The 72,089-nt window shown below is 39.0% G+C and overlaps 1 protein-coding gene, 1 long non-coding RNA gene and 1 other non-coding gene across 3 annotated transcripts; 1 reads left to right on the forward strand and 2 right to left on the reverse strand.

Moving 5' to 3' along the window:
• Positions 1–17,954: 17,954 nt before the first annotated feature.
• LOC121999382 (protein NEDD1-like) lies at positions 17,955–20,077 on the reverse strand. Its single transcript, XM_042554070.1, has 5 exons — positions 19,904–20,077; positions 18,719–18,976; positions 18,518–18,622; positions 18,345–18,410; positions 17,955–18,203 (listed from the first exon to the last, which is right to left on the reverse strand). The coding sequence occupies exons 1-5, from the start codon at positions 20,075–20,077 to the stop codon at positions 17,955–17,957; spliced, it is 852 nt and encodes a 283-aa protein (XP_042410004.1).
• Positions 20,078–20,206: 129 nt separating this feature from the next.
• Positions 20,207–20,557, reverse strand: LOC122000118. The gene is made up of 3 exons (XR_006116954.1): positions 20,542–20,557; positions 20,368–20,445; positions 20,207–20,269 (listed from the first exon to the last, which is right to left on the reverse strand). It is a non-coding gene; the product is annotated as an uncharacterized LOC122000118 (long non-coding RNA).
• Positions 20,558–45,129: 24,572 nt separating this feature from the next.
• Positions 45,130–45,235, forward strand: LOC122003240. Its single transcript, XR_006117891.1, has one exon. It is a non-coding gene; the product is annotated as a small nucleolar RNA R71 (small nucleolar RNA).
• The last annotated feature ends 26,854 nt before the right edge of the window (positions 45,236–72,089 follow it).

Raw genomic sequence — 72,089 nt, forward strand, 5'->3', positions numbered from 1 at the left:
ACACAATAGGTTGTTTAGGAAAGGTTCGACACATGTATGAAATTTTTGTACAGTGGAACCGGTATGATCTTCCTAGGACCAACCAATAGCCTCCGCCGTGCCCTAGCTGTCGTATCGTCAACGATCAGTCAGTGAAACTCTCGAAATAAAGATCTCTTAGCCAGATATAGCTAGGTCTTCCTCAGCACCGTCGAGCTCCGGTGACTTCGCTGGCTTCCGTCGAGCTCCGGTGACGAGCTCCTCCGGCCTCGGCATCGAGTCATCCACGAGAGAGGCAGAGAGAAGAACGAGAAGAAGGGGGAATTCGGCGTCGGGGAAGAAAGGAAGAAGGGTTCGGGTCGGGTGGATCAGCGTTTGGGGAGAAAGAAAAAATAAAGGAATTTATATAATCAAACATTTCCTCTCTTAGACGGGTATCCCAAACAGGCTTAATCCGAACCCGTTAATCCGTCCCCTCAATACCCGTCATACGAGCTCCGAAAAATTCCAAAAAAATTTCTAAAAACTTCGAAAAAATTTTATAAGGCTATTTCCCAAATAACCTTATTATTTAAATTTTTTGATGGACACTTATTATGATATCCAAGTATCTGCTATTTTTCCTATGAGACTGTATACCTTTGTATCTCTAGTTCTGTATTATGTTCATGCACTATCTGTCTATTACCCGCTGAGTTTTTATACTCACCACCCCGTAAACTGGTTATTTCACCAGGTAGCAGGTAAAGGATTTATGGAGTCACTTGGAGAACTTGTCCGCCAGTCCCACGTCACATTCGAGGACAATCTTATGATTTTGGTATTCCTTACGCTATTTGTATTTTGGTTTTGTACTTGTTCTTGTATTTGTGCATTTTGTTATTTGGAGTATCATTTGTGTTATCTTGTATTTGGTTTGCTAATATTGTGTCAAGCCGAGCCGACTCGTAGTTAGTTGTTCTGTTGTTTTATGTTCCTTATTGTGTGATTTCCACTATGTTATGTTTCAGCCGTGTGGGCTGCTATTAAAACTACGTGGTTGTATTATTGATCCAGCCGTGTGGGTTGTTGTATACTGCTAATGAGTATGTCTGTTGTTATATGTACTTATGCTTTATATTGTCACCGGTACAGGGGAGATGTTGCCGAAATTTTATCGGTAGGGACTCCTCTGGGCCTGACATCTAAATCAATCATCAATCAAAATTTGAAAAATATTTCTTAAGAAAATAGATTTATAGGTTTTCAAAATATTATTATTTTTTTAAAATAAATTTAAATTTTCTTAGCATCTCACCCATTCTATATTTTCAAGTATGGTAATCCTATAATTGTGTGAGATGACTTTATTGATTTTGAGTTTGTTGAAATTGAATTTTAGTTAAACTTCGATTATGTTAAGTTAAAGAATTATCAAGATTAATTAATGGTAGCATTATTTGAATTTATAAATTATTGTTTAGTTTAGAAATTTTAAACTTATTTGTTAAGGATAGTTAGCTAATTAAGGATTAATTAAGTTGATTAGGTTAAGAATTGCTTTTAATAGTTATGGTTATAGGTTGATGGTTAGATTAAAGTTTGATTTAAACTTAATTTTAACGTTAGTTTAATTTAGTATAATTATGTACTTTTAATTAAAATTTTGAATTATAATTATTAGATTAATTATTGCTTATTTCAATTAAGTTTGATTATAAGTTTCATAATTAATAGTTATGGATTAATTATGAATTATTATTCATTTAATTAGTTTCTTAGGAATTAATTAGGTAATTTTTTATAATTAGTTTTAATTAGTTTTTTTAAGGTTAAAGTACTTTATTTGATGATTAAAGTTAAGATTTCAAGTTGAAATTCATTAAGAATTAATTAAGTGTATTAAGTTAAATTGTAAAGTTAATGATTAATTTAATTAAGTTAAAGTTATTAATTATTGATTTAATATTGGTTAAAGTTAAATTAATTAATTTATTTATTATAGTCATTAAAGATTAATTATGTCTATTAAGATAAATTAGTTATTGATTAGGGTTAATTAATTTAGTTTTATTTTAAAGTTGTTTTAGTTTGCTTTTTAAAGTCCACTTGAGTTAATTTAAGTTTAAGTTTAGTTTGAATTAAGTTTATTTTAATTTAGTTTTAGTTTTATTAATTTAATTTGAGTTTTAATGAAGTTTGAATTAAATTTTGATTAATTTAAAGTTGTAATTAATTTTAGATTTTAAGTAATGTGTTTACATTTTATTTTACATTTAAATTAAATTTGGTTTTCATAATTAGGTTTAATATTTGACTTAAAGTTTTAAAATAATTTTAATTAAGTTTTTAGTTAAATTTGAAAAAAGGTTATTAAACCCATGTTAGATTCAAACTTAACTTTGGGTTAATCAAGCAGGCTTCCTAAGGATAAGTTTTCAGTTCAGTGGAGAGGCATATAAACTTCTTGTGTATCAACGGTGGACCACTTGCTGAAGACTTTCCAAACTATTCCCGTCCAAAAAACTTAATACTAAATTTTGGTCTAACTAGCCCATGTTTAACTGGGGTAGATTCGGTTAGATCCACTAAGTCTAGTGCACCAGGTAGAATACACAAGATTCAGCCTAGACATGTCTTCGACAAAGCTTCCTTGACGTACTATCATCCTAATCCATTCTGATGCTATGTTGTAGGGTTTGGTAAAACTTTTTAACTAACCATTCTAAACTAGTAGCATAAAGAAAAGATAAATGACATGGTATAAATCAGATAAGTATGCATGATCATGACAAGTCAATAAATTCAAACATGTCATATTATTTTTATTGTTATAGTTGTTTTATTATTATTACTTTATTGTTGTTATATTATTATTTATTATTATTGTTATTGTTATAGTTATTTTATTATTGTTACTATTTTAATATTATTGTTATTACTATTTATTATTATTATTATTATTATTATTATTGTTATTATTATTGTTAATATTGATTAGTTTCATAATTAAAGGGTACATGATTATAATTAGGTTTGTGGAAATTTTGTTTCAAATTTGGTTTTGATTTATAACATAAATCTAGATTTTGTAAGTTGAAAAAATTATTAATAATATTTTCTAATTTATCAATTCTATTTTTTAAAACATTATTTAGTTTTTCTAGTTTTCTAAAATTCGATTTTGTATTTAATTTATAGTTTGGTTTTTAATTTTTATTTTCTAAATTTTTAGTTAAATTTTGTTTATTGTTAATTAATTTTTGAACATTATTATTTTGATTTAAATTTAAATTATCTTGAATAAATAAATTTTGATTAACCAGATCTGGGTCTTGATTAAGGTTTGGGTTGAATTGATCGATTTTAGTTACATTTAAATTAATTATGTTTTTATTAATTAAATTTTTTTGTTAAGCAATGTAGGATCTTTATGCTTTTTTAAATTCATAGTACAATTCAAACAAGAAGAATATAAAGCATGCAAATTTTTATATAATTTAAATTTATTTACCATAATTGCTTCCCCTGAATCCTTAGGTCTTCTCTCCGGACATTGAGATTTATAGTGTCTCATCCTTTTGCACTTGAAACATTTGATGTGGTCCTTTGTTTTCTGGACTCTAGGCATCAGTTCCTCCTTTGCCTCCGGTTGTGCAGATCGATTCATTGGGCATTTATTTTTTAGCGTCCTTTTTCACTACAATTAAAACATGTTATATGAACCTTAAATTTAGAATTGATAATTTTACCTTCTGAATCTTCATTAGGATTCTCCCCCTTGACCATTGTCATTTCAGATTCAGTCTCGTGCATTTGGTCGGACTCAGGTTCGGGTTTGGACACTTGTTCTGACTTGAGAATCCATGAGCCTCCTCCTTAGTCACTAGAGCGATGAAGTTGATTTGGTCTTGTTCTTCTAGATCTGGCTCTGAGGATAGCTCTTCGGATTCGGACTCGGATTCAAATTCACTTTCGTCTTGATCTTCTAGCCTCGACGGAGTCTTGTGAAGCTTGATCAATTTGGTCCACATCTCGAATGCGTTCTTGTAATCTTCTAATTTACACAAAACTTTATTAGGAAAAATACTAATTAAAATATCTATTACCTTTGTGTTTGCTTCTGTGTTTTGAGAAGGTTGTCTTAGTGCGATCCAGTTGTCGAAATTATTGCTTCCAACGAAGCATTTCATCATTTGTGTCCAGGAATTGAAGTAGACTTGATCCTACGGTGGAGGGTCATAGATACTTCGCCCTTCTTGATATGACATCGACATTCTTGAAATTAAAGAATTAAAATAAAAATATTTCCAAGACTTTCGTCTTGGGATTAGTAGTGCTTGAAAATTAGAAATAAAAAAAAATTCTAAATGAAAAGGAAAGAAACTGATAAAATAAAAAGTTTAAAAAAAAATCTTTAAAAAATTGTTAAGTAATTTCAGAGCTAACAAGGCTCTGATACCAATTGTTGGATCGGATGAGTGCGATAGAGGGGGGGGGGGGGGGGAATATCGCGCTTTTAAAATTTTTCTTTTACTTTTAGAAACCAAAGTCGTACAACGGAAAGTAAAATGAAAGACTAGTTCATTTACTTCGTTCGAAGTCTAGGTCGACTCCTACTCGAAGGTTCGCGATCCTTAACTGCATCAATAGACAATCCACTATAACCCTTCTTTCCAAAATCCTCGGAAAGAAGTAAATCGTACAGATACAAAAATATAAGATAGTAACAATCCTACTATCTTATATGAATTTAAGTGCAATACAAATAAAGTATACCGACAATAGTAAGTGAAAGTTGAAGCTCGGTCGGTACTTCCGGACGAAGTAGCTTGAAGAGTCGTAGAGGACTTGGAACACGATCCGTTTGCAGAGAAGAGCTTTGAGATGATCAAAAAAGTATTTTTCAGCCTCAGACCTCGAGCTTCAATTTATAAGATCTTTGAGGTTCGGTCGACCAATCCCTCTGTTCGGTCGATTAAACCAGCTCCCTTCCTTCCTGGCTGGAGTCTGACGCTGACTCGATCTTTTGCATTAACTGGTCATTAAGGGTTCGGTCGACCGATCCCCTTGTTCGGTCAACCAAACAGGCTTCTTCCCTGTTCGTCGAGATTTGTTGAGATTCGTATTTATTGTGCATTAATGGTTGACTGGTTCGGTCGACTGATCCAAGGGTTTGGTCGATCGATCAGCTCTATTTCCTTTTGCTTCTGATCGATGTTGATGAACTGGCCTGTGTTGAGTCAACTTGGTTCGGTTGACCGATCCCTATGTTCGGTTGACCGATCCGGATGAACTTGCAATACAGAGTTAAACAAAGTATCCCTGCAACACAAAGGTTAGCACAGTAATATATATAATGCATGAGTAATATTAGATAGTAGAACTGTCTTGATCTCAACTTGGAAATCTTCCCGGTTTCTTCAGTTGGATCAGCGACCTTAGGTTGTTCCCTTCAGAAACCTGACCTCACTGTCGCTCCTCCAGTTGTTTACCTCAACTTACCTGCCAAACATAGTCCTCCAGACATGTTTGGACTTTGCCTGCTTAATATCTGATCACTTGATCCACTAAGACTTTTCCTACAATACTATATTAGCCAACAACAATAATAGTAATATAAAATATAATGGTAAACCTAAACCTAGATTTACTGAGATCTGCTGGTCCAATCGACCACGCGATCAACCTTGCTTGGAGTTCACTCCTCCAAGACTTCTCATTACCTAAGGTTATCTCCCCCTAGGTTTTTCACCACTTGGCTTCACTTACCAAGACTCGGTATTCGCTGCCCAAGGATTAGGTCCTCCAGACCTATCCACCTAGCTTCCACGATATACCGAGATTTCCCTTGCCTCAGTATTCGGCTACCCAGGGATCAGGTTCTCCAGACCTATCCACCTGGCTTCCATGATCTACCGAGATTTCTCTTACCTAGCCTCCAACTAGGACTTCCCTTGCCTAGCCTACAACTAGGACTTCCCTAGATCAAGCTCCATACTTAAACATACTTAAACATATTTGTCGGACATTAAAACCTTGGAGGTCGATTGCACCAACAATCTCCCCCTTTTTGATATTTGACAAATATGTTTAAGTTAGATCTATTCATAAGATTTAGATTTCTAACTTAAAACCTTCTTCTATGGCTTCTCTGTTGGGTTCGTCGGGCCGCGAAAACCGTTTTTTCGCATCGCGGAAACCCCGAGTCACCCAAAGCCATGGATCTCGTGCAAAGATTCGTAAACAAAACTTTTCGAAAAACCTTTTCTTGTACGAGTTTGTAAAAACTTTAGATCTACACTAAAGTTAAGATCATTACCCTTGATGCGCGCCCCACGCGAATCCCGCTCGTCCAAATGTTGCCGGATCTCAAGACCGTCAAGCGCACGGTCCTCTAGAAGTATCCACATGGACACACTAGATGGAGGTGACCAAAAACCAAGGTGTGCTAGCACCTATGTGGTTCGGCCAAGAAAGGAGGAGAGGGAGAGAGCAAGAAGAACTCTAGTAGGAAGAAGAAGGAATGAATGATGGAATGAATTTTCAAAAAAGAATTCTTCTCCACATTCAAGTGGCCGGCCACCTTCAAGGAGGTGTAACCCCCACATTAATTCCAATTAATGTGGAGACCATTAAGAGTTGTAACCCCCATGAGGTGGCACTCTAGGATGATGTGGATCAACACTATTGGTCCACATCTTGCCACCTCACTAGTGATGTGGCAAAAAGTCAAGTCAAACATGACTTTTTCTCTTCCTCTCAAATCAAGTCAAACTTGATCAAATCTCTCTCATGGTTGATCTAATCCAACCATATGATTCAAGCCAACTTAATATAATGAATCTAATTCATTAAATTAAGTTGATTTAATGAGTCATAATCTAAATTAGACTCATTGAATACATGAATCAACTTGAGTCCAACTCAATTAGCCCAATTTGGATTACTCTTAATCCAATATGATTCATCAAATGAATCTAATCCTCTTGGTTCATCATATGAACCAAATCTCCATCGAATTGTCCTTAGTGTGTGACCCTATAGGTTCTTGTAACGTTGGCAATGCCCTAAACCAATTTAGGAGCATAAGTAATGAGCGGTATCTAGCAACACATCATTACTACCCAAGTTACAAGAATGTCGAGATCCGACATCACCTTGTGACTACTAATTGTGACTCCTCACAATATATGTGACATTGTCCTTCTATCCTAGACATCTAGATTGATCAATATGAGGCATAGACCGTGTCATCCTCTAATCAATCTAAATCTTGAACTCCAAGTAGACTCACTCGATCAAATGAGCTCAACATCTAATGTTGACTCATTTGGGCATGGCCATGCACTTAGTGGTCTCACTCTATCAAGAATACCGATGTCGCTCCCGTCATATGGGAGGGATAGATCCCATCTACATCACTCACATCCCTCTACATAATTCGTTATATACCCAGTAATCGCCTTTATAGTCCACCCAGTTACGGGTGACGTTTGACGAAACCAAAGTACATAACTCCTTATGTAGGGATCCATGATGACTTCAGGTCTAAGGACTAATAGTCATACTAATAGCCACATGAGAAAGTATATGACACTCATATAACGATCCATGATACTTTCTCATGGCGGGTCATTCAGTATGCATTCTCTAATGCATACCCATGTGTCAGCTTGATATCTCTATATCCATGACTTGTGAGATCAAGTCATCGAGCTGACCTACATGCTAGTCTTATTGTATTAACATTGTCCTTGAATGTTAATACTCGCCTAGGAATGATTTAGAGTAGTGTTCCCTATATCATCTCACTATCGATTCAACTAATCGATTGATATAGGTATGAACCTTCTACTCAAGGATGCTATTATACTTAGTCTATTTGACACTAATACAAATAAGTATAATAACCAAACAAATACCTTTATTCATATACAAGAATATGATTTACATGAGTCCATACAATCATCAAATGATTGGCTCTAGGGCTCTAACTAACAATCTCCCACTAGCACTAGTGCCAATCAGTATAGGCTCTAAGGCCTAATGACCTAGTGTGACCATCATGCTTCCTCTGTGCCAAAGCCTTGGTCAAGGGATCTGCGATGTTAGCCTCTGTAGGTACTCTACAAATCTTCACATCTCCTCTATCGATAATCTCTCGAATGAGATGGAAGCGCCGTAGTATGTGCTTGGTCCGCTGGTGTGAGCGAGGTTCCTTCGCCTGTGCTATAGCTCCATTGTTGTCACAATAGAGCTCAATGGGGTCAGCAATGCTAGGAACCACCCCAAGTTCAGTGATGAACTTGCGGATCCAAACTGCCTCCTTTGCTGCCTCTGATGCAGCAATATACTCGGCCTCTGTTGTAGAATCAGCTACTGTGTCCTGCTTCGAACTCTTCCAGCTCACAGCACCACCATTTAAGCAAAACACGAACCCTGACTGCGATCGGTAATCATCCTGATCGGTCTGGAAGCTAGCATCACTGTAACCCTTTACAATTAGCTCATCATTGCCTCCATATATCAAGAAATATTCTTTAGTCCTTCTTAAGTACTTAAGAATATTCTTGACCGCTATCCAGTGACTTTCACCTGGATCTGACTGGTATCTGCTCGTCATGCTCAAAGCATACGAGACATCAGGTCGAGTACATAGCATGGCGTACATGATCGATCCTATGGCTGAGGCATAAGGGATCTGATCCATGCGGTCTCTCTCCTCTCTAGAAGAGGGACCTTGAGTCTTCGAAAGACTCACGCCATGTGACATCGGCAGAAATCCCTTCTTGGAGTTCTGCATGGCAAACCGAAGGAGTACCTTATCAATGTATGTACTCTGACTTAGGCCAAGCAATCTCTTAGATCTATCTCTATAGATCTGTATTCCTAGAATGCGGGATGCCTCACCTAAGTCCTTCATTGAGAAGCAACTCCCTAGCCAGGTCTTGATAGACTGAAGCATAGGGATGTCCTTCCCAATGAGTAGTATGTCATCCACATACAATATGAGGAAGACAACTATATCCCCTACAACCTTCTTATAGACACAAGGTTCATCTTCGTTCTTGATGAAACCAAACTGTTTGATTGCATCATCGAATCGAAGATTCCAGCTCCGAGAAGCTTGCTTTAGTCCATAAATGGACCTATGCAGCTTGCATACTCTACTAGTATGCTGTGGATCTACAAAACCCTCAGGTTGTGTCATGTACACATCCTCGAGTAGGTTTCCATTCAGAAACACGGTTTTGACATCCATCTGCCATATCTCATAGTCATGGTAGGCTGCAATAGCAAGCATGATCCGAATGGACTTAAACATCGCTACTGGAGAAAAAGTTTCATCATAGTCAATACCATGAATCTGCTTGAAACCTTTAGCTACCAAGCGACCCTTATAAATAAGTCCATCCATGTCAGTCTTTCTCTTAAAGACCCACTTACACCCAATGGGTTTTACCCCTTCAGGTGGATCAACCAAAGTCCATACTTGGTTGGTGTACATGGATTCCATTTCGGATCTCATGGCTTCTAGCCATTTCTCGGAATCTGGTCTCATCACAGCTTCCTGATAGGTGGTAGGCTCATCCTCTATGAGCATAACGTCATCATGGTCAGACAAGAGAAATGAGTATCTCTCAGGCTGACGACGTACCCTATCAGACCTGCGAAGAGGTATGTCTACTTGAACTGGTTGTTGTTCCCCAACTCCTTGTGGAACATCATCCACAACACTTTGTGGTTCCAGTTCAACTTCCATCGAGGCTTCAGTGCTAGTATTCGCATCTTGAACTTCTTCAAGATCGAACGTGTTCCCACTAGTCTTTCTAGAAACAAAGTCCCTTTCTAGAAAGACCCCAGTCTTTGCCACAACTACCTTGTGCTGACTGGGAATGTAGAAGTAATATCCCTTAGTTTCCTTGGGATATCTAATGAAAAAGCACTTGTCGGATTTGGGTCCTAATTTGTCTGAGACTTGACGTCGTACGTAAGCCTCACAACCCCAAATCCTCATGAAAGACACCTGGGCATCTCTCCCAGTCCATATCCTATATGGTGTCTTTATCACGGCCTTGGTGGAACTCGGTTGAGAATGAAAGCTGCCGTGTCTAGAGCATATCCCCATAGATATGTCGGAAGATCTGTGTGACTCATCATAGACCGTACCATATCTAATAAGGTACGATTCCTCCTTTCGGACACACCATTCCACTGTGGTGTTCCAGGAGGAGTGAGTTGGGATAGAATCCCACACTCAGCTAAATAGTCACGAAACTCATGGCTTAAGTATTCACCACCTCGATCTGATCGAAGTATTTTAATACTCTTGCCAAGTTGGTTCTGTACTTCATTCTTGAATTCTTTGAACTTTTCAAAGGATTCGGACTTATGTGTCATCAAGTACACATAACCGTATCTACTGAAGTCATCAGTAAACGTGATGAAGTACCTATAACCGCCTCTAGCAGCGACATTGAAAGGGCCACATACATCACTATGTATGAGTCCTAACAAATCAGTCGCTCTCTCGCTATGCCCACTAAAAGGAGTCTTGGTCATCTTGCCTCGTAGGCATGACTCGCATATCTCATATGATTCAAAATCAAATGAGTCCAGCAAACCATCCTTATGGAGCTGGGATAAGCGCTTGTCATTTATATGACCTAAGCGACAGTGCCAGAGATAGGTGTGGTTCATATCGTTCGATTTGAACCTCTTGGTACTAACGTTATAGATAGGGCTCTCTAGATCTAGAATATAGAGTCCGTTTATCAGAGGTGCACTACAATAGAACATATCGTTTAAATAGACAGAACAACATTTGTTCTTTATTATAAACGAGAATCCTTTCTTGTCCAAACAAGATACTGATATAATGTTCTTAGTCAAGGCAGGCACATAACAACAATCATCTAATTCTAGTACAAGCCCAGAGGGAAGAGATAGATGATAAGTTCCTACAGCAATAGCAGCAACTCGTGCTCCATTGCCTACTCGTAGGTCTATCTCACCCTTCATCAATGCCCTGCTATTCCTCAGCGCTTATACATTAGTACAAATGTGCGAAGCACATCCGGTATCTAATACCCACGATGAAGAAATAGAGAGGTTGACTTCTATAACATGTATACTTGAAGTAGAAATCTTATTTCTCTTCTTCTTAAGATCTTCCAGGTATTCTTTGGAGTTCCTCTTCCAGTGCCTTGCTTGTCCTTGATATAGGTGACAAAGATGTTCAACCATATCGTAAGCGCTCATCAACTCATGTTGCTTCTGAAGCTCAGAGTTCATGGTTGCGAGCATAAGACAGGACACATCTAATGCGTCATCTTGATGCTTCTTGTAAGCATCCCGGTCAGCTCGCGTGGCAGTGGCAGGAGGAGCCTCTGGAATGGGCTGCTCCAGAACGTACAGTTTACGTTCCTGAGTGAGAACTATTCTCAGGTTCCTGTACCAGTCCAGGAAATTTGCTCCGTTGAGCTTGCCCTTCTTAAGGACAAAACGCAGGGAGAAAAAGTTCGTATTCGGCGTCATGGTTATCTACAACAGAAAATTTGCAGAAATAAATATTATATTCTTTTAAAATCATTTAATTAGGCCTTTAACTAAATGATGCTCCCACTGAATACTATAATTCTTGTGGGACAAGATCCACATCATACTAACCCTTGAGTTAGCTTTGGCTAATACGCCCAAAGCTTAGTATGATCGGTAGGTAACGATTACCAATTACATCTCTATGCAACTCTTGTTTATAGGATCAAGATCCATATTTATATTAAAACTCGAGTTAGCTTTGGCTAATACGCCCGAGAGTTAATATAAACGTGATTTTGTCCTACCTTTCCAACTATTGGAAGAATGCCTATAGTTGACTCGATCCAACCGAGTAACTAGGAATACTCAATCTAATTGAGTTTGTATTCACCCATGCGTTGATAGGCGGGACCAAGATTGTCCCTCCGTACCCTACCAAGATAATATGTATTGCTCTGCTTTGGCAGATTCAATAATACATGTGATCGAGGTAGTGATAGGTATCACGACAGGGTTAGGCATTTAGAGTTGGTTCTATCTAGATCTAATCAAATTGAGAAGGATGCATCTTGTGCACGACTTAGATCTAATCTAATCGCAAGGGTGCATCATGTGCACGACTTAGATCTAATCTAATCGTTAAGGCACTAATTAATTAATTAATTATTAAACATGCATCAGATACATAACAATTAATTAATTAATCTATTTGTGATTTAGTCATGGCCCTACTACGATCTTCTCAAGCCAATGAGAAGATCGAATGGTCAACCTAGGGTCAACAGCTTCTCCAAGCTCCTCCCTTTGACCACCTTGTGTTGCTCGTGCCCGCCTCGGAACTCCGTCTCGTGTAGACCCTCCACCGCTCCAATTTGTACATTACAATTTGAAACTCGAGTTACATTCGAGTCTAAATCTAATTTACAACCAGAATAAGAGAAAGGCACGACGCGCAGGCCGTGGAAAAATAAAAATACAGCACACACAATCATATGACGGCACGCAGGCCGTATTATGAATTACAACACAAATCCAATCTTATTGGGTATTTTGGGCCATGACTATCACAAATTAATATATAATTCAAAATTATATATTTTTCATAATTTTTCTGTAATTTTAAAAATAATTTTTTACAATTTTTATGAGTGAAATTTCCCGGCGGTCCCGTTTAGCGGTTTCGGGCACAATCGCGGAACGGATCCCCTTGCGGCGCCCAGGGGCAGCGCCCCTACCCGCGATCTAACCATCGCGAGGGTTCCTTTGCGATCCAACAGCGCCTAAACCCGCTGTCCCAAAATGATTTGGGTCGAGACATTGCCGTTTCGGAAAAATCTTCCCGGCGGGTTCGTTTTTAGCGATTTCGGGTGCAATCGCGGAGCAAATTCCCTTGCGGGGTTAGGGGCAATGCCCCTACCCACGATCTAACCATCGTGAGTTGCTCCTTTGCGATCTAATGGCACCCGACCCCGCTGTCCCAAACGGATTTAGGGCAAAATGAAGCCGTTTAAAAGAAAACTTTCCGGTAGCCGAAGCCTACAAGTGCCGAGACACTTGTGCTTCGCTTCTACGGAAAAATTACTCATAAAAACTCTAAAAACTCAATTTTTACAGAAAATCACAGAAGGTATATTTTTCATAAAAATACAAATGAACTCGTACAAGTCTTTGCACGTGGCTCTGATACCACTGTTGGGTTCGTCGGGCCGCGAAAACCGCTTTTTCGCGTCGCGAAAACCCCGAGTCACCCAAAGCCATGGATCTCGTGCAAAGATTCGTAAACAAAACTTTTCGAAAAACCTTTTCTTGTACGAGTTTGTAAAAACTTTAGATCTACACTAAAGTTAAGATCATTACCCTTGATGCGCGCCCCACGCGAATCCCGCTCGTCCAAATGTTGCCGGATCTCAAGACCGTCAAGAACACGGTCCTCTAGAAGTATCCACACGGACACACTAGATGGAGGTGACCAAAAACCAAGGTGTGCTAGCACCTATGTGGTTCGGCCAAGGAAGGAGGAGAGGGAGAGAGTAAGAAGAACTCTAGGAGGAAGAAGAAGGAATGAATGATGGAATGAATTTTCAAAAAAAAATTCTTCCCCACATTCAAGTGGCCGACCACCTTCAAGGAGGTGTAACCCCCACATTAATTCCAATTAATATGGAGACCATTAAGAGTTGTAACCCCCATGAGGTGGCACTCTAGGATGATATGGATCAACACTATTGGTCCACATCTTGCCACCTCACTAGTGATGTGGCAAAAAGTCAAGTCAAACATGACTTTTTCTCTTCCTCTCAAATCAAGTCAAACTTGATCAAATCTCTCTCATGGTTGATCTAATCCAACCATATGATTCAAGCCAACTTAATATAATGAATCTAATTCATTAAATTAAGTTGATTTAATGAGTCATAATCTAAATTAGACTCATTGAATACATGAATCAACTTGAGTCCAACTCAATTAGCCCAATTTGGATTACTCTTAATCCAATATGATTCATCAAATGAATCTAATCCTCTTGGTTCATCATATGAACCAAATCTCCATCTAATTGTCCTTAGTGTGTGACCCTATAGGTTCTTGTAACGTTAGCAATGCCCTTAACCTATTTAGGAACATAAGTAATGAGCGGTATCTAGCAACACATCATTACTACCCAAGTTACAAGAATGTCGAGATCCGACATCACCTTGTGACTACTAATTATGACTCCTCACAATATATGTGATATTGTCCTTCTATCCTAGACATCTAGATTGATCAATATGAGGCATAGACCGTGTCATCCTCTAATCAATCTAAATCTTGAACTACAAGTAGACTCACTCAATCAAATGAGCTCAACATCTAATGTTGACTCATTTGGGCATGGCCATGCACTTAGTGGTCTCACTCTATCAAGAATACCGATGTCGCTCCCGTCATATGGGAGGGATAGATCCCATCTACATCACTCACATCCCTCTACATAATTCGTTATATACCCAGTAATCGCCTTTATAGTCCACCCAGTTACGGGTGACGTTTGACGAAACCAAAGTACATAACTCCTTATGTAGGGATCCATGGTGACTTCAGGTCTAAGGACTAATAGTCATACTAATAGCCACATGAGAAAGTATATGACACTCATATAACGATCCATGATACTTTCTCATGGCGGGTTATTCAGTATGCATTCTCTAATGCATACCCATGTGTCAGCTTGATATCTCTATATCCATGACTTGTGAGATCAAGTCATCGAGCTGACCTACATGCTAGTCTTATTGTATTAACATTGTCCCTGAATGTTAATACTCGACTAGGAATGATTTAGAGTAGCGTTCCCTATATCATCTCACTATCGATTCAACTAATCGATTGATATAGGTATGAACCTTCTACTCAAGGACGCTATTATACTTAGTCTATTTGACACTAATACAAATAAGTATAATAACCAAACAAATGCCTTTATTCATATACAAGAATATGATATACATGAGTCCATACAATCATCAAATGATTGGCTCTTGGGCTCTAACTAACATTCTCGTCCCTAAGAACTTCCACACATTTCCTTCCAGACCGCTAGCGTACTCTTTTGCAACAGCCCGTCGACTCTCTCCCGTGTCGTCCTTCTCGCTAGTTATGTATTTTGCTCGACTTCCTGTGCTCCTAAGTTCCTGCATACTTAGACACACGACATCAAAATATAATAGAACCTAACTTGACTTGGTTGATTACATCAAACTACCAAGGCTACTTATAATATGGGTCCTTATAAAGGTGAAAAAAAAAAGCTATCATGTTGAAAACTTTTGTTAAGCTAGGACTTTACTCTAGGGATCTTTTGTAAAAAATAATATATAAACACAGTGGAAAAATCAATCCCTCTAAAGATCCATGTGAATACAGTATACATGTTTGATCGAGTTGTTACCTTTATTCATGAACAGTACAATTCTGGTAGTAACTTTGATTTGTCTATAGATCTCAGTGCAATTAGAACGTTCGCGCCTCTACGGTATCCACATGAGCAAGTCTCTCAGTTCTTCTCCAAGAATTTCAGAATTGGAGCTCTCTCTCTCTCTCTCTCTCTCTCTCTTAACCCACATAAATGGAAGAGAAAGAATAGAATGGCATACCAACCTCTTCATCTTGCTAGAGATGACATATATATTGACAATCCAAGAGACACCCAAAACCTCTTCGTCTTCTTAGCCTCTTTATGGCCATTTAAGGTGACATTAAAAGGATCTTCTCCGATGACACTTCACCTTCTCCAATGACTATTAGTGTTTATCTTAGTGGGATCTTAATTAGGTTGGGTCATAATAAGGTATAAAATCAATTTCAGTATTAAGGCTCAAACCCATACAATTTTAGTCAAACCAAAATAAATAAATCTCCAAGTTAGCATGCTCTTTATGTGTGACCCAAGAGGTTCTCATAACGTTGGTAGTGTTTCTAAAATCATTTTAAATACACAAGCAATGAGCTACATCTAGTAATGTATCATTGCTACCCAAGTGACATGAATATTGAGCTCCAGCCTAACCTTCACTACAACAAAAACCCTCATAGACATCGGTTTTCCACCGGTGTCTATTTCATTTTCGACCGATGTCTATGAAGCCGATGTTAAAAGTCTGCCATTTTAGACATCGGGTTAAAACCGGTGTAGTATCACTTAACGACACCGATCTTCGAATCGGTTATTAACCGGTGTAGTATCACTTAACGACACCGTTTCATCAACGGTGTAAAACCGATGTAATATTGTATGTTAATAACATCAGTTTTGACAGCGGTAAATGACCGATGTAATATTATTTAACAACACCAGTTTTGCAACGGTGGAAAACCGATGTAATATGTATATTTTTTAACAGCACAAATTTAATTTCCGAAACAATGAAAAACCGACAATAATAAAAAAAATACACAAATATTCACAAATTATACAAATATTCTTCATTCAACAATATCCATAAAATACACAAATATTCACAAATTATATAAATAATCTTCTTACAACAGTATCCATAAAATACCCAAACATTCTTTTTACATCAAAAGCTAGCTAATAGATATGAACATCAAGGTAGAACATTCTTTTAACAACACATCAAGGTAGAACCGCACTTCAAATGTAATCTAGCATGCATTCAGCCCACTCGAACCGCACTTCATCAATTTCAACTATGGAGTACTTGAGATTTGTAAACTGTAAAAACACATAAATAATATATTAGTAGGCATCATACAACAACTTACTAGGCATAATACAACAACTTACTAGGCATGATAATGGTTGAACAAAGAAATATGACTACACAACAAATCCAGTGAAGCATAGAAGAGCAAAGCTACCTCTGATGAAGCTTTTAATTGCAGGGAGCAGTGTTGTCATTTTTAGTCAACTTCTATAAAATCTTCTACCATTGTTGAATGTATGTTTGTAGGACATAAACAATGTTTGTAGGTTCAAGCCGAAATAAATAAATGCTTAGGACATATTTGAAGGAAAACATCAAATAGCAAAAGTTGAGATTATACTATGTATAGCCAGTCGTGGTTATATTTCTTCAAATTTATTAACATATAAAGCAGTGGTATTCAAATTGTTCACACATGCTATTAGTCTGCCAAGAACATCATCAAATTTTAGTAATTCTTTTGTAACTTTAACAGAAGCATCAATTGCTTTAGAACTCAGTTGTATTTTTCCTTCTCATGAATACATCAAGTAAATTAGTTGTGTTTTAGAACTGTGGGAAACAACACCCAAGGTGAGACATGCATAAGACTTACAGAAAAGACATACTGTGGTTGCAGAGCAATCATCTAGTAGAAATCAATTCACTAACAATTATTGAATTGAATCAGAGATGTAAACCAAAGACACGCAGGTCACTCTAGAATAGTCATTAACAGTGGTTGAACTGAAGAAAAGATGTAAACCAGAGAGATGGGGAAAAAATGATTTATTTATTTATTAAACTTTTGATGAATACCCAAAATCACAGTGAAAACACTTCTTTAAATATCACAGAAATATATTGTATCTGTTCTCACTTATAATTTGTTTCACAAGGCTAATCAAGCATCATAACAGGTATCAATAAACTAGCACAGATGTAAGTTTCAATCAATCTTTATTTAAAAAGATAGATTTTTTTTATCTATGTGCACTGCCTGTGATCTAATAATCTAAAACCCAAACGTGTGATTTTCTCAGATTACTTGATGAAATTGAATCTAAATCTGTCATATGAGATCAAATAAACTAATAAAAACCTTTGCAGCATCTATATGCTTGCATGTTCTGCATGACCTGACAGGATTGTTTAGCATAAAAAGAACAAACATGACTATGAAAGGCATGCTATCATCAGCATATAAATAGACTATTTAATGAAGCAGTGAAAAAAAGAATCAAGATGACTATGAAATACATGCTATTCTTGGCAGATAAGATATCTTACCTCTGAACTACTGTATGCACGAAGAACTGTGAAAGGTTGAGGTTTCCCTCGAACATCATAGAATACTACACGTCCATTATTTGTCCCAGCAGCCAATAGATTACCATCATCACAGTATGCCAGCGATGAGAAGGGTGCCTCAAAAGGCATGCAATATGAGGGTCTTTTTGTTCCAGAATCAAACATATACAACTTTTTATCAAGACCAACTGTAACAATAATCTACAGGGAAAACAAGTCAGGATATAATGGCCATTGATTTTCTATAGAACAAGCACCTCCCATCCAACAAAACTAGCCAAACCATGTATAATTATCCACCAGAAATCCAAATCATTTAATAGATTCCTAGGAAGATAATACCTTGTCACTTGATGGAGAGAAGCAAATACCAGTTGTTGGGGCAGAATGCTGTTTCAACCAAGAAACCTGACACCAAGAGCCAGAGTGAATGGAGATCAATTTTTTAGTGAATGCAGGGAACAAATACAATTTCTCCTTCATTTTAGCAGATTAAGAAATATTATTTTACTAACCTTTGGTCTGCGACCAGTTGTATCCCAAATATGAACAGATCCATCATCCCCAGCTGTTGACAAAAGATGTCGACTAAATCGAGAATAATCAAGTACTCTTAGTACCTGAAATCGCATCACCGATACAGATTCATGTTAAACCAAAAAAGATGTTAGTAGAGCGAAAGTTTGGAATTTTCAAAATATTTGACAGCCAATAACCTGCCCATTTGGATCCTTGAGTTCAGCCCGTGTTCCGGAAGCAAGATAATGAAGTATGAGATCCCCCTTCTCGTTGATGGATGCTAAATGTTCATCTTTGCAGTTGTACATTACACCTGTAATTGTGTCAATATGACCACTCAACCGTTTGATGCACCTTTTCCTCTGCAGGTCCCATATTTTGACAATATGCCCACTTCCTCCAGAGCAAAGATATCTAGAACTTTTATTACTAAAGCTGATACAATTTATGGATTCCTACAAAATAGAGAAAAGTAAAAAAATCTTTAAAATGTTTGATATATTATGCACTCATAATTACACAGATAAGAAGTGTTTTTATTACTTAAACCCATGGCCATATTGTCATTTAGGTCCTGTTAGGCATCAATCAGAATCGGTAAGCTTACTAAAAAAATACAGGTATAGTCACCCAGACTGCGAGTATGCACTAATTTGTCCCTAATCACAACAAGGGGAAACAAGGCTCAGGAGCGGTACTTAGCATTACAATGAAACATACAAAAATAACGTAAAGGATTCATATTATTACAATTGCAAATATCGAAACACGGCACAGTCATAAAATTTCTCTTAATTTTTACCATCAAGTGAAAACTTGCAGAATAATCAAGCTGTGCTCATTCTATGTTTACAAGCAACATTTTCCATGCTCTGCACTCAAACGCAAAGAAAAAAAAAAACCTACCTGGAAAAGGAGAAAATCTAGCTTTTAAGTCTCTTATTTCTTCAATGTGTAACATCAGAATAAGCAATTTTTGCAAAGTCATCAACTGTAAAAGTCAAAGTCAGACTTTGCTATATTGGCAGACATTGCTGTACAATTAGATGAAAAGAAATAACCTACCTAGCAAAAGAGATATGCTAGCTATTTTCTTCTTATTTGTTCAACATGTATGCTAAAATTCATAAGGGAGTCAAACGAACAATCACCATTGTTCGAAGAAAATATTGATGGAAGAAAATACCCAGACACAACATAGCAAGAAGGTGGCAATTTCTATCATGCCAATAGTTCCAGTGCTTTTCTTCCAAGAGAGACAGAGAGACAGGGGGGAAAAAATGCAGGCAATGATTTGAATGACATCCGGGCATCTGTAAATTTCTAGAAAACCAGATGTATTGATCACAATAGAACAAATTAATGAGCAAACAATGAGCTACCTCAATGTCATCAGCAAGGTCGCTGCCGTGAGAAGGAAAGGATCCCATACTTTGGCCATTTTTATTCCAAAGTGATATCTTTTTATCGTCACCAGCACTAGCAACCACTAGGTCTGCACGAACATAAAGTTTAACCTTTAGTAAGATTTTCCCACCGTAAAAGTCAGCCACCATCCGCTGGATTAACAAAATTAACTAAGTTATACAAGATACAAAATAAATTTGAATGATGAGTCATGGGAAAATTAAATTCTGACGGAAAAATTCCAATTCGATCATAATCAATGATAGCAATTAGTATTACCTCTCCCTTTTGCTTCATTCTGAATCACTCTCCATGGACATGGCCTTTAATCCTCTTCTCCTCTGCGAATTATGGAACAGGAAACAAAAGAACATGAGATGTGAATGGGATGCAGGAACGAGACGAGCAAATTAGTCGAAGGTAGAGAGAGAATTTCTACCTTTCTTGATCCCTTCTTCTCCCTGACTACATACCTCTCCTGTGAGAGATCTGACAGCCATGCTCCAGGACTCACCAACTAGATTGAGTTTGTCAAAGAAATTAGAGGAAAAAAATTAGTTTTTTCGACTGTTTGATCTTAAAAATCGGATTTTTGGAGGGAATGGAAGCGTACGAGTATGCATTTTTGGATGAATTTGGATCTCTTCTTGGGTCGCTGCGACAGCTTGCACCCCTTCATCACCATGAAGTCCTCCTCCTTCTCCTTGTTCTACAATGAAACGAAGAATCGAGGTAGAGAGGCTGCCGAGGCTCTTTCGTCGGCGTTCTCGCCCTCGCATACCAACGCCGCCGATCCCCTGGTCGTGTAGCAACGGTCATCCTTATCCGGCGACGACGAGACAGATCAGGAGTTATGGTTCTCGCTCCCGGCCGATTCCGACCTCCTGTGGATAAATCCGAGCAGTGGTTACTTCCATATCTCACCACCGACACCTCAAACTAGATCAAACCCTAACTTTTCCGGATCAACCTCCGATCTATTACCTGAGGGGATAAAGAGGCGGGTGCAGGGGGGACTCTTGATCTGCGATGCGGCGGACATTCCGAGATGCGATTCCCCTCCGGACGCCAGATTTTGTAGCAGATCCTTTGTCCCTGACCTTGATGCGGCGGAGGCGCTTGCGGCACCCCCATTGCAGAGTGATGCGAGGACCGTTGCAGAGCCCATCGCGGCGGAGGAGAGATTGTTTTTGTTTTTTCCTCCTCCTCCTTCTTCTTCTTCTTCTTCTTTCAAACAGGTAAAGGAAAGTGCTGCAAAATCTAAACTCGAGAGTAAAGAAGCATACATAGAAAGCAACCACCACTCCAGCCACGTAATCAGAGGGCAGTTTAATGGAGGTACTAAAGAATCCATGGAGGTAGAGATCTTGCGACGCAAATGCAGCACCTGATCACAGAACAAGGTAGGTTCAAAGATGCCCCTTTCTTTAAAAAAAAAAAAAATCTTTTAACAGAACCTATTCGTTGGTCGAGGGAGAGGTGGACAGTCCGGCCGTCGCCGTGAAGCATGAGGTTGGAGTCTTCGAACAGTTGGGTGTAGCCTTCCTCAAAGGAGATAGTGGCGAGGTTGGGCAACTCCGAGAGGAAAGCAGCCTCATGGGAAGGGAGCAGAACCGAACACAAAAACAGGAGGAAGTAGAAAGGAAAAGATAAAGTATGGACTACCAGAATGCGAAGAAGGCCTCCTCTTCTCAACCAAATGGAGGAGTTGGAGGAGATGCGGTGTGGTTGGACGGAGAAGCAAGTTCGTCGTGTCTTGATCCTGATCGGGAAAGGATCTAGGAAGGGGGAAGAGGGAGATGAGGCTGAGAGAGATGGTCGGAGGTTTAGGTTTAGGCTGAGAGAGATGTCTCGGTTTAGGCTTACGCGAGAGAGATGGTCGCGCGGAGGAAGGGGCGGGATAAAGATTTAGGTTTGGAGAGAACTTCACAGTGTGCAGATTTTGGCTTGTGGGGAAATTAAAATACTTTATTTTGGTTCATTAACATCGGATTTTAAAAACCGATGTTAAAATTGGTGTCTATTAACGAAAAAAAGGGCGCTCATAGACATCGCATAAAAAACCGATGTCTATGAGCTAAAATCTGCGGTCATAGACACCGATTTTTAGAAAAACCGGTGTAAAATACTCAAAGACATCGGCTTTAGCCTAAAACCGTTGTTGTTCCACTGATGTCTATGAGAGATTTTGTTGTAGTGCTTTCTATGTCTATTATCTTTTATAACTTAATTTTTCTATCTTTGATATCTAAATTGATCTATGAGGAATAGATCGTATTATCCTCTTATCAACCTTTATGTTTCTTGATCTCCAAGCAGACCTACTCAATCAAATTAGCTTAATATCTCATATTGACTTATTTAAGTATGATCATATATTCTTGTGTCTTACTTACTCAAAGGGCCTATAGATATTACTTTCGTCATATGGATGGAATATATCCCATCTACATCATTCGCATCCTTTCGTATAACTTATTGCATACCAATGATCAATTTTATAGTCCACCTTATTACAGGTGACATTTGTCGATACCAAAGTACACAACTCCTTATGTAGGAAACCATGGTGATTTCAAGTCTAAGGACTATTCATACCAATAGTCAGTATGAAAATATTTATGACACTCATATAACGATCCATGAAGCATTCTCATGGTGGGGTCAATTCAATTCGTATTCTCTAATATATATCAATGTGTCAACTTGATATTTTATATCCATGACTTATGAGATTAAATTATCAATTGACCTACATGCTAGTCTCAACGTATTAATATTGCCCTTGCATATTAATATTTGACTAGGAATGGTTAAGAGTAGTGTTTATATATATATATATATATACATACAGTCTCCCACTATCAATTCAACCAATTGATATGTTGTAAACTAGAACCTACTACCCTAGGATATTATTATACTTATTCATCTAGTACAGATCTGAAGTAAGAGGCAGGGTGTTCTCCCATGTGATGAGGGATTGATTCCTACATGTTGTATTCTACACTCGTGGTGCTTAAACTATACATAATGTTAGGGAACTACGTCAAGAGTCACATTTGCTTTCCCGATTTATCTTGATGGTCGATGATAAACTTCTATGGGTTGACCAGTCACCTCTAGGATTAGTGATGTGCTATAAATCCGTAAGTGCATGGAGATGTCATCAAGTAATAAAAGATATTGAACCCACAAGGACTAATGGTTAAGTACTAGTTTACTAAACACATTCAACTGTCTATACTAATCACAGGTGTTAAGTGTAAAGAACTATAAAATCCAATGAAGGATGTGAGGAAAGAAGTGAGTGAAGAGATTCAATCAAAGAGATAGAAAGAAGGCAGAGAGAAGATAGAGAGATATAGGTGAATTTGATCGGCGAAGGCAATTCTAGAATTTTGGTTTCACTATATTATTAGTAAACACCCAATCTATGTTAATTTCATATCCTCAATGACGATTCAAGTGTAATGCCCCGCCCCTCCCGCTCAAGGAACGGGGGTTACTTTACTTACTTTCTTACTTACTTAATTGCATGCTAATATTCTTTTCTACTTAAAACAGCGGAAGTCTTGTTTATAAGATTTTCTTTAAAAACTTTCCTTTTCAAATCACCATTTCTAACTACCTAGCATATAAGGTCACATAGCATGATTAACATGATTTTAAGTCATAATACCAATAAGCATAATTAAATGTCATGGAGTCATGAAACGTTAACATAAGCTAGACATAATTCTTATTAAACAAAAGCAGATCTTTTCCTTTTAGCCGAGCCACTACCACACACATCCTTCTTGCCCCTCCTGCTGTTCCCTTAGTTTATCCAGCCTTTTCCCATATCTGTGGTACAAGGAAAGTAAGTTATAAGCACATGGCTTAGTAAGATCCTTTCCTACTCACAAAAACCGTATAGCATAACATAATCATCAAGGCATAAAGCATGGAGACAAACTCATCATATCATGTATAGAAGCATCATATCGTAATTTTCATAAAATACAGAACATCATGTCATATCATGTCATATTCATAAAGAGCATCAAATTATATCATGTCATAAAGTACATCATGACATATCGTAACATAATCGTAAAGTATCATGACATAATCATAAAGTTGCATCCTTGCATATCATAACATAGTCATAAGTATCATGGCATATCACGACATAATCATAAAGTGCATCCTAGCATATCATAACATAATCATAAGTATTATGGCGTATCGTGGCAAAATCATAAAGTATAATCAAATTATATCATGTCATAAAGTACATCATGGCATATCGTAACATAATCGTAAGGTATCATGGCATATCATGACATAATCATAAAGTTGCATCCTAGCATATCATAACATAGTCATAAGTATCATGGCATATCATGACATAATCATAAAGTGCATCCTAGCATATCATAACATAATCATAAGTATCATGGCATATCGTGGCAAAATCATAAAGTATATGCAAGATGACTTTCAAAACATGTATCATGAAAATATATGCATCATGTCTTTTGAAAACTTACTATATACATACTTAAACATAATCTCAACATAAGGGGGGCCCCGGCTTGTACCACATACATAAATGCGCGCGTCCTATGTAGGTCCAATGTAGCAAGTCTTGAACCCTACAAGGCATACATACTAGGCCCATTTCTTAGTCTATCGACCTAGGGGCACTTAGGAGCCTATTCCTAACGAGGCCCGTTTCTTAGTCCATCGACCCCGGGGCGCTTATGGAGCCCACCCTTGGGACAAGCCATATAAAGTAAAGTAGCATGTCATACATATCATGGTTCTTATCATTTCATGCATATCATTTCTTTTTTTCTTAACATATCATAAAACATGCATAATTTGGGCACACAGCTCATCATAATAACATGCATAAATTTGGGCACACAACACATCATAAACACATGTATAATTTGGGCACACAGCTCATCATAATAGCATGCATAATTTGGGCACACAGCACATCATAAATACATGCATAGTCGGGCACACAGCTCATCATAATAGCATACATAATTTGGCACACAACATATCATAAGGGTTATCAACAAGCGTAAATCATGAGCATACATAAATAAACATAGAAGCATAGCAAGTTCTTATCATATCATGAAGCATTGCATGTGAGACACATGAAGATCATAATTAGGTCTCTAACCCTAATTTTCATATAGTGGCCGAAACATATGATTGTAAATTAGGTTAACAACCAATATACAAGCATGTGAGCCCTAAACCAATATCATATCATATATCATAAGGAACATCATGAGCACGTTTAGTTTAGGTACTAGGTTTCCTAAGCTTAGAAACTTGTCATGGCCGAATCTTATCAAGCAATACATTGGGTTAAAAGCAACATACAAGCATGTGAACACTAAACCAATATCATATCATTTATCATGAGGAACATCATAAGCATGTTTAGTTTAAGTTTTAGGCTTCCTAAGCTTATAAACTTGTTATGGCCAAATACCATCAAGCATCACATTTGGTTAAAAATCAACATACAAGCATGTGAACTCTAAACCAATATCATATCATATATCATGAGGAACATCATAAGCATGCTTAGTTTAGGTTCTAGGTTTCCTAAGCTTGTAAACTTGTTATGGCCAAATATCATCAAGCATCACATTTGGTTAAAAATCAACATACAAGCATGTGAACTCTAAACCAATATCATATCATATATCATGAGGAACATCATAAGCATGTTTAGTTTAGGTTCTAGGTTTCCTAAGCTTATAACTTACTATGGCCGAAACTTGTAAATCATGTAACTAGGTTTCATGTGGCATAAAAGCATGGAAACCCTAAACAAATTGCATAGTATTTATTACCAAGAACATCATGAGCATAGTTAGGTTGGGTTCTTAGTTTCCTAGGCCTTTAAACTAGTTGTGGCCGAAAGTTCATAAAGCATGAATAAAGTTCTAATCCACCTACAAGCATGAGCATGTCATGTTAACTTCATATCTTGTCTTAAGGAAAATCATGGCATGCTTAGTTTAGGTTTAAAGTTCTCCTAGGCCCTAAAACCTACCATGGCTGAATGTTCATGAGCATTAAATAAAGTTAAATCAACATACAAGCATGAGCATATCATATTAACTTCCTATCTTATCTTAAAAAGAATCATGGCATGCTTAGATTAGGTTTAAGGTTCTCCTAAGCCCTTAATCTTATCATGGCCGAAAGTTGAAAGGGGAGACATCCTAATTCCAAGCAACATACAAGTAGGAGAAATGTTAACAACTCTCTTATCCTAAGGTACATATCATAAAAACAAAGGGAGCATGTTTAATTTGAGTCTTAAGCTTACCTAGTTCTTTTGTTCATGCTTGGCCGAGAGTCTAGGATCATGAATCTAAGTTCTAACCAAACATTCTAGCATAGAAACATTAGATTATTCCCCTACCATAAGATATATATTACAAGAAACATATTGAGCATATTTAGTTGGGTCTTAAAATTGCCTAGGTCTTCCTTTTCTTTTTGTCTTGGCCGAAAGTCCATGAAGAGATCCTAGGTTTTTAAGCAACCTAACCTCATAGAAAAACACATGAGCTATTGTACCACAGGTGAGGGAAACTTACATAATTTTCGCTTGTTGTTCCTTAAGAAAATGATACCCTTATGAGGAGGGAGAAGAACTTCTCTTCTTAGTTTTCCCTTTTTGTTTTCTTCTTCTTGTAAGAGGTAAACCTTGAGACTCCTTCTTGGAAATAAGGTTTTATTAGAGAGGAAACCTTAACTTGACTTTTGAGAATGAGGGAGAAAAGCTCTAAGGTTCGGTGGAGAAGGAAAAGGGGAGGAGGAAGAAGGAGGAAGAAGAAGAATTAGAAATTCTCTTTCTCTTTTCTACTCTAAATTCTATTTATTCATCATGGGAAGGAATTATGTCTTCATTTATCCTTCCCTTAACTCCTCTATCTCTTCCCTCTTTGATTCTCATGAAAAGTTAGAAGGGAAAGAAGGAAAGAAGGCAATTTGCCCTTTTCTTGCTCCCTCTCTTAACCAAGAGGAAGAGAAGGTAAGCAACTTGGTTTTCTCTTGCTCTTTTTACTTAGTTCTTTCTTCTCACCTTTAACTACAATTTCTATTCCTTTCTATCCAGCTATTATTCATTATTCTAGTGGTTATCATACACCAATTTAACTCTATTATTTGTGGGAGGTTCAAGGTTCAAACCTTCCCTCTCTTTCTTTTTATCTCTATTATTTCTTTTGCTTCCTCTTACCTTTATGCTCTAATGAAAAAAATACTACCCATATCTTATAATTCCGTGGGTGTTACAGTACCCCATACCTCATAGAAAGTTCATCCTCGAACTTAGAATAGCGACGTCAGGTAGTACCGGACTTCCTGCTGAGTGCATCGGCCACCTTGTTCGCTTTTCCGGGATTATAAAAGATTTCGCAATCGTAGTCCTTGACTAGCTCGAGCCATCTGCGTTGTCTCATATTTAGGTCCTTTTGCGTGAAGAAATATTCCAGACTCTGGTGGTCTGTATAAATCCTGCACTGGTCTCCATATAAGTAATGCCTCCATGTTTTTAGAGTGAAGACCACAGCTGCTAATTCTAAATCATGAATGGGGTAATTTCTTTCATGCTCTTTGAGTTGTCTAGAGGCATAGGCGATGACTTTGCTATCTTGCATGAGTACAGCTCCAAGTCCTAGTAAGGAAGCATCGCTATACATATCAAAGCCTTTGTTACTTTCTGGAAGAGTAAGGATCGGAGCACTGGTCAGTCTCTGTTTCAGTTTCGTAAAACTCTTCTCGCAGTCGTCCGTCCATTCATACTTCCTGTTTTTCTTGGTGAGAGTTGTCATAGGGGCTGCAATTTTGGAGAAATCCTCTACGAACTTCCTGTAGTAGCCTGCTAGTCCGAGAAAACTTCTGATTTCACTAGCACTCTTTGGTCTGTTCCAGTTACTTACAGCTTCGATCTTGCTTGGATCTACCATGACTCCTTCCTTGGAGATAACATGACCCAAAAACGTTACTCGGTCTAGCCAGAACTCGCATTTGGAGAACTTTGCATATAGTTGTTTCTCTCAAAGGATCTGCAGTACAATATCCAAGTGTTTGGCATGTTCTTCCTGGGTTTTTGAATAGATGAGAATATCGTCAATGAAGACGATAATAAATTTATTCAGATGTGTCGCAAATACTCGATTTATCAAATCCATAAACACGGCAGGGGCATTTGTCACTCCGAAGGGCATAACTACGAACTCATAGTGTCCGTATCTTGTTCGAAAGGCTGTCTTTGGTATATCATCTTGTTTCACTCACACTTGATGATAGCCGGACCTTAGGTCAATCTTAGAGAAAACGGTTGCTCCCTTCAACTGGTCGAACAGGTCGTCGATCCACGGAAGGGGGTACCTGTTCTTAATTGTCACGTTGTTCAGTGCTCGATAGTCTATACACATTCGCATAGACCCATCCTTCTTTTTCACAAATAGTACTGGAGCTCCCCATGGCGAGTGACTAGGGTGAATAAGTCCCTTGTCGAGTAACTCCTGTAGCTGCTCTTGAAGTTCCTTCAACTCAACTGGCGCCATCCGGTAAGGTGCTTTAGAGATAGGTTTAGTACCAGGAACTAATTCGATCGTAAATTCTATCTCCCTATCAGGGACTAATCTCGGTAGTTCATTGGGAAACACTTCTGGATAGTTGCATACCACCCTGACCTCTTCTAGCTTCTGGCCCCCGGTTTGACTTGTATCGACCACGTGCGCTAGGAATCAAGTACATCCCTTGTCTAGCATCCTCTATGCCTTTATAGCTGATAAGAATCTTTCAGTTTCCTTTCCAGCCTGTTGTGGTACCTGAAGGTTTCAGTCCTTCTGTTCGTGCCTGATTCTTATTCTCATTCATCGCTTTCTAATAATGTTCTGTGATTAGGGCACTACTGACCAGTTCTTCTGTAGTGTGCGGTCTATTAATTCCGCCGGCCACGTTCAGTGCTATCTCGGGTCGAAGCATCTTCAGCATCAGTCTGACCCTTTATCTTTCCGTGCCGACCAACTCTGGACAAAGGCGTGCCAGACCGTTGAAGCGCTTTACCGCTTCGTTCACTGATAAGTCACCTTACCAGAACTCGGTGAACTCGTCGTAATGTCGGTTCATCACTTGCAAATGGAAGAACTCTTCGAAGAATTCTGTCTCAAAGTCCGTCCAGTCCATCAGATTAATTTGTCTCATAGCCTTAACTCTTTCCCACCACATTCTTGCGTCGCCGGAAAAGCAGAAAGATACACATTTGATCTTTTCTGATACGGGCCAGTCCAGTAATTCCACTATGCTTTCCACTGTCTTGAACCAGGCCTGGGCGTCCCATGGCTCGCAAGTACCCGAGAAGTTCTCCGACTTCAGTCTTAGCCACTGTATCAAGTAGGTCTCCTGTCGGACCACTGGGGCAGGGGCTACTGGTGGCACTGGTGGCACTGGTGCAACTATTGGTATGACGGGCACTGCATTTTGATTTGCTGGCGGGGTGGCAGGATTTCCTTGCTGACCCATTAAAGTCGTGATCAGCTGTTATTGCTCGGTGATCTGACGCTGGAGGTCGGTAACTACCTGGGTCAGATCCGGTGGGGTCGCTGTCTCGTATGTTCGGGTAGTGCGCCTCCTAGCCATGCTTATCTTCATTAATGACAATAAATTATCATTATTCCGATTCAGGCTAACATAAGATTATTATTATCATTCCTATCCTACCATCATGTGTATTTAAACTAGAACTATGACTTATCATAATCAAAAAAAAAAAAGAATAAATAAACATGCGTAATATTAAAGCATTATAAAAGAATTAAATTAAACATATAGATTCTTACTTGGAGCGGCAGGATGAGGCTTGACATGTGTGTAGTGAAAAGGATAACCTGGCTCTAATACCAACCTGTAACGCCCCGCCCCTCCTGCTCAAGGGACGAGGGTTACTTTACTTACTTTCTTACTTACTTACTTGCATGCTAATATTCTTTTCTACTTAAAACAGCGGAAGTCTTATTTATAAGATTTTCTTTAAAAAATTTTCTTTTCAAATCACTATTTCTAACTACCTAGCATATAAGGTCACATAGCATGCTTAACATGATTTTAAGTCATAATACCAATAAGCATAATTAAATGTCATGGAGTCATGAAACGATAACATAAGCTAGACATAATTCTTATTAAACAAAAGCAGATCTTTTCCTTTTAGCCGAGCCACTACCACACACATTCTTCTTGCCCCTCCTGCTGTTCCCTTAGTTTATCCAGCCTTTTCCCTTATCTGTGGTACAAGGAAAGTAAGCTATAAGCACATGGCTTAGTAAGATCCTTTCCTACTCACAAAAACCGTATAGCATAACATAATCATCAAGGCATAAAGCATGGAGACAAACTCATCATATCATGTATAGAAGCATCATATCGTAACTTTCATAAAATACAGAACATCATGTCATATCATGTCATATTCATAAAGAGCATCAAATTATATCATGTCATAAAGTACATCATGGCATATCGTAACATAATCGTAAAGTATCATGGCATATCATGACATAATCGTAAAGTATCATGGCATATCATGACATAATCATAAACTGCATCCTAGCATATCATAACATAGTCATAAGTATCATGGCATATCACGACATAATCATAAAGTGCATCCTAGCATATCATAACATAATCATAAGTATCATGGCGTATCGTGGCAAAATCATAAAGTATAATCAAATTATATCATGTCATAAAGTACATCATGGCATATCGTAACATAATCGTAAGGTATCATGGCATATCATGACATAATCATAAAGTGCATCCTAGCATATCATAACATAGTCATAAGTATCATGACATATCATGACATAATCATAAAGTGCATCCTAGCATATCATAAGATAATCATAAATATCATGGCGTATCATGGCAAAATCATAAAGTATATGCAAGATGACTTTCAAAACATGTATCATGAAAATATATGCATCATGTCTTTTGAAAACTTACTATATACATACTTAAACATAATCTCAACATAAGGGGGGGCCCCGGCTTGTACCACATACATAAATGCGCGCGTCCTATGTAGGTCCAAGGTAGCAAGTCTTGAACCCTACAAGGCATACATACTAGGCCCGTTTCTTAGACCATTGACCTAGGGGCACTTAGGAGCCCATCCCTAACGAGGCCCGTTTCTTAGTCCATCGACCCCGGGGCGCTTATGGAGCCCACCCTTGGTACAAGCCATATAAAGTAAAGTAGCATGTCATGCATATCATGGTTCTTATCATTTCATGCATATCATTTCTTTTTTTCTTAACATATCATAAAACATGCATAATTTGGCACACAGCTCATCATAATAGCATGCATAAATTTGGGCACACAGCACATCATAAACACATGTATAATTTGGGCACATAGCTCATCATAATAGCATGCATAATTTGGGCACACAGCACATCATAAATACATGCATAGTTGGGCGCACAGCTCATCATAATAGCATACATAATTTGGCACACAGCATATCATAAGGGTTATCAACATGCGTAGATCATGAGCATACGTAAATAAACATAGAAGCATAGCAAGTTCTTATCATATCATGAAGCATTGCATGTGAGACACATGAAGATCATAATTAGGTCTCTAACCCTAATTTTCATATAGTGGCCGAAACATATGATTGTAAATTAGGTTAACAACCAACATAAAAGCATGTGAGCCCTAAACCAATATCATATCATATATCATAAGGAACATCATGAGCACGTTTTGTTTAGGTTCTAGGTTTCCTTAGCCTAGAAACTTGTCATGGCCGAATCTTATCAAGCATTACATTGGGTTAAAAGTAACATACAAGCATGTGAACACTAAACCAATATCATATCATTTATCATGAGGAACATCATAAGCATGTTTAGTTTAGGTTTTAGGCTTCCTAAGCTTATAAACTTGTTATGGCAGAATACCATCAAGCATCACATTTGGTTAAAAATCAACATACAAGCATGTGAACTCTAAACCAATATCATATCATATATCATGAGGAACATCATAAGCATGCTTAGTTTTGGTTCCAGGTTTCCTAAGCTTGTAAACTTGTTATGGCCGAATATCATCAAGCATCACATTTGGTTAAAAATCAACATACAAGCATGTGAACTCTAAACCAATATCATATCATATATCATGAGGAACATCATAAGCATGTTTAGTTTAGGTTCTAGGTTTCCTAAGCTTATAACTTACTATGGCCGAAACTTGTAAATCATGTAACTAGGTTTCATGTGGCATAAAAGCATGGAAACCCTAAACAAATTGCATAGTATTTATTACCAAGAACATCATGAGCATAGTTAGGTTGAGTTCTTAGTTTCCTAGGTCTTTAAACTAGTTGTGGCTGAAAGTTCATAAAGCATGAATAAAGTTCTAATCAACCTACAAGCATGAGCATGTCATGTTAACTTCATATCTTGTCTTAAGAAAAATCATGACATGCTTAGTTTAGGTTTAAAATTCTCCTAGGCCCTAAAAGCTACCATGGCCAAATGTTCTTGAGCATGAAATAAAGTTAAATCAACATACAAGCATGAGCATATCATATTAACTTCCTATCTTATCTTAAGAAGAATCATGTCATGCTTAGATTAGGTTTAAGGTTCTCCTCGGCCCTTAATCTTATCATGGCCGAAAGTTGAAAGGGGAGACATCCTAATTCCAAGCAACATACAAGTAGGAGAAATGTTAACAACTCTCTTATCCTAAGGTACATATCATAAAAACAAAGGGAGCATGTTTAATTTGAGTCTTAAGCTTACCTAGTTCTTTTGTTCATGCTTGGCCGAGATTCTAGGATCATGAATCTAAGTTCTAACCAAACATTCCAGCATAGAAACATTAGATTAATCCCCTACCATAAGATACATATTACAAGAAACATATTGAGCATATTTAGTTGGGTCTTAAAATTGCCTAGGTCTTCCTTTTCTTTTTGTCTTGGTCGAAAGTCCATGAAGAGATCCTAGGTTTTTAAGCAACCTAACCTCATAGAAAAACACATGAGCTATTGTACCATAGGTGAGGGAAACTTACATAATTTTCGCTTGTTGTTCCTTAAGAAAATGATACCCTTATGAGGAGGAAGAAGAACTTCTCTTCTTAGTTTTCCCTTTTTGTTTTCTTCTTCTTGTAAGAGGTAAACCATGAGACTCCTTCATGGAAATAAGGTTTTCTTAGAGAGGAAACCTTAACTTGACTTTTGAGAATGAGGGAGAAAAGCTCTAAGGTTCGGTGGAGAAGGAAAAGGGGAGGAGGAAGAAGGAGGAAGAAGAAGAATTAGAAATTCTCTTTCTCTTTTCTCCTCTAAATTCTATTTAGTCATCATGGGAAGGAATTATGTCTTCATTTATCCTTCCCTTAACTCCTCTATCGCTTCCCTCTTTGATTCTCACGAAAAGTTAGAAGGGAAAGAAGGAAAGAAGGCAATTTTCCCTTTTCTTGCTCCCTCTCTTAACCAAGAGGAAGAGAAGGTAAGCAACTTGGTTTTCTCTTGCTCTTTTTACTTAGTTCTTTATTCTCACCTTTAACTACAATTTCTATTCCTTTCTATCCACCTATTATTCATTATTCTAGTGATTATCATACACCAATTTAACTCTATTATTTGTGGGAGGTTCAAGGTTTAAACCTTCCCTCTCTTTCTTTTTATCTCTATTATTTCTTTTGCTTCCTCTTACCTTTACACTCTAATTAAAAAAATACTACCCATATCTTATAATTCCGTGGGTGTTACATCAAGTAGGTATACCATCCTATGATATCGTATGTAAACCTTTGGAACTACATCAATGTATCAACTTAAATTCATTTTCTACTTTCAGAGTAGCTAAGCTTAGGGATCACTTTTCATAAGGAGACTCTATCACAAGATCCCACAACCTCTAGTAACCCTCTCCTACGATGTGACAATGAATTAGAATTAATCCATTAAGATCCATGATAACCTATGACTCCTCGTGATATACCAATCTACTTTTTAGCCGACTCTCCATGTCTTATTTTTCAACAGATCAGAGGATTAGGTTCTCCTTTTGGTTCATCTCTAAATCCTTGTGGAATACAAGTCTCATGCTTTAGACATCAAGATCATGTTTACATAGTGATCCAGATCATAAATCATCATCTCATCAAATAAGAACATTCAAACATTCTTAAATCAAAGTAAAGGTGCTTACATAACAAAGAGTTGATCCCAGGTCCAAGAATTTATAATCTACTCCATAGAAATGGAGTTACAAATAAAGATCAAATTAGAATGATTATAATTCAGATTTGAGTTTAGAAATTTAGAAAACAAGAGAAGAAAGTTTAGGTTTGTTACAAGATTTCTCCTCCGGATGCTCCCGATCTCAATTTCCAATATAGATAACAATGGGTCTCCTCTATATCATCCTCTAAAGCCTTCTTGGTGTTGGGATTTTCGGACCGCAAAAATCGCTTTTTGCGTTGCGGAAACCCTGAAACCCCCGCCACCGGATCCATGCGAAGAATAAAATTTTGTAAAACTTTCATGTATGAGTTTCTAATCAAGATCTAAACTAGATCTACAAAGAAGAAGAGTGTTACCCTTGATGCGAAGCCCTTCGCTTAATCTCGCTCGTCCAAGCTTCGTCGGATCCCAAGAGTATCAAAGTAAATACTCCTCTATGTGTATCCTCATAAGCAAGAGAGGGAGAAACCAAACAAAAAGTGTGCTAGCACCTTTTGAAAGGTTCGGCCAAGGTGAAGGAGAGGGAGAGAAGATGAGAGCTTGAGGAAGAAGATGATGGAGTTACTCTACACAAAAATGAAACTCTTACCATCCAATAAAGTGGCCGGCCACAATTATGTGGTTTGTAACCTCCATGGGATACCAAGAGTCACAACTCTTGGTAACTCCCATGAGGTGGCACTTCACTTAAGTAACCATGATGATGTGGAGCATCATCATTAGTCCACTTAATGCCAACTCACCAATGAGGTGGCAAATGGTCAAGTCAAACTTGACCCTTCATCTTCCTCTCAAGTCAAGTCAAACTTGATCACTTCTCTCCCATGGTTGATCAAATCTAACCATTGGTTCAAGTCAATTTTAATTTAATGAATCTCTATTCATTGAATTAAATTGACTCAATGAGTCTAAGTCCAAATTAGACTCATCTAACACATGAACCAAATTGAGTCCAACTGAATTAGCCTAATTTGGATTACTCTTAATCCAATTTGGTTCATCACATGGACCTAATCCTTTAGGTTCATCAAATGAACCTAATCTCCATCTAATTGCCCTCTGTGTGTGACCCTATAGGTTCTTGTAACGTTGACAATGCTCCTAAACCCATTTAGAAGCATAAGTAATGAGCGGTATCTAGCAATACATCATTACTACCCAAGTTACAAGAATGTTGAGATCCAACATCACCTTGTGACTACTAATTGTGACTCCTCATAATATATGACATTGTCCTTCTATCCTTGACATCTAGATTGATCAATGTGAGGCATAGACCGTGTCATCCTCTAATCAATCTAAATCTTGAACTCCAAGTAGACTCACTCAATCAAATGAGCTCAATATCTCATATTGACTCATTTGGGCATGGCCATGCACTTCGTGGTCTCACTCTATCAAGAATAGCGATGTCACTCCCGTCATATAGGAGGGATAGATCTCATCTACATCACTCACACCCCTCCGCATAATTCGTTACATACCCAGTAATCGCCTTTATAGTCCACCTAATTACGGGTGACGTTTGAAAAAGCCAAAGTACGTAACTCCTTATGTAGGGATCAATGGTGACTACAGGTTCAAGGACTAATAGTCATACTAATAGCCACATGAGAAAGTATATGACACTCATATAATGATCCATGATACTTTCTCATGGCGGGTCATTCAGTATACATTCTCCAATGCATACCCATGTGTCAACTTGATATCTCCATATCCATGACTTGTGAGATCAAGTCATCGAGTTGACCTACATGCTAGTCTTGTCGTATTAACATTATCCCTAAATGTTAATACTTGACTAAGAATGATTTAGAGTAGTGTTTCCTATATCATCTCACTATCGATTCAACCAATCGATTGATATAGGTAAGAACCTTCTACTCAAGGACGCTATTATACTTAGTTATTTGGCACCAATACAAGTAAGTATAATAACCAAAATAAATGCCTTTATAAATATAAGAATATGATATAATGAGTCCATACAACAATCATCTAATGATTGGCTCTAGGGCTCTAACTAACAATCTCCCACTAGCACTAGTGTCAATCAGTGTAGGCTCTAAGGCCTAATGGCCTAGTGTGACCATCATGCTTTCTATATGCCAAAGCCTTGGTCAAGGGATCTGCGATGTTAGCCTCTGTGCGTACTCTGCAAATCTTCACATCTCCTCTATCGATGATCTCTCGAATGAGATAGAAGCGTCATAGTATGTGTTTGGTCCACTGGTGTGAGTGAGGTTCCTTAGCCTGCACAATTGCTCTATTGTTGTCACAATAGAGCTCAATAGGGTCAGCGATGCTAGGAACCACCCCAAGTTCAGTGATGAACTTGCGGATCCAAACTGCCTCCTTTGTTGCCTCTGATGCAGCAATATACTCGGCCTCTGTTGTAGAATCAATGACTGTGTCCTGCTTCGAACTCTTCCAGCTCACAACACCATCATTTATGCAAAACACGAACCCTGACTGCGATCGATAATCATCCTGGTCGGTCTGAAAGCTAGCATCACTGTAACCCTTTACAGTTAGCTCGTCATCTTCTCCTTATATCAAGAAATATTCTTTAGTCCTTCTCAAGTACTTAAGAATATTCTTGACCGCTATCTAGTGACTTTCACCTACATTTGACTGGTATCTGCTCGTTATGCTCAAAACATACGAGACATCAGGACGAGTACATAGCATGGTGTACATGATAGATCCTATGGCTAAGGCATAAGGGATCTGATCCATGCAGTCTCTCTCCTCTCTAGAAGAGGGACCTTGAGTCTTCGAAAGACTCACGCCATGTGACATCGACAGAAATCCCTTCTTGGAGTTCTGCATGGCAAATCGTAGTAAGACCTTGTCAATGTATGTACTCTGACTTAGGTCAAGCAATCTCCTAGATCTATCTCTATAGATCTGTATGCCAAGAATGCGTGATGATTCACCTAAGTCCTTCATTGAGAAACAACTCCCTAGCCAAGTCTTAACAGACTGAAGCAAAGGGATGTCACCCCCAATGAGTAGTATGTCATCCACATACAATATGAGGAAGACAACTGTGTTCCCTACAACCTTCTTGTAGACACAAGGCTCATTTTCATTCTTGATGAAACCAAACTGTTTGATTGCATCATCGAATCGAAGATTCCAGCTCCGAGAAGCTTGTTTTAGTCCATAAATGGACCTATGCAGCTTGCATACTCTGCTAGCATACTGTGGGTCTACAAAACCCTCAGGCTGTGTCATGTACACATCCTCGAGGAGGTTTCCATTCAGAAACATGGTTTTGACATCCATCTGCCATATCTTATAGTCATGGTATGTTGCAATAGCAAGCATGATCTGAATGGACTTAAACATCGCTACTGGAGAAAAGGTTTCATCATAGTCAATACCATGAATTTGCTTGAAACCTTTAGCTACCAAGCGACCCTTACAAATAAGTCCATCCATGTCAGTCTTTCTCTTAAAGACTCACTTACACCCAATGGGTTTAACCCGTTCAAGTGGATCAACCAAAGTCCATACTTGGTTGGTGTACATGGATTCCATCTCGGATCTCATGGCTTCTAGCCATTGCTCAGAATCTGGGCTCATCACAGCTTCCTGATAGGTGGTGGGCTCATCCTCTATGAGCACAACGTCATCATGGTCAAACAAGAGAAATAAGTATCTCTCAGGTTAACGACGTACCCTATCAGACCTGCGAAGAGGTATATCTACTTGAACTGGTTGTTGTTCCTCAACTCCTTGTGGAACAACATCATCCACAACACTTTATGGTTCCAGTTCAACTTCCATCGAGACTTCAGTGCTATGGTCCACATCTTGAACTTCAAAAGATCGAATGTACTCCCACTAGTTTTTCTAGAAACAAAATTCCTTTCTAGAAATACCCCAGTCTTTGCCACAACTACCTTGTACTGACTGGGAATATAGAAGTAATATCCCTTAGTTTCCTTGGGATATCCAATAAAATAGCACTTGTCGGATTTGGGTCCCTGATTGTCTGAGACTTGACGTCTAACGTAAGCCTCACAACCCCAAATCCTCATAAAAGACACCTGGCATCTCTCCCAGTCCATATCTTATATGGTGTCTTTATCACCGCCTTGGATGGAACTCGGTTGAGTATAAAGGCTGCCGTGTCTAGAGCATAGCCCCAAAAAAATATAGGAAGATCTGTGTGACTCATCATAGATCATACCATATCTAATAGAGTACGATTCCTCCTTTCGGATACTGTTACCCTCCGCAAGTGTACGGAAATGTCGCAAGTAATATAAAAGATTATCGTATCCACAGGGACTGGAATAAGCACTAGAAATGTCTCAAGGTGAATTAGCTAAACAACTATCCAATTATTTCAAATGCAAAGTGAAGGTAAACAAATCTAATATTAAAGATCAACAAACAAGAGTTTAGTGTTTTGGGTTATGATAAAGGGAGATTCTAGAAGTTTCGGTTTCTTTGTAAGATTTCTTGAATGTAAATGGTTCACCAATTCTTATCCCTCAATTGCCAAACACTTGTAGAAAGTTGTTGGTTCTCTCTTGCAATAGATAACCGGCTAATGACTGAGAAATGTATCTAAATATGATCAATTAGACGTGAACCTACGTTGTCCTTACACAGAAGCGCACCTATTACTATGCCTTCCTCGGATATCAACATAGAAGCCCACAACTTATTAATCTATCAAGATACAAGAAACTAATCACATGATCCATCCTACTCTCTTGAATATTCTTATTTCCTCTTCAAGATTATCTCTCAAACGTCCTTACACGGGCTTGCACCTGCCACGTGGATCCCTCGGATGATCAAGTGAGAGTTTATCTTTACAAAGTCCACAAGAAATCCAAACAATCAATCAAGAATGAGAATTAAGCACAAATCACCATTAATCATTCAAGATCTAATTGATACAAGCAAGACAATGTCATTGAAACAAGAAAATGGCAAATCCACAAGAGATTACATCAATCCATCATACAAATACTCCCTTAATCCTAGAATACAAGATCTACTCCATGAATCGAGGAAGAATACCCGAAGAAATAAAGATTACAAGCATTTCTTAAATCCCCAATCCAAGAAACCAAGAAAAGGGGGAAAGAGAAAACTTATCTACGAAGAAGCCTCATCTTCGGATCCAATCCTCGCTCCGGAGTCGAAATCGTCAAGAACTCCCCTCGAATGCCTGAAATCCTCCCAAGAATGGGAGGAAACCACCAAATCTTGCCTTCTCCCAAAGGGGGAGAGATCCCCTTTCAATTCATGAAGGAGGGTTTAAATAGAGGAGGAAATCGGGCGCCACACGGACACGGCCGTGTGAGATTCACACAGCCATGTACTTTTCCTTCTCTGCCAGCTGCAGTGTGACTCACACGCGGGACCCTTCTTCTCTGGAAATGCTACAGTGTGGTGCACACGCCACCACCGCTGGCTCTGGAAACCTCACACGGCTGTAGATCTACACGCCATGTAAGGCATCTGCTCTAATTTCTTCAATCAAGACACCGTGTGAGATTCACACGCCATGTCCTCTTCCTTCTGTTAAAATTATACGACCGTGTGGTACACGGCCTGATGCTCTCTCCTTCAATTCCTTCCAAGCTTGCCCGAGGACGCATAATCTTCACCAATTTTGACTCTGTGTACAAATGCACAAAAGCGGATCTCCGAACCAAAAGAGTAAATATGCTAAAGAAAAGCTGGAAGTATAAAATGCATAGATCAAGCATGCTCAAAGTATGTAAATGTGCGTAAAAACATGCATAAAAGAGTATATAATCTACGCACATCACACCCCCAGACTTAAACCTTTGCTTGTCCTCAAGCAAAATGCTGCAGTCTAAATTCATATGTTCTACAACACATTCATAAAACCTAGTGCACTTTCCTAACTCTATCAAAAAGTTTCATTATCAAGCGTGATCATGGAAATAAGTAAAGTATGGTTCAAGCATAAGAATCTTGTGCACAGTGTAAAAGTAACTCAACACCCTTCAAGTTTCAATCCATGTCCTAGTCAAGTCGTCATCAAATTTGAATTCCTAGTGTTTCCAGTGAAAGACAAGTAACCAGTGATAGGCACTTACTCACCATTCACTTGGTTCATATTTCTCAACTAACCCAAGGTCTCAAAGGTGTGCTCAATCTCAAGGGAAGCTAAGCAGTCATTTCCCCAGTAACCTAACTCGGTCTCAAAGGGGTGACTTGCTAGATTCCACTCATGACAACTGTTTTTTATATCCCTTATTATTATTATTATTATTATTTATAAGTGTTTGCATTGTGCAAAACTTATTCACAAATGTACTTTTAGCACACATGTTGGGATATTTTGATTTTTCCAAATGAGCTTTAATGATTTGAGCCTCATCCAGTAACCAAAATGAAAGTTGAGAAATCACTATGGAAACCAAGTACTAAGCAAACAAGATGAATCATGACTATTTCAATGACATCAACTATTCAAGCATCAAGCACAAGTGTAGTGAAGATAAAATCCTTAAGGTTGAACCAAAATTAAAACTCATCACCATAAGATTCTTAGCTTATTAATGCTTCCCAAGATAGAAAAAAGAACTACACAAAGTTTACTACTAGCATCATTCGAACATCATGAATCAAGACAATAATCGTGCTAACATTTCACTTGAATCCAAGAAAGCATATAAGTGAAGATTTGATGTTCTCAAAAATTGCCATGATTATTTCAAAAACAAGCAAAATAAAGCAACAAGCAATGAAAATAAAAACCAACATGAAAAACTAACAAAAACTAAAAACTGAAAACCAAACTAAACAGTACATGACACCCCCCCCAGACTTAAACTTTTCATCGTCCCGACGAAATCAATATGGTGGAGGAGGTGGAGGTGGACGAGGGAAAGGAGGTCTACGACGTGGTTGGCCAATAGGAAAACTAGGAAAACCTGGAATCTCACCCAAGGATCTATGATACTCATATAAAGCATCTACTTGTTGGCTAGTAAGCATCATGCTCTGCATAAAATCTCTCATCCTAGCCTGATCAGTATCATAATCCTGCATAAACTCAGCCACTTGACCTTGAAAATTCCTCGTAAATTGAAAATGATTTTGTACCTCCCTAAACTGATCATCAGAAAAAGAGAAGCGCCCCTCCAACATTTTTCGTTGGGCATCTTGTTTCTCATGAAGTGATTCTAGAGACGTACGAAAATCTGAAAAATCAAACCTAGAAGATCCCGTGCCATATGCAAAAGAATGCCTAGCAGGCTCCATAAAACTAGAAGGCTGCGGGTGTCCAGATGACGAGGGCTCATGATGTGGCTCAGTGTCTCCAGGTATAGAAGGGTTATCCTCAAAATCTAACTCATAAATTACCCAATTAGCCGGGTTACGAATAGTAGTTCGTTCAGGAAAAGGAAGGGGTAAAGGAGAACCACTCCTCCTAGGAAACGCGAAACCATTCTCATCCCGAACGATCATTTTCATAGCAAGACATGCATCAATGTCAATCATGTCATTACCATGAATTATTTCCAACCCATCAACATCAAGATTTAAATTATAAGCTATTCGGGTAATCAAACCACCAAAAACAATTGATCCCGATGATGCCCTAGCAGATCTTAATAAGGTTTGAACAAAATGAAAACCAGAATTAAATTCAACCTTATAAAGCATAGCCCATAAAGCATAAAGCTCTATCTTTTTAACCACCCCATCACTCTCTCCCCTACCAAAAATAGTTTTACTCATGACTCTATGTAGATACCTAAAGATGGGGTTTTGCATATTGGAGGCCTTAGCTCTTGAAGGCTCATAAGGTTGATCTAACCCAGTTATTGCATTCTAAAAATGATTCCAATTAAACCTTGGATCAAACCTACGAGGGCTACCAGTGGTTAATCCAAAACAAGAATTAAAGTCACTAAATGCCCATAGAAATTCTTGATTCATTAGTCTAAATGAGATTTTTCCAAAATAATCATCTTCATTAGTAAAATGGACATCCAATGAACTTAAAAATTCCAAAACAAGACGAGGATATGTAGGCAAATGTGTGTACATAATATCACTCCAATCCAAAAACCCAATCATCAAATCTACATCTTCCCTAATTTCAAGCATATCAAGAACAGTTGGGTCCATATATCTAGTACACACTATCTTTCTATTGACAAGAATTGCAAATCTAGTTACTTGATCATCATTTCTAAACACAATATTGAATTCATTGTCATTACCTTCGTTGCGTGAAGTCCTTTTGCCTTTACCCTTCACTGGTTGTTTTCCTTTGTCCCTCGATGGCTCCTTCTCTTTGTCTCCACTGGATCCACCACCTCCTTTGCGAAGTTTCTTCAAAATGTTGGACATCTTGATGAGTTTAGATTGGGGAAGAATTATCTAGGGTTGGAAAAATGGAACTCAAAGAACAAAACTTCAAAGAGCAAAGATCTTAGGTTAGGAGAACAAAAAGTCCAAGTCTTAGAGAGGAGGAGAATCCGGATCTAAGAGATCTTGAGAGATTAGGGAGGAGTTTTTAAGAGATTGTGAGAGAAAGAGATGTTTTGGAGAGTTGGGGGTGTGCGGAACACGGCCAAGATCTGGCCGTGTAAGGTAGAAAGAAGACTTTAATAACTCTCCTACACGGGTCGTGCAGATCCACACGGCCTCCCCCTCTTCCTTCTCTGGATTCTTCACACAGCCGTGTCTGGGACACAACCTCTCCCTCTTCCTTCTCTGGATTCTTTGCACGGCCATGTTTGGGACACAGCCTAGACCTTTTTCTCCTCGGGATTCTTTACACGGCCGTGTTTGAGACACGGCCTAGACATTTTTCTCCTCGGGAGATCCTACACGGCCGTATCTAGATGACCCGGCCCAAGCACTTCCCTTCTCTGCAACCTTTGCCTGGCCGTGTATAGCACACGGCCGGGCTCTGTTTTGCACCTAACCTGAAAACAAAATCAAAAGAATACACCAAACTAAAAGAAATTAAAATACAAATCAAAACTAACTAAAAGAACCCTTGGGTTGCCTCCCAAGAAGCGCTTGTTTAAGGTCTTTAGCTCGACCAAACTTGATCATTCACTTCTTTTCCTCGCCCTTGGAGGACAGATATACTTTTCATTTTTGTTGGGAGATCTTCTCCCAACATCTTCCACCACATTGTCTCCTTCGTTTGGTGGCCTTCCATGAGGATGGAAATTTCATTCCTCAAGTTTATAAATGCTTGTCCTGCTACAAGCATTTAAAAGAGACGAGACATGGTTAGAGATATTAGATAAATCATATTCCAACCTTTCCTTACCAATTACCAAAGAAAGCTTATGATTTTTGACATCAATTATAGCTCCAGCTGTAGCAAGGAAAGGTCTTCCTAATATGATAGGAATCCTGGGGTCCTCTTCCATGTCCAACATGACAAAATCTGTGGGAATAACATTCTCATCCACCTCTACTGGCACATCTTCTATAATACCCAAAGGGTACCTGCAGGAATGATCGACAAGTTGAAGTGCCATAGTAGTAAGTTTAATATTTTTGAGACCTAATTTATTACAAATTGAATAGGGAATGAGGCTAACACTTGCCCCCAAATCACAAAAAGCTTTTTCAAAAAATTCTTTTCCTATGTTGCAAGGAATATAAAAGCTCCCTGGGTCCTTTAGTTTTGGGGAAGTGTTCTTCTCCAAAATAGCACTACATTCCTCACTAAGCGCAATGGTCTCAACCTCTCCTCTTCTTCTCTTGTTTGACATGAGATCCTTCAGGAATTTGGCAAATCTAGGCATTTGAAGAATAGCATCAATAAGAGGTACCTCTACATAAATTTCCTTAACTTTTTCTAAAAACTTGCCAAATTCTTCATCTTTCTTGAGCATTGTAAGTCTCTGAGGAAAAGGGACAGCTTTGCTCTGATGGTTCAGTGGAAGAATCTCTTCAACCTCAATGGTACTCTCCTCATTAGCTTGAATATGATTTGGTATAAGAGGAGAGAGCTCTTCTTCTTTTTGTATCCCTTTTGGAGCAGTCACTTGGGAGTCTCCCAAGGTCCGTCCGCTCCTAAGCTCAATTCTATTGCAATGCTCCATAGGATTCATATCAGGTTTTCCTGGAAGTTGTCCTGGTGCTCTGGATGATGAGGAAGCTAGTTGGGCAATTTGACTATCCTGGATCTTTTGATGCTTTTCAGAATTATCCATTCTCTGAATGAGCTTTGCTAAATCTTGCTTCATTTCATTCTGACTTGAGATAATTTCTTCAAGCATCTTTTCAATATTTGACTTTGGTAAGCCTTGAGAAGATAGATGTTGAAAATTTTGTTGCCCAGCTTGAAAATTTGGTCTTGCCCCCATAGATGGTCCTTGATCTTGATTATTTCTGTAAGAAAAATTGGGATGGCTCTTCCATCCAGGGTTATAAGTATTTGAGTATGGGTTGTTCTGCCTTTGATTGTAACTCATGATTGCATCACATTGTTCCAGTTGATTGATTTGTGCAGTGATAGCTCCCAATGGACATGAGTCATTTGAGTGCTCTGAACTCCCACATACTTCACAAGATGTACTAATAGCACTGACCATATTAGCACTAGTCCCCATATTCTCAAATTTCTTTGTAAGAGCATCCAATTTTACAGACAAAAGAGTGACCGCATCTACATCAAACTTCCCTGATGCTTTAATTGTTGGGTTTACAGAAGAATAGCCACCACTTCTTTCATTTGCCCATTGATGATGATTTTGTGCTACACTGTCAATAATTTCTTCAGCTTCATCTAAACTTTTGTTCATAAGTGCCCCTCCAGCAGCTGAATCAAGGGACACTTTGGTATGATAGTTGATACCATTATAAAAAGTGTGCAACACTAACCATCTTTCCAACCCATGATGTGGGCATTGTCTGAGCATACTATTATATCTATCCCATGCTTCAAAAAGAGATTCTGAGTCAGTTTGCTTGAAGCTTGCAATTAAATTCCTCATATGAGCTGTTTTGCTTGGTGGATAAAATTTATCAAGAAACTGTTGCTCACACTGCTCCCAAGTGGTGATGCTATTAGGGGCCAAAGAATTCAGCCATTGCTTTGCCCTATCTCTTAAAGAAAACCCAAATAATAATATTCTAAGTGCTTCTGAAGGAACTCCATTCATTTTCATGGTACCACATATTTCATAAAAGACCTCTAAGTGTTGATTGGGGTCTTCATAAGGTCCTCCACCAAATTGGTTCTGCTGCACCATAGATATAATTGCGGGTTTGATCTCAAAGTTATTAGCTTCCACTGAAGGTCTTGAAATACTAGATCGAAAACCTCTTGCATAAGGTGCTGCATAATCCTTGAGTGGTCTATTCGCCATGTTCAAATGTTCCTGTTCTTCAATTTGCCATTGCAGAATTCTTCTTTTTTGGAAAGTTCTGTCAATCTCAGGGTCAAAAGGAAAGAATTCCCCTGCAACGTTAGATCTTCGCATACACAAGAACAAGATAGCAAATGACAATTCAACAGAAAAAGAAAAATAAAAGAATCAAAAATGCATAATTGAATTTGTACAAAAAGAATTAACAAGAAGTAAAAGTTATACAAGAAAGTAAAAACAGAAATCTAATTATTAGTTACAACTATGCAATATGAAAGGAAAACAAATGTTATGTTTAGTCTAACTCAATTGATAATTCCTAATGTTATAGCGCAGTCCCCGGCAACGGCGCCAAAAACTTGTTACCCTCCGCAAGTGTACGGAAATGTCGCAAGTAATATAAAAGATTATCGTATCCACAAGGACTGGAATAAGCACTAGAAATGTCTCAAGACGAATTAGCTAAACAACTATCCAATTGTTTCAAATGCAAAGTGAAGGTAAACAAATCTAATATTAAAGATCAACAAACAAGAGTTTAGTGTTTTGGGTTATGATAAAGGGAGATTCTAGGAGTTTCAGTTTCTTTGTAAGATTTCTTGAATGTAAATGGTTCACCAATTCTTATCCCTCAATTGCCAAACACTTGTAGAAAGTTGCCGGTTCTCTCTTGCAATAGATAACCGGCTAAGGACTGAGAAATGTATCTAAATATGATCAATTAGACGTGAACCTATGTTATCCTTACACAGAAGCGCACCTATTACTATGCCTTCCTCGGATATCAACATAGAAGCCCACAACTTATTAATCTATCAAGATACAAGAAACTAATCACACGATCCATCCTACTCTCTTGAATATTCCTATTTCCTCTTCAAGACTAACTCTCAAACGTCCTTACACGGGCTTGCACCTGTCACGTGGATCCCTCGGATGATCGAGTGAGAGTTTATCTTTACAAAGTCCACAAGAAATCCAAACAATCAATCAAGAATGAGAATTAAGCACAAATCACCATTAATCATTCAAGATCTAATTGATACAAGCAAGACAATGTCATTGAAACAAGAAAATGGCAAATCCACAAGAGATTACATCAATCCATCATACAAATACTCCCTTAATCCTAGAATACAAGATCTACTCCATGAATCGAGGAAGAATACCTGAAGAAATAAAGATTACAAGCATTTCTTAAATCCCCAATCCAAGAAACCAAGAAAAGGGGGAAAGAGAAAACTTATCTACGAAGAAACCTCGTCTTCGGATCCAATCCTTGCTCCGGAGTCGAAATCATCAAGAACTCCCCTCGAATCGCCCAGAAATCCTCCCAAGAATGGGAGGAAACCACCAAATCTTGCCTTCTCCCAAAGGGAGAGAGATCCCCTTTCAATTCATGAAGGAGGGCTTAAATAGAGGAAGGAATCGGGCGCCACACGGCCCGTGACACGGTCGTGTGAGATTCACACGGCCATGTCTTTCCTTCTCTGCCAAAGTTTCACACGCCGGGACCCTTCTATTCTCTGGAAATGCTACACGCGTGTGGTGCACACGGCTAGAACACCTCACTGTAGATCTACACGGCCATGTAAGGCATCTGCTCTAATTTCTTCAAATCAAGACACGGCCGTGTGAGATTCACACGGCCATGTCCTCTTCCCTTCTTGTTAAAACTATACGGCCGTGTGTGGTACACGGCCTGATGCTCTCTCCCTTCAATTCCTTCCAAGCTTGCCCGAGGACGCATAATCTTCACCAATTTCGACTCCTGTGTACAGAAAATGCACAAAAAGCAGATCTCCGAACCATAAGAGTAAATATGCTAAAAGGAAAGCTGGAAGTATAAAAATGCATAGATCAAGCATGCTCAAAGTATGTAAATGTGCGTAAAAACATGCATAAAAGAGTATATAATCTACGCACATCAGATACACCATTCCACTGTGGTGTTCCAGGAGGAGTGAGTTGGGATAGAATCCCACACTCAGCTAGATTGTCACGAAATTCATGGCTAAGGTATTCACCGCCTCGATCTGATCAAAATATCTTAATACTCTTGCCAAGCTGGTTTTGTACTTTATTCTTGAATTCTTTGAACTTTTCAAAGGATTCTGACTTATGTGTCATTAAGTACACATAACCATATCTACTGAAGTCATCAGTAAATGTAATGAAGTACCTATAACCACCTCTAGCAGCGACATTGAAAGGGCCACATACATCACTATGTATAAGACCTAGCAAGTCAGTCGCTCTCTCACTGTGTCCACTAAAGGGAGTTTTGGTCATCTTGCCTAGTAGGCATGACTCGCATGTCTCATATGATTCAAAATCAAATGAGTCCAGCAAACCATCCTTATGGAGATGGGATAAGCGCTTGTCATTTATATGACCTAAGCGATAGTGCCAGAGATAGGTTTGGTTCATGTCATTTGACTTGAACCTCTTGGTACTAATGTTATAGATAGGGCTTTCTAGGTCTAGAATATAGAGTTCGTTCATCAGAGGTGCACTACTGTAATGACCTGACCCTTTTGGCCTCTTGGGCGGCCCTTGTGGCGGCCCAACTGGCGGCCCTTATGTCGTCGACCGATGACCCTTTGGCCGTACCGTTACTCACTAGGACTTTCCACCCCTGGTAGTGGATTTTTGCCTCCCCCAGGATTAGAACTCTAAACCTCCAGGCTTAAGTATTAGAGTTTATGAATCCTGGTAACCAAGATCTCACTTGGTTACCAGGATTCATAAACTCTAATACTTAAGCCTGGAGGTTTAGAGTTTGAATCCTGGGGGAGGCAAAAAGCCACTGCAGAGGTGGAAAGTCCTAGTGAGTAACGACACCGCCAAAGGGTCGTCGGTCGACGACATGAGAGGTCGCCAAATGGGCCAACGACATAAGGGCCACCAGTGGGCCGCTACAAGGGCCGCCCAAGAGGCCAAAAGGGTCGGATCGTTACAATAAAAATGACCAAGTGAGATCATTTCACTTGGTTACCAGGATTCATAAACTCTAATACTTAAGCCTGGAGGTTTAGAGTTCGAATCCTAGGGGAGGCAAAAATCCACTGGCCAGGGGTGGGAAGACCTAGTGAGTAACGACACGGCCAAAGGTCGTCGGTCGACGAAATGAGAGGTCACCAAAAGGGCTGACGATATACGGGCCGCCAGTTGGGCTGCCATGCCGCCCAAGAGGCCAAAGGGTCGGGTCGTTACAATAAAAAGACGCCTTTTTATTGTAACGACCCGGCCCTTTAGCCTCTTGGGCGGCCCTTGTGGCCCGTTACTCACTAGGACTTTCCACCCCTGGCCAGTAGATTTTTGCCTCCCCCAGGATTCGAACTCTAAACCTCCAGGCTTAAATATTAGAGTTTATGAATCCTGGTAACCAAGTAAGATCATCTCACTTGGTTATCAAGATTCATAAACTCTAATACTTAAGCCTGGAGGTTTAGAGTTCGAATCCTGGGGGAGGCAAAAATCCACAGGCTAGGGGTGGAAAGTCCTAGTGAGTAACGGCACGGCCAAAAGGTCATCGGTCGACGACATTAGAGGTCACCAAATGAGCCGATGACATAAGGGCCACCAGTGGGCCGCCGCAAGGGTCGCCCAAGAGGCCAAAGGCTGGGTCATTACAATAAAAAAATGCTTGGCTGAGGATTCGAAACCACGACCTTTGACTTGGCCAAATCGTGGTTGACCAACTGTACCAGCGGGTTTTGTTGCTAGTTGATCTCACCTGGTTACCAGGATTCATAAACTCTAGTACTTAAGCCTGGAAGTCTAGAGTTTGAATCCTGGGGGAGGAAAAAATCCACTGGCCAGGGGTGGAAAGTCCTAGTGAGTAACGGCACGGCCAAAGAGTCGTCGGTCGACGACATGAGAGGTCGCCAAATGGGCCGTCGACATAAGGGCCGCCAGTGGGCCGCCGCAAGGGCCGCCCAAGAGGCCAAAGGGCCGGGTTGTTACAACTACAATAGTACATATTATTTAAATAAACTAAACAACATTTGTTCTTTATTATAAATGAAAAATCTTTCTTGTCCAAACAAGAAACTGATATAATGTTCTTAGTTAAAGCAGGCACATAACAACATTCATCTAATTCTAATACAACCCCAGAGGGCAGAGATAGATGATAAGTTCCTACAGGAACAGCAGCAACCCGTGCTCCATTGCCTACTCGTAGGTCCACCTTGCCCTTTGTCAATGCCCTGCTATTTCTCAGCGCCTGCACATTAGTACAAATGTGAAAAGCACATCCGGTATCTAATACCCATGATGAAGAAATAGATAGATTGACTTCTATAACATATATACCTGAAGTGGAAGTCTCACTTCACTTCTTCTTAAGATATTCCAGGTACACCTTGCAGTTCCTCTTCCAATGCCCGGTCTGACCGCAGTGGAAGCTGGTAGCATCCTTGGCAACCCCTCCTTTCGATTTTAGTGCCTTGCCCTTGCCCTTGGCTTGGGACTTTCCCTTACCTTTGGGCTTACCCTTTCCCTTGTGCCTTTGGACCATCAGAATGGAGTTAGGCTTAACCTTCTTAAGGTTGAGCTCAGCAGCTCTTAACATACTAAGCAGTTCGGGTAGTGGCTTGTCAATTTTGTTCATGTTGTAGTTCATGACAAACTGACTGTAGCTCTCTGGCAAGGACTGCAAGATCAGGTCAGTGGCCAGCTCTTGGCCAAGTGGGAACCCCAACCTCAGTAGGTTTTCTATGTACCTAATCATCTTGAGTACATATGGGCCCATGGGGGTCCCGTCTTGCATCTTGCACTGAAACAGTGTCTTAGAGATCTCAAATCTCTCGTGCCTCGCTTGTCCTTAATATAGTTGACGAAGATGTTCAACCATATCATAAGCGCCCATCAACTCGTGTTACTTCTGAAGCTCAGAGTTCATGGTCGCGAGCATTAGACAGGACACATCTAATGCGTCATCTTGATGCTTCTTGTAAGCATCTCGGTCAGCTCGCGTGGCAGTGGCAGGAGGTGCCTCCGGAATGGGCAACTCCAGAACGTATAGTTTACGTTCTTGTGTGAGAACAATTCTCAGATTCCTGTACCAGTCCAGGAAATTAGCTCCGTTGAGCTTGTCCTTATCGAGGACAGGACGTAGGGAGAAGGAGTTCGTGTTCGACGACATGGTAATCTACAACAGAAAAATACAGAAAATAAATATCATATTCTATTAATCATTTAATTAGGCCTTTAACTAAATGATGCTCCCACTGAATTTTATAATTCATGTGGGTCAAGATCCACATCATACTACGCGTTGAGTTAGCTTTGGTTAAATCGCCCAAGACTTAGTATGATTGGTAGGTAACTAATTACCAATTACATCTCTATACAACTCTTGTTTATAGGATCAAGAGCGCATTTATATTAAAACTCGAGTTAGCTTTGGCTAATACGCCCAAGAGTTAATATAAACATGATTTTGTCCTACCTTCCAACCATTGGATAAATGCCTATAGTTAAACTTGATTTAACTAGTTGTACTCAATCTAATTGAGTATCTACTTACCCATGCGTTGATAGGCGGGACCAAGATTGTCCCTCCGTACCCTACCAAGATAATATGTGTTGCTCTGCTTCGGCAGATTCAACAACAACATGTGATCAAGGTAGTGATAGGTATCACGGCATGGTAGGCATTTTAGAGTTGATGCGATTGAGATCTAATCTAATCGATGATGTGTATCATATACGTGATTTAGATCTAATCTAATCGTTAGGGTGCATCTTGTATACTATTTAGATCTAATCTAATCGTTAGGCACTAATTAATTACTAATCTAGCATGCATCACATATACACACACAAGCAATTAATTAAATATTTTTGTTATTAGTCATGGCCCTACTACGATCTTCTCAAACCAATGAGAAGATCGGATGGTCAACCTAAGGTCAACATCTTCTCAAGCTCCTTCCTTTGACCATCTTGTGTTGCTCGCGCCCTCCTCGTAACTCCATCTCGAGTGGACCTTCCACCGCTCCAATTTATACATTACAAGGGTGAAACTTGAGTTACATTCAAGTCTAAACTATTTACAACAGGAACATAAAAATAGGAAAGGCGCGACGCGCAGGTCGCGTATCATATACAACACGCACATCACAGAAAATGGCACGCATGCCATAATATGAATTACAACACAAAATTTCCAATCTAATTGGGTCCTTTGGGCCATGACCATCACAAAATAATACATAATTCAAAATTATGTAATTTATATAAATTTCTATAATTTTTATATAATTTGTTTTACGATTTTATGAGGTAAAATTTTCCGGCGGTCCCGTTTAGCGATTTTCGGGCGCAATCGCGGAACGAAGCCCCTTGCGGGGTTAGGGGCAGTACCCCTACCCGCGATATAACCATCACGAGTGTTCCTAAGCGATCCTACAGCGCCTTAGCCCGCTGTCCCAAAATGATTTGGGGTGAAACCTTGTCGTTTCGGAAATATCTTCTCGGTAGTCGAAGCCTACAAGTGTCTAAACGCTTGTGCTTCGCTTCTACGAGAAAATTACCCATAAAATCTATAAAAATCATAAAAATACAGAAACTTACAGATCTGTATAATTTCATAAAATTCAAAATAAAACTCGTACAAGCTTCGCACATGGCTCTGATACCACTGTTGGGATTTTCGGACCGCAAAACCCACTCTTTGCATTGTGGAAACCCCGACACCCCCACCACCGGATTCGTGCGAAGAATAAAATTTTGTAAAACTTTCACGTACGAGTTTTCAAATCAAGATCTAAACTAGTTCTACAAAGAAGAAGAGTGTTACCCTTGATGCGAAGCCCTTCGCTTAATCCCGTTCGTCCAAAGTTCGCCGGATCTCAAGAGTATCAAAGTAGATACTCCTCTATGTGTATCCACACAAGCAAGAGAGGGAGAAACCAAACAAAAAGTGTACTAGCTCCTTTTGAAAGGTTCGGCCAAGGTGGAGGAGAGGGAGAGAAGATGAGAGCTCGAGGAAAAAGATGATGGAGTTACTCTACACAAAAATGAAACTCTTACCATCCAATAAAGTGGCCGACCACAATTATGTGGTTTGTAACCTCCATGGGATACCAAGAGTCACAACTCTTGGTAACTCCCATGAGGTGGCACTTCACTTAAGTAACCATGATGATGTAGAGCATCATCATTGGTCCACTTAATGCCAACTCACCAATGAGGTGGCAAATCGTCAAGTCAAACTTGACCCTTCATCTTCCTCTCAAGTCAAGTCAAACTTGACCACTTCTCTCCCATGATTGATCAAATCTAACCATTGGTTCAAGTCAATTTTAATTTAATGAATCTCTATTCATTGAATTAAATTGACTCAATGAGTCTAAGTCTAAATTAGACTCATCTAACACATGAACCAAATTGAGTCCAACTCAATTAGCCTAATTTGGATTACTCTTAATCCAATTTGGTTCATCATATGGACCTAATCCTTTAGGTTCATCAAATGAACCTAATCTCCATCTAATTGCCCTCTGTGTGTGACCCTATAGGTTCTTGTAACGTTGGCAATGCTCCAAAACCCATTTAGAAGCATAAGTAATGAGCGGTATCTAGCAATACATCATTACTACCCAAGTTACAAGAATGTTGAGATCCAACATCCCCTTGTGACTACTAATTGTGACTCCTCACAATATATAACATTGTCATTCTATCCTTGACATCTAGATTAATCAATGTGAGGCATAGACTGTGTCATCCTCTAATCAATCTAAATCTTGAACTCCAAGTAGACTCACTCAATCAAATGAGCTCAATATCTCATATTGACTCATTTGGGCATCGTCATGCACTTCGTGGTCTCACTCTATCAAGAATAGCGATGTCACTCCCGTCATATAGGAGGGATAGATCCCATCTACATCACTCACACCCCTACGTATAATTCGTTACATACCCAGTAATCGCCTTTATAGTCCACCCAATTACGGGTGACGTTTGACGAAGCCAAAGTACGTAACTCCTTATGTAGGGATCAATGGTGACTACAGGTCCAAGGACTAATAGTCATACTAATAGCCACATGAGAAAGTATATGACACTCATATAATGATCCATGATACTTTCTCATGGCGGGTCATTCAGTATACATTCTCCAATGCATACCCATGTGTCAACTTGATATCTCCATATCCATGACTTGTGAGATTAAGTCATCGAGTTGACCTACATGCTAGTCTTGTCGTATTAACATTGTCCCTGAATGTTAATACTTGACTAGGAATGATTTAGAGTAGTGTTCCCCATATCATCTCACTATCGATTCAACCAATCGATTGATATAGGTAAGAACCTTCTACTCAAAGACGCTATTATACTTAGTTATTTGGCACCAATACAAGTAAGTATAATAATCAAAATAAATGCCTTTATAAATATAAGAATATGATACAATGAGTCCATACAACAATCATCAAATGATTGGCTCTAGGGCTCTAACTAACACTTGGGGCCCTTGAGTGGCACCTAATTGAGATTTCCTTCCAAGGAGTTAAAATCATCCTTTTATAGGCAAAGGGCGAGTGCTCTGACACGGGTCGTGCCTCCAAGCATGAGTGCTTGAGTTAGGTTTGACGACTGTTGAGGAGCATTCATGCTGGTGGGCAAGGGTGCCCGTGGCCGATTCGATGGATGGATCATGGCCTCTGCCAATTGGCACGAGCATTGGGAATGGTTTTTGCTGATTAGAGCATGGCTCATGCCGACTGGCATGGGCACCCATGGTAGGTCTATGAACTTCAACCATTGATTTTCAATTTGCATTTCAGTCCTTTTCACGGACTATCAAATGAAATGCATGAGAACAGTTCTCTAAAATAGGAAAGTATCAAAATGAAGTATAAAGAGATGATAATATGAAATATATGTATATAAAATGGGATGAGACATTGTTAAAGTATGATAAAAAACCTATATGAAATATATACATCAATTAGTCTAATCGTAAGAGCTAGATATCTAAATTATTAAAAAAATTAATTTAAGTACTTTGAATAAGGTCCAAATTGGACATCTTTTTTCCTTTCGCTCTAACATTTTGGTTATTTTTTGTGCTAGTACTTTATATTTGGTCTTAGTTGTGATTGCTTTTAGGTAGTGTTAGTTGCTTTTAAGTGTTTGAAAATTTTCATAAGTATATTCAAATCATTGAGGATTCACAACAAACAACAAGATATTTTTTGTCTTTATCACTACACATGAAAAATAATTAACAAAATATAGTCAAAGATAGATTTTAGTTCTCAAAATATTGTCAAAAGATAGATTATAGCTCTTAATTGAAATAATTTTATAATTATTTAGATAAATTCTAGGAGTTTGTGGATAATTTTTATCATATGAACCATAAAGTCCATATGTTATGTAGCCGAAATAAATAACACAATAGCAAATGATTCTCTTAAGATATGTATTGATCGTCCCTATCAAATACTTAGTTGGCTAGAGGAAGACAGTTTTACTATAATGGAATAAGGGGTCAATTCCTTATGGGAGTATGCTCTTGGAAAAAGAACTTCTCTCACCCCCTAACCACTTGGTGATAAGTTATAAGCTAACCCTGTAATTTATCTTCCTTCACGTAACATATGGACAAACTGTTACCATTTGACTATAATATGTATTGATCACCCCACATTAAATATCAAATAATTCTTATGATTTGTTATACTATCATAATGGCAGTTTTGTTTATATTTGTTCACCAACATTTGTTGTTAAATCTGTAATGTCATCAAGCAATGTTTTAAAATATTTAGTGTCAAATTTTAAATTCTTAGGTTGATGCCTAAATATTGATTGTTATATTAAAACTAATGCTTATATGAAACATCAATTGCAATTTTAGTACAAGTCAAAATAATGCTAAAGTCCACTAAAATCAAAACAAAATATGGCCTTTAAGAGATGGTTATGTTTGTTGAATTGAGAAAGTGCTAGAGAGGCATATGTATTTCAAAAATGTTCTGAAAATCAAAGTTATGCAGCAGAATATAAGAACATAGTAGAGAAGAGATACTTTGATTTTTACTTAGTTCTCAGCCCAGTGGCTATTACTCCAAGGCCCGGAGTCAGTTTGATTGCTTCAGTGGGCAATCACTATCAACATTATTTTTAAAAGAGAAGAAGTCTCACTTCCTTTTCAAGTGTGGGGTTCGATAACAAGACTACCAATCCTTAGCCTATGATTTGATGGGATGAAGGAAGATTCATTAATGGAGGGAGAATGGAAGGGAAGTAAAGTATTTAGTTTCCTCTTATTTAGGAGGGAGGGAAGGTTAATTAACATAACATGTATTACCTTGTTTGGGAGGAAAGTGAAGGAAATGAAGGTTTAATATATAATATAACAAAATTACCCTCACAAACAAATCATCATAAATTTATATTAAAATAAATTAAATCAAATTAATAAGAATATTAATGATATTAATAATAATAAGTTAAAAATATATATAATAAATAAATATTTTTATATAATTGTATAATTTTAAAATAATTTTTTATATATTTTAATAAGGTAATTCGATTAGGCTATGAAAATGTCTCATTTAAATTAAGAATTAATTGAAATAATTAACTAATTTTTTAATTAAAAGCCTAACTTCACCCTACTCTCCTCTCCCCTTGCCCATGCGACGCACTCCCCTCGCCCGTGTGACACACTCGCCACCTGCTCCTCTCTTCCCCATTGAGTAGAGAACAGTCGTCGATGGCATCTCTTCACTACTAGCGCTGCCTCCTCAAACATGTTTGCACCGCCACATGTCTACTCCATTGTTGCTACCCCCTTTTCTCTATTGAGTAGTCAAAGCACAGCCGGCGACAACGTCACCTCACTGTCAACACCGCTTCCTCGATCATGGTCGCGCCATCGATCTTCACCTCCATTGTTGCTGCCCGTTAAGAGAGCCTCAGCGATCTCCTCCTCCTCAAGCTATGGCAGAGGATAATATTGGAAGAAATTTTATTTGCGTTCCCTTTCTCCTTCCTTACACTCCTATTTAGGGTATAAAGAATTTGACCTCTTTGCCCCCTCGCAAGGTTAAGACTTATCCTTCCTTCCCCTTCACCTCCCTAACTCACTCCTTCCCCAACGAGGTTAAAAGTTTCCCTTTCCTTCCCTTCCCGTCCCTTCCCTCTCCTCCTTCCAAACAGAGGATTAGAGTATTTTAGCGCAAAAAGGAAGCAAGCATAGTAAGGTAGAAAGCAACAACTAAATGTTACCCAAGGCTAGGCTCATTTGAGCTCTTAACGACATTGTGTCATTGTTGCGTTGTTGAGGCTTGCACATAGCAAAGTATCAAAGTCTCAAAAGCATAACAAATCACTTGAAGAGCTAGAGAGTTGATTATGAAGGTGTTATTCGAAGGGTCATTTTATAGGATGATCCTGGCGCTAGACCTATCCTAGGCGCCCCCAACAAGGGCTATCCAATCCACCTCCATCAATGATTTATCCAAATTTAGGTGTATAGATCCCTTTCGGGCACCTGTTTTGCTGATGTGACAAAAATTGGATAAAGCTATGTCCACATCAATTTTATCCCTTCCTAGGCACCTGGAAGCTGACATGCACCACCCAATCACAACGTGTCACCTTTGAAGGATAGAAAATGAGATAGAAGGGAAGGAGGGGTTGAATATCGCTCATTAAAAATCTTTTCGTCTATCAAAGTAAGCAGCGAAATAAAATAGTAATACCAATACAAGTGACTCGATTGGTTAGTTAGTTCGGAGCCTATGTCGATTTGTACTCTAAGATCTATGATCCTTGATTGCACTGTTGGGTAATCCTCTAAAAATCTCCTTTCCAAATGTGGAGCAATCAATTGGTAAAGTCACTAGTTGACTATATCAAGTCGTTAGGGTGTAACAGTCGTATTTCCACTGAGGGAAGTACTAATTATCAATCGACTGGTAGGCAGGATTTTCTAACCTGTGGCTTATATAACCAAGGGTTTGGAGCTTGGTTATAGTTGATAAAATTAGTGGTGGTTAACTCTAATTTGTAGTAACTGAGTTCTCAAGTGCTCTTTGTAATCCAAGAGGTCTTAGTTTGTGTTATGGTGAGGTTTGTCCACCCACAAGGAGAATTGAGGTAGCCAGAGTTTGCCGGGGGATAATCCACTAATGGATAGGGATCATCTACCTTATGGACAACCATGGAGTAGGAGCAAGTTATTTCCTAACCATATAAATCGATGTGTATTAGTTTGCATTTCTTCTCTTATCTTTAGCTTTTGTTTTCGTATTTGTATTGTTTATATTCCGCTATGCTAATAAATACATAGGAAAGCAATTTGGAGTAACGAGCTATTCAACCCCCCCTCTAGCCGGTCCAAAGATCCCCAACAAGTGGTATTAGAGTGAGGGCAGTCTCCGTCGAGCTAACCCCCAAGGAAGCTAAGGATGACTGGCTTGATGGTTTCACCGAAGTATGAAAGTCGAAGTCTAGGGGGCACCATCTTTTGGATGGTGAAAATGAAAAACTTCTTCGAGATGAATTAGGACACCATGATGGTTGTCGAGGAGTCGTTCAAAGTCCCAAGAGACAAGAAAGGGAAGAGACTCTAATAACGTTATTGGGCGGAAAAGCAAGCCTCATGATCAAAGTCAAATTCAAAGGTAATATTAATATTGAGTGATATTTTTCCAAATGATGTGATGAGTCATGTAGATGAATTTGAGAATACCCATGATTTGTAGAGCAAGGTAAAGATGATTTTGGGTGAAGAACCTAAGCCTTCACAAGAAGAAGAAAAATTAGAAGAAAGGGATGAAGTAGCTCAAGTAGAGGAGGAGCAATGGGAAGGTGACGTGTGTTCAACTTTTAAGGAGAAGGAAGATGAGAAAGTGTCATCTGTTGGTGTAGAAACCACCAGACGATTAAACCTAAGTTTTGATTATGGAAAATGGTTCAAAGTTAAGGCTTCTTGTTATTTACAAGGTTGACTAAGTGTGCAGGAAAGTCCTAATTGATATTAGGCAAAAGAAAGTCCTAGTTGATACTAGGCAGGTGGAAAGTCCTAGCTACAATTATGCAATTAGAAAGTCCTAACTATGGTTAGGCAATGAAGTCTTGTTAGGGGTCTAGGAGAAGTATTGGTGGGTCGAGGATTTTGGCAAAATTCTAGAGTTGTGGACTCTAAGTAAAAATCCTATAGGTCGCGAACACCAGGTGAAAGACTAGATGGGTCATGGATAAGACGTTCAATATCAAGTCTTGAAATCTCGGACACTGAGTAATAGTCCAAACAATTTGGAGGATCGGTCTAACAAATGGTAATTTCTCCTAAGAGGAGTAATTGAGGGTGCGTTCCCCATTAAGGGAACAATAGGCGTCGGTCCCACGAAGCTATAACACAACTCCGACAACTAGAAACCCAGAATTTCTCAATCTTAGTTGTTAGTATAATTTCAATTATTGTGATTAATTATTGCATTTGTAACTCTCTAGATTGATAGTGAATTACCCAGAGTAAACATCAACGAGTGTGGGCCTTGGAGTAGGAGTCCTCAAAGACTTCGAACCAAGTAAAAACAAACTATGATAGCGATTGTTTTTACTTAACTTATATTCCGCTGCATTTTACTCGATTGTTTTTAAACAAATGTGAAAGTCAGAGCTCTATTCAACCCCTCTATCACGTCTCAATCCTACATCATCTACATCTTCAAGGATTGAAGAAGAAGCCAAGACGAATGAAGAAGAGGTCTTGGAAGTAGTCAACCTAGCTAGCACCCTAGCACCTCCACCGAAGTGAAGTCAAAGGACCACCTCATATGCTTCGGTTGCAATGAGAAGGGGCACTACAAAAGTAGGTGTCCAATGGTCCAAAAGAAGGTAACTCCTAAACCTAATCAAGTTATTTTAAATACTAACATGGGTTGTAGGAATGAAGAAACTCTAAGGAGGAGAATGTGCATTGTATGCTTCACGTGTAGGGAGAAGAGCCACTACCACACCAAATGCCCTAGAAGAGGTAAATCAAGAAGCTTATGCATTTGAAGAAATGGGGAAAAATGAAAATTTCAAATCAAGGGGGAGCTTTAAGGGTAAGGAAGATATACCCTAATTTGAAATGTAATTCAAATTGTTGTTTTCCCATGCATGGTAGGAGAAATGATTTTGTTAATCATAGTATGGCCATGCATAATTTTGGCTTTAAGTATCATGATAGAAGTAGGGAAAATTTTATAATTAACCCTAAGGTACCTATGCATGATAGACCTAAACAAGTTAGATTTTCATTCCCTAAGGAGAAAGAGGTAATAGAGAACCGAGACAAAAATCCCAAGATAAGGAGATATATGCCTAGAAAAATGTATAGGCCTAAGAATGTCCAAGGTGGATAAGTCAATTCTAGAATTAGGAATCTAGAAAAAGGAAATCAAGCTTTGAAGGTAAAGTTTGATAATTTAGATAATCCCCTAGAGAGATTCAATGTTGGATCTAAAGGGTTAAGTATGGTGTTGGATAGCTAAATATCCAACAATGATAGATTGGGTTTGGGATATAAATCTAGTCCCTCCAAGGCCAAAAAGAGATCATTTGCTTGGGTGGCACATGATAATGGCAAGGGAGGAGTGTAACGACCAGCCTTCTACTGACCAGGCTGTAAGGCCAGAGGTTACATTATGCTAAACTATTCTTGGGCTATCACTGAATAATAAGGTGCGGAAAAGCTGAACTAATTCAAAACTCTCTGCTATTTACTATAAAATCTGGAATTTATATTCAGAATACACTTCTGAAGTTGTACATATGCTAAAGAAGGTAACCTAAACTTTCAATTTGATCAAAAAGCTGAAATTAGACACGTCTAGCTGAAATCAGACGTTCCAATCGATCGGCTGATCGATTGGAGTTATTTGATCGATCCACTGATCGATTCAACGTGCTACTGTGCACGGAGGTCAATTCTGGTTTGATCGGCTGATCGATCCAGTCTGGCCAATCGATCCGATAATCGATTCAGAGGCTCTCTGTTCGCGAAAATTAAATTTCCGATCGATTGGCTGATCGATCCATGGCCTATCGATCGGCTGATCGATCCATGGCCGATCGATCGGCTGATCGATCCATGGCCGATCGATCAGCTGATCGATTCATCAGCTTTCAGTACCCGGCAGATCGCTTCGTAATCGATCGGTTGTTTGATTCAATAGCATTCTGTACGCGGGGATTTCTTCCAATCGACCGACTGATCGATTGAGAACTCTTCAATCGATCGGCTGATCGATTGGGGTTTCTGATTTCTGCAGAAATCCCACTCGAACTCGTACAGGACATTCAGAAATCAACTAAAAGCATAATACCACTACTAAGCATGTCATTACTCATGGTTAGCTAGCTAATATCAGGACAACTAATAATCTAAGCATAACTTAGTGCATACTTTCATAGTTCAAGACACTTAACATCTAAAAGTGTGGAAAAGTAACACCATAAGAAACACTAAGTCTTTAAACTTGCTAGTCTCCAAGAATCTTTATTCCAAGTTCCTTTTCACACATCTGGTCGCATTGAACTCCAGCCTCCGCTAATCCATCTTCCCTTTACCTTTATCTGTAGTATAAGGAAAATGAAACTATAAGCTTGAGAGCTTAGTAAGAACCATCTACCTCACAAAAACATGCATTCAAAAAAATCATGCATTCTTTTAAAAGATGCTATACTGATATACATGATGAGAATCATACTAGAATACTGAAACATGGCAATCAACTACTAAACATAGCTATTTGTTGTATCAACAAGAAAACTAAACTGATGCATAATCTAACCTAATATTAAAATTAGGTTCATGCTGAAGTTGTACCATATTCACATATCTGATTTGTGAAGTTTTGAAAATTATTTTCATAAATAGATAAAAATACTAATCATGCTGCTGATGGGCCCGACAACTGTACTTGCTATGCGCGCATCCCTAACTAAACTCAAGGTAGCTAGTTCTGAATCTAGTAGAGTTTACTAGGTTGTCTAAACCTAGGGATGACTGTGGGAGCCCAACCCAAGGACATCTGAGAGTCCAGTACAGTGCCACTGATAAAAGTAAAATACTGTTCATAACTGATTTATCTCATCTTGCTTTTACTAGGTTATCTGAACCTAAAGATAGGTTATCTGAACCTAAAGGCGACTATGGGAGCCCACCCATTGGACCGCAGTCCCATATAAACTGAAACAAGACTATGTATGCTATTTAAAATGCATTTATAGCATTTATCTGGGTTATTAAAATGCCTACTGTAGCATATAACTGTGCTAGTCATTCTATCGAGCACCTGGTGTGCTCTAATTCTACATATGGCTGAACTAAGAATGTAGAAACACACGGTTAGCTACTTATACTGCAGGTGAGGGGTTACTTACATCCTACGCTAAGTTTTGTTACAATCCGATCGCTAGGTTTCCGGAGAAGATCTTTTCGGCGATCCTCTTACGTCTACGCTTTCTTCTTGCGGAGGGGAGCGTCCTCATATCGGAGTTATCGCCGGAAACTGCTCCTACGACCCTAGGGTGGAACCCTAGGTTTCTTGAGGTTGTGCGCCAAGAGGGTGAAGAAGAGAGAGAGGTTCGGCGGTGAGGGTTTAAGGGTGAGGAAAGTTGTCGATCCAAGAATAATAAATTCCCTCTTAATTCCCCTATTTATATTAAGTTATTAATACTGCCCAACTAAATCTTAAATATAATTGTTCTCCTCTTCTTTCAGCACACCCTTTCTAGGGCCCCTTGGTTACTAAGATCATCTAAAAGTAATAGGGTCCGGTAGGTCGCGGGTTCAATTCCCCCTTAGGCTATTTTACGTTTTTATTTAAATTTTGCTACTTCTGCTACTCCAAAAATTCTATAAAAATATTCTAAAATTCTAGAAAAATAATAAAATATTTCTAAAATTTATTTGAGAATTTTCGGGCGTTACAATCCCCCATACCTTATAAAAAATTTGTCCTTGAACTTAGAATAACTTTGGGTACTTCTGTCTCATACTAGCTTCTGTCTCCCAAGTTGTCTCTTCTGTTGTGTGATTTTGCCAAATGACTTTTACTAATGATACCTCCTTGTTCCACAATTTCTTAACTGCTCGGTCTACTATCTAGATAGGCTGACTGTTATAGCTGGGTGGCATCTGGGATATGCTTCTTCAGCATAGAGACATGAAATACATTATGGATAAGCTGACATCTCCTGGGGTAGCTCTAGCTCATATGCTACCTTGCCAACTCTTCTGGTGATGAGGTATGGTCCCACATATCTGGGACTTAATTTGCCATTCTTCTCAAAACGCATTACTCCCTTCTTGGGAGCTACTCGGAGGAATAATGTATCCCCAACTGAAAACTCTAAGGGTCGGCGTCGTGTATCAGCATAGCTTTTCTGGTGGCTTTAAGCTGTCTCTATCCTCTGGCGGATCTGCTGTATAGCTGTCATGGTATCTGCTACTAGATTTGTCTGAAGTTCTAGTGCTTTCTGTTCACCACTTTCATACCAGTAGATTGGAGATCTACACCTCCGCCCATAGAGAGCCTCGTAGGGTGCCATGCCAATAGTGGCCTGATAGCTATTGTTGTATACAAATTCTGCTAAACACAGATATTTGCACCAACTTTCCTTGAAGTCTAGGGCACATGCTCGGAGCATATCTTCGAGTACCTGATTTACTCGCTCCGTCTGACCATCTGTCTGAGGATGGAAAGTTGTGCTAAACTTTAACCTGGTGCCCAATGCTGACTGTACACACTCCCAGAAGTGTGACGTGAATCTACTGTCTCTGTCTGATATAATGGTCCGTGGAACTCCATGCAGTCTGACAATCTCCTTGAGATACAACTGAGCTAGCTATTCCATGGAGTATGATATCCTGATAGCTAAGAAGTGGGTTGATTTAGTCAATATGTTGACTATTACCCAGATGGTATCAAAACTATTCATGGTTTTGTGTAATCCCACTATGAAATCCATGGAAATATCTTCCCACTTCCATTCTAGAATCTGAATAGGCTGCAGAACTCCTCCTGGTCTCTAGTGTTCTGCCTTAACCCTCTGACAGGTCAGACAGGTACTGATATATCTAGCGATGTCTCTCTTCATTCCAGGCCACCAAAAACATTTCTTTAGGTCATGGTACATCTTAGTGGAACCAGGATGCATCACATAAGGAGTCCTGTGGGCCTCATCTAAGATCTTCCTCCGTAGTTCCTCCTGATCCGGAACGCATAGTCTATCCCCAAAATATAGTACCCCACTATCAGATACTCTGAACTCTCCACTTTCTGATTCTGCTAACCCTTGCTTGATCTTCTGAATTTCAGGGTCCTGATCCTGAGCTGTCTGAATGTCACCAAGAAGGGTAGATGCTAATGTCATAGTAGAGAGTTACCCAACTATTAGTTCAAGACCAAAATCTGTAATCTCCTTTTGTAGGGGCGGTGACATGGCTGCTAGGGATAGTAAGGTGGCACTGGACTTCTTGCTAAGTGCGTCTGCCACCTTATTGGCCTTTCCTGGGTGGTAGAGGATGTCTATGTCATAGTCTTTGACCAGCTCGAGCCATCTGCGCTATCGCATATTCAGATCCTTCTGAGTGAAGAAGTACTTCAGACTCTGATGATCTGTATACACTCAGCACTGAGCTCCATACAGGTAATGTCTCCACATTTTGAGGGCGAAGACGACTGCTGCAAGCTCAAGGTCATGAGTAGGGTAGTTCCTCTTATAGTCCTTGAGTTGTCTGGAGGCATAGGCGATCACCTTGCCATTTTTCATCAGTACTGCTCCTAGTCCCAATTTAGAGGCATCACTGTAAATATCAAAGTTGTCTGTGTTTTCTGGCAGAGTTAGAATGGGTGCACTGGTCAATCTTCTTTTGAGCTCGATGAAGCTATTCTCACAGTCCTCTATCCACTTAAATTTTCTGTTCTTTCTGGTGAGAGCTGTCAGTGGGGAGGCTATCCTGGAGAAATCCTCTATAAATTTTCTGTAATAGCCTGCTAATCCCAGAAAGCTTCTGATTTCACTGGTATTCTTAGGTCTTTTCCAGTTACTCACAGCCTCTATCTTACTGGGGTCTACCATGATACCATCCTTGGAGATCATGTGACCCAGAAAGGATACCTGATCGAGCCAGAATTCACATTTCGTGAACTTGGCATACAGCTGGTTCTGCTGAAGGGTCTGCAATACTATCTTCAAGTGCTCTGCGTGTTCTTCCTGATTTATGGAATAGATAAGGATGTCGTCGATGAACACGATAACAAACTTATCTAAGTATTCTCTGAATACCCTGTTCATGAGGTCCATGAAAGTAGCTGGAGCATTTGTCACACCAAAGGGCATGACTACGAACTCATAATGTCTGTATCTGGTCCTGAAAGCTGTCTTGGGTATATCACCTTCTTTAACTCTAACCTGGTGATATCCCGATCTAAGGTCTATTTTAGAGAACACTACTGCTCCCTTTAGCTGATCGAACAGGTCATCTATCCTGGGCAGAGGATACCTGTTCTTAATCGTGACTTCGTTTAGTGCCCGGTAGTCTATACACAGGCGCATGCTCCCGTCCTTCTTCTTCATGAACAATACAGGTGCTCCCCATGGTGAGTGACTAGAGCGTATAAAACCCTTGTCGAGCAGCTCCTGTAGTTGCTCCTGAAGTTCCTTTAGTTCTACTGGAGCCATGTGGTAGGGTGCTTTGGAGATGGGATTTGTACCGGGAACAAGTTTTATCTCGAATTCAATCTCCCTGTCTGGTGTTAGGCATGGTAACTCCTCAGGTAAGACTGTTGGGTAGTCACATATAACTCGGACCTCCTCTAGCTTTCGGTCTTTGTCCTGACTGGTACTGACTACATATGCTATGAATCCTGTACATCCTAAATCAAGTAGTTTCCGTGCCTTCAAAGCTGAGAGAAACTTCTTGGTATTTCTCTTTGGTTCTCCGATGTACCCAAACTGCACTCCTGCTTCGGGTTGAAATACAACTCTCTGTTTATGGCACTCTATAGAGGCACCGTACTTAATCAGAAAGTCCATTCCCAAGATGACATCGTAGTCAACCATATCTAGCACTATCAGATCACCAAAAAGCTCTCTGTCTGCTATAATGACTGACACTGCTTGGAGCCAGTGCATGGATGCCATGATTTCTCCTGAAGGTAGGGTTGTCAAAAACTGACCACTGAGTACCTTTGGAGATATTTCTAGCTTTTCGGTGAATGTCCTAGATATATAAGAATGGGTTGCCCCAGTTTCGAATAAGACAGTTGCATTTTTCTGTAAAATACTAATCAGACCTGTAACAACTGTCGAGGCATTTGCTACGTCCTCTCTAGTGAGTGAATAGATCCTCGCGTTCGTTGTGGCTGAGGGGGCTTCTAGTCTGCCTTGGCTGATGTGTGGACAATCTAAAGTAGCCTGCATCTGGTGCAACTGAGCTGGTTTGTCTCCGTACTGAATCAGCTGCGGTGGGGGAAAACTGGTCTTGTTTGGGCATTTCTTAGCCATATGCCCTTCCTGGCCACATTCGAAGCATCCTCGTGTGCCCTTGCGACACATTCCTAGGTGGAACTTCCCACAAGTAGAACACTTGGGATAGCTAGGTTGTTTACTAGCTGGTCCTCCTTTTGGGTAACTCCCTGGTTTACGTTTGTGGCTGGAGTTCCCTTTCCAGTTAGAGCTGTGGCCCTGGTGTTTCTGAGTACCTGAGCCTCCTTGTCCTTTAGACTCTGAAAAGGCTTGCTTCTGTTGCTTGATGATGTTCTGGTAATGCTCGGTGGTCAGAGCACTGGTTACTAGTTCTTCTATAGTTTGCGGCCTATGAACGCCGCTGGCTACGTTCAGGGCTATTTTCGGCCTTAATATTTTTAGCATCAACTGGACTCGTTCTCTTTCAATGCTGACTAATTCGGGGCATAGACGAGCTAGTCTGTTGAATTTCTTCATGGCCTCCTTGATTGAAAGGTTGCCCTGGCGAAATTCAGTGAACTCGTCATAGTGGCGGTTTGTGACCCGCATGTGAAAGAACTCCTCAAAGAATTCTCTCTCGAAGTCAGCCCATGTCATCTGGTTCACTAGGTGCTTCGCTTTAATCCTCTCCTATCACATACGTGCGCCTCCTGTCAGGCAGAATGAGGTGCATTTCACCTTTTCAAACTCTGGCCAGTCCAGAAGCTCCATCGTACTCTCCAGTGTTGTGAACCAGGCTTGGGCATCCCATGGTTCACTGGTGCCTGAAAGTTCTCTGGCTTGATCTTCTGCCACTGGATCAGATAGGCTTCTCTCCTTGCCCCTGCTGTTAGGGCTGCTGGTGCTGTAGGCTGGACTAGTTGAACCTCTATAACTACTGGGGTGGCTACGTTTGGGGTGGCTACGTTAGGGTCTGTAGTGGCTGTGGGAGTGTTCTGTTGATTAGCCCTTAAGGTGGCTATCTCCTATTGCTGTTCAGCTAGTTGCTTCTGTAACTGAGCCACTACCTCTATAAGGTCTAGGGGAGGCATTGAGTTGCCTGCCTCATGCTGGGGCTCAGTAGCGGGTGTCTTTCTAGCTGGGCGTCCTTGTACCATTTCTAGATAAATAGAGGACATACATAACTAATACAATCATATTTGCATAACTATTATTATCATGTTAGATGCTATCATATATAAACATGCTTTAGTTATCTATGAACATGAAAGTAAGAAACATACATAAAGTGAGAGATATTCTTACTTGGAAGCTGCAAGTTCAATGCTGATGTGTGTGTGGAGGAAGTATGGAACTTGCTCTGATATCACTCTGTAACGACCCGCCTTCTACTGACCAGGCTTTAAGGCCGGAGGTTACATTATGCTAAACTATTCTTGGGCTATCGCTGAATAATAAGGTGCGGAAAAGCTGAACTAATTCAAAACTCTCTGCTATTTACTATAAAATCTGGAATTTATATTCAGAATACACTTCTGAAGTTGTACATATTCTAAAGAAGGGAACCTAAACTTTCTATTTGATCAAAAATATGAAATTAGACATTTCTAGCTGAAATCAGATGTTCCAATCGATCGGCTGATCGATTGGAGTTATTTGATCGATCCACTGATCGATTCAATGTGCTACTATGCACAGAGGTCAATTCTGGATCGATCGGCTGATCGATCCAGCCTGGCCAATCGATCCGATAATCGATTCAGAGGCTCTTTGTTCGTAGAAATTAAATTCCCGATCGATCGGCTGACCGATCCATGGCCGATCGATCAGCTGATCGATTCATCAGCTTTCTGTACGTGGCAGATCGCTTCCCAATCGATCGGCTGATCGATTCAATAACGTTCTGTACGCGGGGATTTCTTCCAATCGACTGGCTGATCGATTGGGGTTTCTGATTTCTGTAGAAATCCCACCCGAACTCGTACAAGACCTTCAGAAATCAACTAAAAGCATAATACCACTACTAAGCATGTCATTACTCATGGATAGCTAGCTAATATCAGGATAACTAATAATCTAAGCATAACTTAGTGCATACTTTCATAATTCAAGACACTTAACATCTAAAAGTGCGGAAAAGTAACACCATAAGAAACACTAAGTCTCTAAACTTGCTAGTCTCCAAGAATCTTTATTCCAAGTTCCTTCTCACACACATCTGGTCACATTGAACTCCAGCCTCCGCTAATCCATCTTCCCGTTACCTTTATCTGCAGTATAAGGAAAATGAAACTATAAGCTTGGGAGCTTAGTAAGAACCATCTACCTCACAAAAACATGCATTCGAAGAAATCATGCATTCTTTTAAAAGATGCTATATTGATATACATGATGAGAATCATACTAAAATACTGAAACATGGCAATCAACTACTAAACATAGCTATTTGTTGTATCAACAAGAAAACTAAACTGATGCATAATCTAACCTAATATTAAAATTAGGTTCATGCTGAAGTTGTACCATATTCACATATCTGATTTGTGAAGTTTTGAAAACTATTTTCATAAATAGATAAAAAATACTAATCATGCTGCTGATGGGCCCGGCAACTGTACTTGCTATGCACGCATCCCTAACTAAACCCAAGGTAGCTAGTCCCAAATCTAGTAGGGTTTACTAGGTTATTTAAACCTAGGGACGACTATTGGAGCCCAACCCAAGGACATCTGAGAGTCAGTACAGTGCCACTGATAAAAGTAAAATACTGTTCATAACTGATTTATCTCATCTTACTTTTACTAGGTTATCTGAACCTAGAGCTAGGTTATCTGAACCTAGAGGCGACTATGGGAGCTCACCCATTGGACCGTAGTCCCATATAAACTGAAACAAGACTATGTACGCTATTTAAAATGCATCTATAGCATTTATCTGGGTTATTAAAATGCCTACTGTGGCATATAACTGTGCTAGTCATTCTATCGAGCACCTGGTGTGCTCTAATTCTACATATGGCTGAACTAAGAATGTAGAAACACACGGTTAGCTACTTATACTGCAGGTGAGGGGTTACTTACATCCTGCGCTAAGTTTTCTTACAATCCGATCGCTAGGTTTCCGGAGAAGAAGATCTTTTCGGCGGTCCTCTTACGTCTACGCTTTCTTCTCGCGGAGGGGAGCGTCCTCGTATCGGAGTTGTCGCCGGAAAGTGCTAGTACGACCCTAGGGTGGAACCCTAGGTTTCTTGAGGTTGTGCGCTGAGAGGGTGAAGAAGGGAGAGAGGTTCGGCGGTGAGGGTTTGAGGGTGAGGAAAGTTGTCGATCCAAGAATAATAAATTCCCTCTTAATTCCCCTATTTATATTAAGTGATTAATACCGCCCAACTAAATCTTAAATATAATTGTTCTCCTCTTCTTTTAGCACACCCCTGCTGGGGCCCCTTGGTTACTAAGATCATGTAAAAGTCGTAGGGTCTGGTAGGTCGCGGGTTCAATTCCCCCTTAGGTTATTTTACGTTTTTATTTAAATTTTGCTACTTCTGCTACTCCAAAAATTCTATAAAAATATTCTAAAATTTCAGAAAAAAAATAGAATATTTCTAAAATTTATTTGAGAATTTTCGGGCGATACAAGGAGTAACCAAGAGCAAGAGAGATTCATCCAAGGCCAATGAGAAGAAATATGTTAGGGCTCCTTATGATTATGATAAGGATGATGTATCCAAGATTAAAAAGATAAGGAAATCTTCTAAGGGGTATCATTGTGGTTTAGCTACAATAGATGAGTCATCTAGAGAGGTGGCTAAGGTTAAGAGCTCTAGGGGAGCTCAAAAAGTCAATTTGGGATCCATGACCAATGCATCTCAAGTGGATATTACTTGGGAATCTAGGGGGGTCATGGAATGTGTCAAAGAGGTTTGGAGATACACTTAAGTCTCAAACCTATGGAATTGGAATAATTTTCTTGAGTTTCATGCATGAAAATATGAATTGGGTTCATATTGCATGAAAATTTATTTTGATGTATAAATGCAATATAAACCAATGCTACGATGCATTATGATTTAGTATGGGCAAATACATCAAGAGGAAGCCAAAACTAGGATTTTAGGTCAAGGTTCAATTGAACCATTTAGATTATTTTGGATTTTATGTCAATCTTAGGATTCGAGATATATAATTTTTTTAAATATATTTTTCCTAAGTAGACACAGGTAAAACAGACCTCCCACAAAATTTAAGAATTTTTGAATGTTTGTGAAATTTTTAGTGCATTTCTATAATTAGGTTCAGAATGTTGTTTGGGCTGAAAACAAGGTGCCACTCGACTGATGTAATTATCAGTTGACTAGTAATAGAATTTTATCGAACATGAAATGGTTCTGTGGGTTTTTTTCGATAAAGGTAGTCGACTGGGGTCTAGGGAAGTCAACTAGTACAAGTCTGAAATTATTTTTCAGCATTGAATCTGACCAGGACAACTTATAGAGATGTATGAGATCCTTGGAGGATAAATATATGAGTTTATGGTCAGTTTGGATGATAAGTTTTAACAATTGGGAGATTGTTGGAAGGTTTTTGGCATTAGGCAAAGGGGGAGAAGGTTTAAGTGGAAAATCTTAAATACATTTGAGGTGAAGAAATTCCTAGCTCAATGGGAAGCTTAAGTGTAGGGGATGTAACACCCATAGGATCCCTAGAAATTTTACATAAAATTATGCATGATTAAATAGGTTTCATGTGGATTTTTCTTTAAAAGAAAATATAATAAAAAAAGAACCAAAAAGAGGCATGACCAAGGATTGAACCTTAGACCTCTTGGTAAGTGGTTCCATGTCATAACCAATGGTCCCAGCAGGGGTGTGCTGTTATGAAAAGGGAGAACTTATGGTTAAAGGTAAGGAAAGTGAAGGCTCTCTTCACTAAGAAGGAGAAGTTCAAGTTTTCTTCTTCTTCTTTCAATGAAAAGAAAGTTTTGCTTTCTTCCTTCATTAGGATGAGTAAAAGAGCAAGGGAAGGAAAAGTTCATTTTTCCTTCTTCCATTCATTTGGAATAAAAGGAGAAAATAAAAGAGAAAATTTATTTTTCTTCTCACTTCCTCCTTCCTCTTCACCGAAATCACTCTTACCTCTCCTCACCATTGCCGAAGCCAAGTTAGAAGATTTCTTCTCCAAGAAAGCTTCACAAGCAAAGTTATTTCTCTTAGAGAATCAAGCGAGAGGATGTAAGTATTTCCCTCACCTGCAGTACAATAGTTCCATACGTTCTATGCTTAAAGTTTTCTTAGAAGCTAGGGTTTTTGTCTTGTAAGTTTCGGTCAAGATGGGTTTAAAAGGTTGTTTTTGGTGATTAAAGTTTTATGCTTCATAACATGGAATTTCAAACCTTTAAAGTTTCGGCCAAGAAAAGATGTAGGGTTTATGGATTTCTTAAAAAGATAACTATGTTGTTTATGATTTCCTTATGGTATGTAAACCACTCCATGATGTTAGCGAAAGTTGTTCATGTTTTAAATTGCATCCAAAGTTAGACCCATGCTCCTAGGGTTTCGGCCAAGTAAGAATAAAAGGATTAGAGGAAATTTAAGAACCCAATTATGCTTGTTTATGACCTCTCATGTTATGTAACTCACTATGTGTGATGTTAGTATAGGTTCTCATGTTTTAGGTTGCATAGAAATTTAGAATGATATTTTATAGTTTCGGCCAAGAAGAAATCAAGGTTTAGAGCAAAAGTTTGAAACCTAACTATACTTGTATATGCTCTTTCATGATGTATGATCTCTAATATATGTTTGGTTTAAGTTTCATGCTTTATGTTATGTTAGAAAGTTTGGAACCTCAACTTTAGGTTTTGGCCAAGTAAGAATGGAAGACTTAGGGAAAAGTTTGAAACCTAACTATGCTTGTATATGCTTTTTCATGATGTATGATCTCTAATATATGTTTGATTTAAGTTTCATGCTTCATGTTATGTTAGAAAATTTGGAACCTCAACTTTAGGTTTCGGCCAAGTAAGAATGGA

This window comes from Zingiber officinale, chromosome 7A (genome assembly GCF_018446385.1).
Source record: "Zingiber officinale cultivar Zhangliang chromosome 7A, Zo_v1.1, whole genome shotgun sequence".
Taxonomy (NCBI): Eukaryota; Viridiplantae; Streptophyta; class Magnoliopsida; order Zingiberales; family Zingiberaceae; genus Zingiber; species Zingiber officinale.

Excerpts from the sequence above, each read along its gene's own strand:
- LOC121999382 (XM_042554070.1), bottom strand. The coding sequence starts at position 20,077 with ATGGTGGCTGACTTTTACGGTGGGAAAATCTTACTAAAGGTTAAACTT. Across the intron at positions 18,977-19,903 it reads ACCTTGCTGATGACATTGAG|GAATCCATAAATTGTATCAG; the intron begins GTAGCTCATTGT and ends TCTATTTTGTAG. Across the intron at positions 18,623-18,718 it reads TCAAGGATCCAAATGGGCAG|GTACTAAGAGTACTTGATTA; the intron begins GTTATTGGCTGT and ends ATGCGATTTCAG.